The sequence below is a fragment of the Phyllostomus discolor genome, chromosome 2, assembly GCF_004126475.2.
Source record: "Phyllostomus discolor isolate MPI-MPIP mPhyDis1 chromosome 2, mPhyDis1.pri.v3, whole genome shotgun sequence".
NCBI lineage: Eukaryota > Metazoa > Chordata > Mammalia > Chiroptera > Phyllostomidae > Phyllostomus > Phyllostomus discolor.
Genome location: NC_040904.2, coordinates 130,725,131 through 130,797,219, shown reverse-complemented (window position 1 = coordinate 130,797,219; position 72,089 = coordinate 130,725,131). Strand labels below are relative to the sequence as shown.

General features: G+C 36.7%; 2 protein-coding genes across 3 annotated transcripts; both read right to left on the bottom strand.

The window, feature by feature from the left end:
- Positions 1-3,709: 3,709 nt before the first annotated feature.
- On the bottom strand, positions 3,710-5,526 carry CCER1 (coiled-coil glutamate rich protein 1). Its single transcript, XM_028531658.1, has one exon. The coding sequence runs from the start codon at positions 5,105-5,107 to the stop codon at positions 3,980-3,982; it is 1,128 nt and encodes a 375-aa protein (XP_028387459.1). The 5' UTR covers positions 5,108-5,526; the 3' UTR covers positions 3,710-3,979.
- A 15,048-nt stretch (positions 5,527-20,574) lies between these two features.
- Positions 20,575-61,267, bottom strand: EPYC (epiphycan). 2 transcript variants are annotated; one of them, XM_028532933.2, is made up of 7 exons: positions 61,193-61,267; positions 58,696-58,873; positions 38,779-38,947; positions 34,612-34,770; positions 33,357-33,559; positions 32,044-32,139; positions 20,575-21,097 (listed from the first exon to the last, which is right to left on the bottom strand). In XM_028532933.2, exons 2-7 carry the CDS (start codon positions 58,858-58,860, stop codon positions 20,927-20,929), a joined length of 963 nt encoding a protein of 320 aa, XP_028388734.1. In that variant the 5' UTR covers positions 58,861-58,873; positions 61,193-61,267; the 3' UTR covers positions 20,575-20,926. The 2 variants fall into 2 exon arrangements, with proteins under 2 accessions (XP_028388734.1, XP_035874478.1); XM_036018585.1 differs by lacking the exon at positions 61,193-61,267 and adding an exon at positions 60,537-60,561.
- Positions 61,268-72,089: the final 10,822 nt, after the last annotated feature.

The window sequence follows — 72,089 nt, the reverse complement described above, 5'->3', positions numbered from 1 at the left end:
GGTTATGGCCTGCAACCCAGGAATGTACCCTGGCTGGGAATCAAACCTGGGACACTTTGGTTCCCAGCCCGAGCTCAATCCACTGAGCTATGCCAGCCAGGGCTGTCAGTCCCTTCTTGCCTGCAGAGTTTCTCCAGAGACATCAGCTCACAGTCTTATGGGAATTCCTTTGCAGGTAACTCTCTTCTTTTCTCTTGCTGCTTTTAAGATTGTGGAGGCATAGGAAGATACGCTTCACCTCCTCGCACAACAGTAGGAAGGATAACAACAAATCTAAAAACAAAAAAACAGCTGGAACTGCCAGCCAGAACTGCCAATTCTTCTTAAATATTTGTTTATTTGGTCTTCATAATAGGCCTAAGAAGGAATTGGGGATGGTTGACAGCTACATTTGAGGAAACAGACATAAGCTGCCCACCCCAGGTTACTTAAGCAACAGTGACAACACACAGGTGCCCAAACTCTTCCTATTCCATTGGTTGACCTGAATAGGTGCAGAACAATATTAGTACTAAAACAGTTAAGATAAAGCCACATTCTGATTTTGCTTTAAATGCATACATAATCAAGGCCAAAGTGATTCAGAAGCATTAAGAGTAATTTTCAATTGTGATTGTATTAATTTGAACCTAATTGTAAACAACATAGCTACATACATCATTTTATTATGCTGCTGAAATTTAAGAAGCCATTTTATTATCCTACTCATTCCTTTGCCCCAGAACCCCTATGGGTGATATTTGTGCCATTTTCTTCTCAGATGTTATAGGTTTGGTGTAGCTAGCAGGACTGGTTACTTCACTTCTTATGTTTATTTTAATGAAACTAACTATGTAGGATTTACTGTCTTCATATGCATAAGCTATAAAATTGTATTCAGAATTGAGTTGATCTCTAAATGTCAAGTATTTTTACCATCCTTTGATGGCTAATATTTTTACAGAAAAAAAGTCTCTTTAACTTGCTGTGGAAACAAAGCAATAAAAATAAATCAAGAAATCTGCTGTCAGTCACTAGAAAAGGAAAACATCAGAACCTCTACATGTAAAAACACCTGAGAATAGACAGCAAAGATTCTTTAAGCCCAGGCCTCCTAAATAAGTTATGTTATTTTTCTGACAAATGACAAAGGAAACACCTCCATTCTTGAAAGAAATGGCTAAGTGACACCTCATTATCATTGTGTTAACAAATTTTAAATCACTTTAATAATGAGCTTATTTTAGACAATTTTTTCTTCAAATGTATACTTACCTCTAAAACTAATGACTGGGTATATTCTATGCTATATCAACATGACACTAGCATTGAAACTGATTGAATCATCAGGTTCTACTGAACAAGCTGTGCAGAGGTTCTCCATGGAAGTTTACAACTATACTAAGTGTGGAAGTTTCCAGTCACACTAAGCAACTATACTTAGGGCCCTTTCATTATGTGATCATGTGAGGGGGGTCTCTGAAAAGGGTAATAGGCATGCTGAGATGACCAAACTTCTTACCCACTGACATGATTTTATCAACCTTCAGGATTAGTTAAGGGACCATCACAGTACCTAGCTAATACGAAAAAAAAACAACAACAACAACAACAAAAAACCACACAAAAAACATGAGTTCAGGTAGAGAATCATTGATAGCAATTTTTTGTCCTTTAATTTTTGCTGGTGTCTATTCAGAAGATATAGATACCACAGAAATAAACAGATAATTTGGGTTTGCTTACCTCTCTCACTTCTCATTAGCCACTCCTCTGGTCCTCTGTCCTCAGTTTCTCAAAGGCACCAAGCTCCTCCTTGCTCTCGGGCCTTTAGAAGCACAGATCCCTCTGTCTGTAATAAACACCTAAATATCTCCAGCTTCACTTTTGGGTTCTCTTGTGACATATGACTTCAAAGTGATACATTTCCTTTACAATAGTTGCTCTGAGTAATTTTTCTAGCCACTTAATGTTTGTCTTTTGTACTAAACTGTAAGTAACATGAAAGTAAGGGTTTCACTCTTCACAGTGCTTAGTCCCTAGTAGTTCAGTAAATATTTCTGAGACAATGGTACATCAATTAGGGTGAACTCCTAAGTCATTGCTAATGTTTATAACCTTTACAACGAGTTGTGGATAATGCCTGTGCGTGCAGAAACAATACGTTGAATTTTTCAATGTAAAAGTAGAAACCTTTTTAGGAATAAATTGAGAATTGTCCAGATGTGCTTGTAAAGAAATTGAGTCCCAAATGAAAAGATTTCTTTAATAAGAACTTACTTAACAGTTGGTGATTATTTGTCATGAATGTTTTGGTACTATGCCTGGTAAAGATTTATTGACCAGAATCAGGATTGGCCAGGAGCAAAATTCTTGGTTTCCCTTTGCATACATACATTAAAGATGCATATATAGGTGACCATTTGTAAACTACTTTTGAACTCAGAAATTACATTTTGCAGGAAATTATTTCTTAGAATATAAATAAATGTGTGGTTATTCACTGCTATAGTTTGGAGTGTTTGATATCATTTAAAAATTCCTTAAAAATATTTGATAAGTTTTCCTTCTTCTGTTCACCCTTTTGGCTACAGAAGCATTGCTGAATAGATATCTGATATTTAAGTAATAAGAAATGAGGAGCAAAATAATTTAATACTTTAAAAAAAATATTTAACAGCTCATCACCCCAGAAGCTGCAATACACTGGTATATATTAGTAAAACATAACATCCATGTAAGATATCACCATACAGTCTTCACCAAATAAATCATAAATTATGATTCAAAGTATATTTGGAAGTTTGTCAAAAGATATAATTTTTGAATAACAGACTCAAATTCTTCATCTAGGGAGTCCATTTATTCTAGAAATATGCTATGGATGGAACTTTTTTAAGTTACGAGAATAAAGTGTTCAGGAAGACATATATTATTCCTAAAAATGTGTAAATAGAAGTGATTGTTTTGAATGATGTATTTTCATAAGTAATTGTTTAGACATTAAAAATCAGCTCATGCAGGCTTGCACTTACACATTTATTTTACTCTCCTTTATAAGGGAGAAAAACTGGGCAAGAAATTAATATTCCAACCTAAAAAGGGCAATCATTCACCTTGAAGAAACTATTTTTATGATTCCTGTGAACTTATGACAAGGAATATATCTAGGAAGATGGTTGCAAAATCTACACTATGCTCCATTGCTTGCAGTTACCTTGGATTTTAACTTGATGTGCAAGTTGACTTCTGACCATGGGGATTCCTCTCCATGCATGGTATAGATTGTTGAGGCCATGGCAGATAACCAGTTCCACAGAAGCAACTTCATGTTCTTCTGAGGAAGATCCATAGCACTGTGGAACAAGGACTATAAATGAGTGATGCCACCAAGACTGCAAATGGGGCTACCAAAACACACCCCTCAAAAATGAACTCTGAAGGTGGGAAATATACAAGAAAAAACTTAAATAGTTTTATTAAAATGATTTAGATTTTCATGTTAGAAGAACTGATGGATATTCAGTAGGCAGGACACGTTCTTCTTATGGATGTAACAGTCAAAAAAGCTATTGATGTCAAACTCATTAAGTAGATAATCATATAAATCATATAATTATATAAATTATTTGTTATAAAAATAGTTTTCAGCATTTCTAGAATTAAAAACAAAACTTGGATGTCTAGAGAGGAAAACACCAAAAGAAAACATTCAAACTGTAGTAATAAAATATTTGGCCTTTAATCGTTTTGAATTAAATTATGTTTGAAAGTTCTCCTTCTTCCACCCATAATTATACACAGACACGGCAATTTTTAAAATTTTTATCATGGCCAAAGAAGGGGTTTTCATGGATACTTTTATTAATGGAACTCACTTTTTAATAGGTTTTTAATAAGTTGCTAATCCATTTTAGCTTCAAATCAGTTCCATTCCATTTCTCAGATTCCTTTCTAACAGTTAGTATCCTGTAACATGAGGAGAGCTTCCTGTAGCCCTTTAGGAATTATCTGTTTCAGGCTTAAATACGAACAGTTTATAAAGTTCTTTCTCTTCCTCATCTCCCAGAAGGAATGATAACGGCATATCCAAAGTCAAATGATTCTCTTCTTCTCTGTGCTTATCCTCCTCCAACCCCTCCTCTATTTCCTCAGCTTCCTCCTCCTCCTCTTCCTCTTCCTTTTCTTCCTCCCCTTTATAGTCAGCCTCTTCTACCTCCTCTTCATCCTGGGTCTCTGCTTCTTCATCCTCCTCCTCACTCTCTTCCTCTTTCCCATCACACTCCTCCTCATCACACTCCTCCTCATCACACTCGTCATTTTTCTCCTCTTCTTCCACTAGCTGTGGGGCAGAAGACTGATTTACCTCCTCAGGGTCAGGAGTAAAGGCTAAAGGATTCTGCCCAAAGCCATACAAAGTGTCAGGCAGCTCCGTGTCTTCCTCACCACCACTGGGGGGCGCATCGTTTTCGCCCTCCTGGGCCTGCTGAGCTCTCAGTGCCTCCTGCTGGTGCTCCAGCTCCTCTTGCTGCCTCATGTCCTCGTAGATCTGGTTCATGATGAACTGGGTGGTGTTGCGGGGTGCCTGCAAGCCAGGCACCCGCATGTCAGGCACCTGCCACTCATACAGGTTGACAGGTCGCAGGACCTTGCTCTCATCCACGGATGGGCTCTTCTTGAAGGGGCGGCGAGGGTGATGGCGCAGGCCACCACCCCTGCGGCCCCACCGCTTCTTCTTGCCAGGTGGCCTCAACCAGCCCGGGTTCCAGGGCCCATGCCAGCAAGGGCAACAGCAAAGGCAAACTGGGTGCAGACCATACATACGGGTCACTTGCACTGGCCCTGGGGGCTTCTGGTATCCCATTGCAGGTGGGCACCAGGGCCCTCCCCAGCACCCCCAGTGAGAATACATGGCCCAATAAGGACTTTGGGGTGGTTGGAACCAGTGGCCCCAGTGGTGCTGCTGCTTCGGCTGTTTCCTCGGAGGCTCATTCTCGGCCTTGGGACCATAGCGGTGCCGCGGCTTGTAAATCGGAGGACCCTTGCGCCTTTGGTGGCAGGAAGACCCAGTGCGAAATGGAGCAGAGGATGCCCAGCCGCCACCCAAGTTACCGAGAGTTTGGGTCATGGTTCAGGAGGTTCAAGAAGTATAAATCGAAACGTCCTAAAAAAACTGTCTTCAAATCTGGCCAGATTCGACAGTCTGAAGGGCCTCGTCACCCTGTCTCTCTCCGCACAGCAGCACGTGCCTGCCGCTGAGATCCCGACTGACTTTCCTTTCCAGGGGGACCGCTCTTCTCAGCTCGCTAGCTCACTGGCTCATCTGTGGTGGTCTGTCCTTCGCACCCGGGGTTCTCACTCGGGTGGGTTGGGTGGGACTGGCGTTGGGTAAAGGTGGTGGGGAGGAAGTTACTGACAGCTGCTTCCAGGTACCACACACACCCAACTCAGCGAAGGCTGGGGCTGGGGAACAGGGAGGCAGGGGTTGTGTGTTTGTTACCTCGTTGCTCTCTCTCAGCCTAGGTGCTTCTCTGTCAGTGTACTGTGGGAACTGAGGTGGCGCGGGCAGCGACAGCCTTTAAATACCTGCGGGAGGCCCCGCGTGCGTACAGCGTCCTTGGTTGCCTCGGGCGACAGCCAATGGGCTTTGAGGCCGTTCTGGCTCCGCGAGGAGGCAGGGTTCTGACCGGAACGACGGGTGCTGGGTGACAGCTCGCAGGGGGCCTTGTGACGCAGTTTTGAGAGAGGCGAGTAGGGCAGTGACTAAGCCTGTGTTTCGCCATTCGGGAAAAGCTTGAGGCACTTTATTTGAACCCCTTGCACGACAGGCAGGTGTGGGGATACAAAAGATGGCCCTTTGGCAGCACGCGGGCTTGGGCGCTCCTGGGCGGGGAAGGGAGCTCAGAGAGCTGTGTACTGGTAAATGTACGTCCAATCCCTTCGGGGGCAGAGGGGATAAGCAGAAAGCTCTCTGGGTCAGAAAACTCGGCCCCACCACTTGCCTTACGGTCAGTGCCTGTCTTCTAACAACTGGGGGCCTCCGTTCATGGTGCATGAAACAAGACCGCAAACATTCACTGTGTTGCTTATTGAGCACTGTGGGCTCATAATCCTCATGCTTATCTTGTGAGGTATGCATTGTTACCATGTCTCACATATTTGGGAACTGAGCTTAATTTGCCCAAGGTCATGGGGCTACTGAACTTTAGGGCTAGTTTTAAGCCCAGACATGTTTGACCCCAGAGCCTAAGTTCTTCACATTTTTACACTATACTACACGCCCACCTTAAATAGGACTCTTGTGATGAACAAATGAAACCAGTATGAGAGAGCACTTTGCTAATGGTAATATAGCACACAGATGTCCACTGATACATCTCATGGGTTCTTGAAAATAAAGATATTCCAATATGTCTTTCCTTTTGTTCCATTATTGGTCAGCACACACACTGGGGGCCTTTAAGGTATTATGGTTAAGAATATGGGCTTTGGTTTAAGTAGACGTAAACCCATCCTGAATGATAGAATTTGTCAGAATCCATGTCATTATACCTTTATCCAAATCCAAAGAATGTACAACATCAAGTGAACCCCAGTGGAAACTATGGGCTTTGGGCGACACTAACGTGTCAGTGTGGGTCATTGATTTTCACAAATGTATCACCCTGATGAGGATGTGTATAATGGGAGAGGTATGCATGAGTAGGGGGCAGGGAGTATACAGGGCAGGGAGTATACAGGAAATCTCTCTGCCCTGTACTCAATTATAAACCTAAAAGTGCTCTTAAGAAATAGATAAATAAATAAGGACTGAGGCAGCCACTGGCCAGCAGTGACCACGAATGCTGAAGCTGCTCGTGGTATGAGAAAACATACACACGGACTAGTGAGTCCTGTGGAGGAATAGGAATGGCATGGCCACTCTCTCTAGTGGAGAGCGTGTTGAGTTGCCCCCTGAGTAGGCTTTTATTAAGAATACAGACACAGTTTGTGGATTATAGTCTTGCAGAGAAGATCAAATGAATAGGTAGCTTTCAAAGGGGCTGGCAGAACTCATGCTGGGATTCTGGGCTGATATTTTGGGGCTTTATCACTTAAAAAGACTACAGGACCTAAAAGGCTAGTTTCACCTGCTGGTGCCTTCATATTCTAATTCAAAAGCATCTTCAAGAAAGCAGGTCTCACAGGATCTTTCATATTCTATGTCCCATGTATGATCACCCCGGGGGTCCACCAACTCTGGTCTAGACTGCATTGCCCCTGTTATTTCCGCAGGCCTGAGTCGAGCAGAGGAGACAAAGGCAGCCAGGAGACTTAGATTTCTCACAGCCAAAACAAGGACTCAGGCTTTGACAAAGCCGAGGGAGCAGGGGTCGATGTTGATCACCCCTTCGTTTCCACAGCCTCCTGAGTCTCTTCCCTGAGGGCATTCCCATGTGATCGCATCTGGCTTAGGTTCATCCTTTTTTTAGAGAATTATTACCCGTCATTGACTGCCGATCATGCAATGGGAGCCAGCACAGAACAGGCAGCATTCATGCCAGGGAAATAAGTTTTGTCTCCTTAGTGTCTCCTGGTTTGGAGGTCTCTTACTCAGCCTCAGCCATGGGGGGTTACAGCTTCCTGAGACCAGGCAAGGTGGACCCCAACAAAGGACTATTAAAAAAATAGAAGTGCTTCCATTTCAACTCATCAAAAATTTCTGTCAGCTTCCAGGTCCTTACCCATGCTAGGAGTATAGTTATAGTTCCTACTTCATGGGGTTGTAGTAGGGATTAAATAAAATACTGCATTAAAGCACTTAATGCAGGTGCTCAGTAAGCACTCAGTAACTGTTAAATATCATCATTATCATATTTAAATACTTTAAGGACTTTTAAAGAAACTGATATAGTATATGTAAAGATAACTAACCCAGTGGGTGCGTTAAGTAAAAATAGGCATTTCACCTTTATGTCCTTTTCTTGTCCCACTTATTGGAAACATCAAACAAGTGATACCCAGGCTTGATCCTACAGAAAAGTTTCCCAGAGTATATCTCCCTTTAATGCTTTCATGAAGTAAGTGGAATTGTGCAAAACGGAACCTGCCACTGGGAACCTGAGTCTATACATGCCTCCATTAAATGACAAAGAAGCAAAATTTGGGGAATCTTTGAGGTTTGCAAAGGTCACTTCAGCATTCCTGGTTGAAAACTGAGAACAATATGGGGAGATACTGGGATCAGGACTCCAACTTTTGCCATGGGTCCTATAGATGCCACAGGCTTCATTCAATTTTATTTGCACCATGGTTTGCTGAAGACAAGCTTGTTTGACTCAAAGTGCAGAGCACTGACACTTTTGGCTTACAGTGTCTGTTTCTGGATGTAGTCTCCCCATGCTTTGCCTAACTCAAAATGGACTGGTGATATTCCAGATTTATTTTTCTAAGGACACATGTGGTATATAATATTGGGTTTTAATTGAGAGCTTTAGAAATTAACCGTGTTGCTCTAGTGGAATTCTGATCAGTTTCTTCTTTGTTTTAAAATAGATGAAAACCTGACAGATAATTGAGGACATAACATTTTTATCAGTTAATGTCAACTTTACACAAATAATACTGGCTTTATATACTTTTTTTCATGGTGATTATATAGTCTGTCCAGAAAGTATCTAGCCACATACTACAAAAAATAGAGACATTTATTGAAGAAGATATAAGAAACATTGTACATATGATAATGACATGTCAGTCCCCATCAGAGTAGGCACTTTGGGAACTCAACATGGTTCTCCCAATTGCCATCAGCTGCACCGTCGTATTTTCATGAATCTCATCGATGGTCTGAAATCTCTTCCCTTTCAAAGGTGATTTTAGTTTGGGGAAAAGCCAGAAGTCGCATGGTGCCAAATCAGGGCTGTAGCAGGGCTGAGTTACCTGAGTGATTTGATGCTTCTCAAAAAAAAACTCTGCATAAGATGTGATGCATGAGCAGGCATGTTGTCATAATGAAGCTGCCAATCACCAGCTGCCAATAGCTGTGGCCTCCTGAGTCATCCAAATAGTTTCCGCTGAGGAATATTCAAGCTTAATGCAAAATTTGGTAGATTCATTGCCCCACTCAGTCACTTTAAATGCAATGACACACAAAACACATGCTCACTCAATGGCATCTACTGCCCCCACGGACTAGTACAGTGAAGTTGCCATTGTTTACACATGCACATTCCAGCCCACTTTCGTTGGCCGCCAAGTTACACCAATGTGAGCAAAGTGTTCTGTTTTATTAACAATGGCTGGTGTTTTTCTGGAAAGACCTTGTATCTTTAATTTTCATTCTTCTATTAAAAAACATTAATGCACTTCCAGCCAAGATGGTGGCATATGTAGACATGGCTCACCTCTTTGTATAAGCATTTCAAAATTACAACTAAAATATAGAACAACCATCACTCAGGAATGTCAGAAATTGAGCTGAATGGAAGTCTGACAACTATGAAATCTAGTTGAGTGGAAGTCTGATAACTATACAACTAAAGAAACCACATCCATCGAGACTAGCAGGAGGGGCTCAGATGCTGAACAGGCTGGTCCCACACCCATGTGGATAAAAATTTCAGGATGGATAACTTAGGAGCAAGGAGTCCCAGACCCACACCCAGCCCCCTAGACCAGGATTCTAGTGCCAGGAAGACAAGTCCCTACAACTTCTGGTGGCAAACACCAATGGAGACTGAGTCAGTGGATGAAATTTCTGGAGCCCTAAGCAGTTCCTCTTTAAGAACCCACACATGGACTCACCTACTTAGACTCACTTCCTGTGAACTCCAGCACTGGGGTAGCAGCTTTAAAGGCACAAGTGCTACATAGGGAGAAACTGAAGTGTCTGGCATCAAGGCAAACAGAGGCCATTTCCTCTTTGTTAAACCCTCTCCACACAAAGCCAGTAAGCTGGTGCCATACCTGATAATCAGCCTAACACTATTTGACCCACCTTGGACATCCCCAGAGTCTCTGCCCTACCCAATTTACTGGGCCAATCCAAGCTGCTTTTCCATATGAATGGCTGGTCTTGGTTCCTAAATCCTATCAAAGAAGCAACAGCTGGCTTCTTTCAGCCCTAGCAGCAGCCAGATTAGATTCACAGTTTGGGTTCACCTGGAAATCTCCAAGTCAAGCATAAGTAGCAGCTATCTCAGATTGCTTTATAGCTCACATAGGGTGCCTCAGGAAAAACACAGGTGAGACTGACCTGGGAAACCCCAGGGTTAGCATACCCAGTGGACAGTTACAGACCATGTCTCAGCACCACCACCTTGCTCCTGCACAGCTGATCCTCCATGAAGGGTGGATGTCAGGGTTTGCAGCCAATCCTTGCAGCTGACTGGCCTGGATAAATCCCTCCCATTGATCTGCCAACAGCAACCAAGGTTCAAGTACAAGAGGAGGGTGTACTTAGCCCACAAATGGCACATCTTGTGTACATAGCTTGGGTGATAGGGTGGGCTGTGCCACTGGACCCTACAGAACACCTATTACGTTAGGCAACACTACCAACACACAGAATCAAAGCAGCTCTACCTAATACATAGAAACAAATACAGGGAGGCTGCCAAAATAAGGAGACAAAGAAACATGGTCCAAATGAAAGAACAGAATAAAAGTCCAGGAAAAGAGCTAAATGAGATGGAGATAAGCAATCTATCAGATGCAGAGTTCAAATGCAGAGGACCTCAGCAGCATAAAAAAGATCTAGTCAGAAACAAAGGATAAAGTAATTGAGATAAAGAACAATCTACAGGGAAACAACAGTAGAGTGGATGAACCCAAGAATCAGATCAAGGATTTGGAACATAAGGAAGCAAAAAGCAACCATGCAGAACAACAAGAAATGAAAATCCAAAAAAAGTAGGATAGTGTAAGCAGCCTCTGGTACAATTTTAAGAGGTCCAACATTCACCTCATAGGGGTGTCAGAAGAAGAGAAAGAGCAAGAAATTGAAAATCTATCTGAAAAAACAGTGAAGAAAACTTCCCTAATTTTTTGAAGAACATAGACATGCAAGTTTAAAGAAGCACAGAGTCCGAACTATGATGGATGCAAAGATGCCCATTCCAAGACACACCATTATTGAAAGGCCAAAGGTTAAAGAGATAGAGAGACTCTTAAAAGCAAGAAAAAAGAAGTTAGTTACTGGAAGGTTGACACATGGGAGTGGGGAGGGTGAGAATGGGTGAAGAGTTAAGAGGATTAAGAAGTACAAATAGGTAGTTACAGAATAGTCATTGGTGGTGTAAAGTACTGTATAGAAAATGGAGTAGTTAAAGAACTTACACACATGACTCGTGGACATGAACAATGGTGGTGGCATTGCCTGAGGGAGTAGGAGGTGCTGGGTGGAGGAGGGCAAAGGCCAAATATAATAGCATAGTCAATAAAATATAATTTAAAATATTAATGCAGTGTTATCTTTCCCTACTCTACCTCTTTGTAAGAGAAGGAGCAAATTATGATTTTTGACTTTTAGCTTTTGAACATATTGGCATTATAATGAAGATTGTTCATGTACTGGTTAATCCTCCAAAAAAATTAGCACCAGAACCTGTGAAACACAACCTTCAGAAATACAATTAAGGAATTTTAAAGATATTTTATTTGAAACATATTCTTTAAATACCGCAAGATAGGAAAAAAATGGTCTGATTCAACATCAAAATACAACACATTTATGTTTTTATATATTATATTAGTTTTCTATTATTTCATTTAAAAATGTCCACAATCCTAATTACTTAAAACAATATACATTAGTTATACCAGACTTTCCAAGTGTCATGGGTACAGGAAGAGCTTAGTTGTGTCCTTTGCTCAGGGTCTCACCAGCTGGGATCAAGTCACTTGGCAATTTGGGTTCTCCTCCTGAGGCTCAATTTGGGAGAATCTGCTTCCAGGGTTATTTATGGCAGAAGGTTGTGTATGGCAGAATTTGCTTCCTTGTGGCTGAATAACTGAGGGCCCTGCCTTTTAGCTGTCTATTGGCTGAAGGATATCTTCAGGTTAAGGCTAGGGAAGACATGTCCTAGGGAATAATAGCAGTTTCTAGAGGCTGCCCACAGATACTTGACAACAGCTTCCTCAATATGGCTGTTTACTCCATTAAAGGATCTCTCTAGAGCTTTCTAGCACAATAAATACAAACACATGCATGTTTATTATAGCCATAGGCTTGACACTGTGACATCCATCACCTTTGCCACATCCTATTGGTTAGAATCAGGCCCATGTCCTACCACCACTCAAAGAGAGAGCATTAAACAAAGAGATGGGCACCAAGAGGCTGGATACAATTGGGAGTCAACTTGGAGTCTGTTTGCCATAAATCAAGTAAATTTAGCAAAATATGTCCTTCATATTAACTAGTTACAACTTTATTTGGCAGACTTCAATGACATTGCTGCATTTGAAATTCTGCTAAGTGTCATATGATGACATGGTTTTGCTATGCTTTATGTTACACAGAGCATTAGGTTGTTAAGTTGAAAACACTCTGTAATCTTGGTGTTGGTTTTTGTGTATTTAAGTGACTTGAATAAATTCAAACACTTGATGGCAGTAGTAACTCATTCAAAATTCAGTCCTCAGGAGTCCCTATGGAAAACCAACTAAGATAGACACTGTGTTTTTATATTTTATTAATCATGCCATATTTAAACTGTTCTAGATTGCCAATATGAATTGTTATTTATTCCAGTTCAGTGGATTTGGGTATATTTATTAGATTTTAACATTTTTCAATCTTTCAATTGGCTTTTGGAAAGCAAATCTCAACTGATTAAATTTGTAAATAAAATGTTTCAGAGAGAATTTAGATATGCCTGATATAGTCAGAGAAATGAAGTACAACAAATAATTTTAGATTCATCTTTGTAAGCAATGCATCAGTATAGGATAATATATATTTTAGACACTCCTAAAGACTTACCTTTTTCCACCCTGAAGATATTCACCTATAGCAGCAATTTCCAACCTTTTTTCCAACCTTTTTCATCTCATGACACACAGAAATTAATTACTAAAATTCTACAGCACATCAAAAAGTATGTATTTTTTGCCAATCCATCAATCAACCCCCCCAAAAAAAAACACATAAGTATATTTTTGATTCACTGACAGCAGATGGCTATTGTTATGTTGGCTGTTGTCATTTTTTAATTGATAACATAAGGGAAAAGAAGTCAGCGCTCCTGACTAGTTAGTCAGGTATTGCATGCTTTAAAAATCTTGTAGCACACCAGTATGCTACTTGCCTGCACACTGGTTGCAAATCTCTGAGCTATAGTTATTGGAACCAAAAGTGTAGGCGCCATCTATTGGTCACAGAAGCTAAGCACAAGGTATTAACCTTTTCAGGCTTTTCAAAAGTGAGATAAAGAGATTTAAAATTATTCATTCTTTTCTCTTGATAATTTAGGAAGTTGTAGGGTTAGTTTCCAAATTAGTGAAGTGTGTTGTGCATCTGGAAGTATCACTGTGATTTTTCCTTTAATTTATAAATCCTCACATTATTTAAGCAAATTGTTAAAGTTAACTGTGTAATGAGATAACTACACAGCAATGTTTCCACAGATTTAAAAAGAAGGATGTGAATTTTATACTCATAATATAATTATATGTAGATATCATTCATTATTATTCTTTGAAAATATAACTAGTCCTATAAAACTCCAGATTTTCAGAGGATTAATAAAACATACTGTAGTCATGTCATCTGAAAAACATGTGTATTTAGTAATAATTATTTAGGAATTTTAACTTATAAATAGTTTTAAAGTACACTATATTATGGGGCAATAGAATGAAGTGTCCTCCCCCATGGAAAACATCCCACAATACTTAGAGAAAATAAATGTGTGTAGCAAATAGAGGAATAAAGTTGTTATTTAAGAAAAAAACTGCATTTAATGAGGGGTCTGTTTTACAATTACAGATTTCAATTAAGAACATGAGACACTTGAAATGGCCCTTTAAATAAGATACATTTAGAAGACAATCCATCACTTCTGGCCAAGATGAAGGTGTGAGTAGACACACCGTGCCTTCTTGCACAACCGAAAGAAGTTTGACAACAAATTTAAGAACAAAAACAACCCATAACTGACAGAAAATCGAACTGTATGGAAGTCCTACAACCATGGAGTTAAAGAAGAAATGTTCATCTAGACGGGTAGGAGGGGTAGAGATGAGCAGACGGACAGAGAGGACTTCCAGCAAGGTGGTGGTTGGTGGACCCTGTGAGGTGGCAGCTGGTGGAGCAGGTGGTTCCACATTTACGTTCAGATAAACTGGGAGGAACAACGGGGTAGTGAGATAGACTGCACAACCCAGAGTTTCAGTACCAGGAAATAATGCCTCAAACTTTTGATTCAAAACACCTGTGGGGGTTGAGGCAGCAGCAGGAGAAACTCCCAGCTTCACAGGAGAGTTCATTGGAGAGACTCACAGGGTCCTAGAAGTACACAAACCCACCCACCAGGAATCAGTGCCAGAAAGGCCCAATTTGCTTGTGGGAAGTGGGGGAAGAGATTGAAAACCAGCAGAGTGCAGAGCAAATGACGTTGTTCTCTCTCAGACCCCTCCCCAACATATAGCATCACAAGCAACCTATGCAGCAACAGGGGTTTCCCCACCCTGGTGAACACTTAAGGCTCCACCCCTTACTATGCAACAGGTATGCCAAGGCAAAAAAAAAAAAAATGACCCAAATGAAAGAACATCAAAGCTTCAGAAAAAATACAACTAAGCAATGAAGAGGTAGCCAGACTATCAGACGCACAGTTCAAAACACTGGCTATCGGGATACTCACAGAATTGGTTGAATATGGTTGCAAAAATTATGGTTGAAAAAATGAAGCCTATGAAAAGTGAAATAAAGGAAAATGTACAGGGAACCAACAGTGAAGGGAAGGAAACTAGGATTCAAATCAATGGCTTGAAGTAGAAGGAAGAAATAAACATTCAATCAAAACAGAATGAAGAGACAAGAATTCAGGAAAATGAGGAGAGGCTTAGGAACCTCCAGGACAACTTTAAGTGTTCCAACATCTGATTCATAGGTGTACCAAAAGGAGAAGAGGAGGAGCAAGAAATTGAAAACTTATTTGAGCAAATAATGGAGAACTTCCCCAATCTGGCAAAGGAAATAGACTTCCAGGAAGTCCGGGAAGCTCAGAGAGCCCCCAAGAGGTTGGAGCCAAGGAAACACACACCAAGGCACATCATAATTACATTACCCAAGGTTAAAGATAAGGAGAGAATCTTAAAAGCAGCAAGAGAACAGGAGACAGCGACCTGCAAAGGAGTTTCCATAAGACTGTCAGCTGGTTTCTCGAAAGAAACCTTATAGGCAAGAAGGGGCTGGAAAGAAGTATTCCAAGTCATGAAAGGCAAGGACTTACATCTGAGATTACTCTATCTAGCAAAGCTATCATTTAGTGTGGAAGGGCCGATAAAGTGCTTCCCAGATAAGGTCAAGTTAAAGGAGTTCAATAATCACCCAGCCCTTATTATATGAAATGTTAAAGGGACTTATCTAAGAAAAAGAAGATAAAAAATATGAACACTAAAATGATGACAAACTCACAGTTATTAACAACCACATGTAAAACAAAAACAAACTAAGCAAATGACTAGAACAGGGACAGAATCACGGAAAGGGAGATCACCTGGAGGGTTATCAGAGGAAGAATAGGAGCAGGGGAGAGAGGGAAAAGGTACAGAGAATAACTAGCATAAATGGTAGGAAGAAAACAGACAGGGGGAGGTTAAGAATAGTATAGGAAATGTAGAAGCCAAAGAACTTATATGTAGGACCCATGGACATGGACTAAGTTGGAGGAATGATGGCAAGGGGAACTATACAGGGTGGAGGAGAATAAAGGGGAGGAAAAAATGGGACAATTGTAATAGCATAATCAATAAAAATATATTTATATTTGAAAAACAGATAAGGTTCTTATGATGCGATGAGTGACCTCATAATAAAAATAGATTGTGTGTGCATGTGTGTGTACATGCTCACACATAAGTGTATGCTAAAGAAAGGCCACATGAAGACAATGAGAAGTCAGCATCTGCAAGCCAGGAAGAGAGCTCCCACCAGGAATCAAATCAGCTAAGACCTTGATCTTGAACTTCCCAGCCTTAGGAACTTCGAGAAATAAAATTCTATTGTTTATGCCACCAGTCTATAGTATTTTTTAATGGCAGCTTAAATCATATTATAAAATTGTAGTGGGGGGGCATGCAGGGAGTTGTAGCAAAAAAGATAAAATGATAAAAGTCCTGGGAGGATGCAAACATATAGGGCCAACTGACATCCTCACAGGCATTATGACTGCCTACTAACAAGGCTACTTTGCGGATATAATTCACCATAAACTCTAGAAAGACAAAGAGCTCACTGGCACCATGAAAATGTGGTGATAACAGTTTAGTATTCCTTCTAAATGTATCTGTTGTTCTTGTTTTTGTCTTTTTTAAATATATTTTATTGATTATGCTATTACAGTTGTCCCATTTCCTCCTCTTCATTCCCCTCTGCCCTACACACCCCCTCCCACCCACATTCCCCCACTTCAGTCCATGTCCATGGGTCCTACATATAAGTTCTTTGGCTTCTACATTTCCTATACTATTCTTAACCTCCCCCTGTCTGTTTTCTTCCTACCATTTATGCTAGTTATTCTCTGTACCTTTTCCCTCTCTCCCCTGCTCCTATTCTTCCTCTGATAACCCTCCAGGTGATCTCCCTTTCCGTGATTCTGTCCCTGTTCTAGTCATTTGCTTAGTTTGTTTTTGTTTTACATGTGGTTGTTAATAACTGTGAGTTTGTCATCATTTTAGTGTTCATATTTTTTATCTTCTTTTTCTTAGATAAGTCCCTTTAACATTTCATATAATAAGGGCTGGGTGATTATTGAACTCCTTTAACTTGACCTTATCTGGGAAGCACTTTATCGGCCCTTCCACACTAAATGATAGCTTTGCTAGATAGAGTAATCTCAGATGTAAGTCCTTGCCTTTCATGACTTGGAATACTTCTTTCCAGCCCCTTCTTGCCTATAAGGTTTCTTTCGAGAAACCAGCTGACAGTCTTATGGAAACTCCTTTGCAGGTCGCTGTCTCCTGTTCTCTTGCTGCTTTTAAGATTCTCTCCTTATCTTTAACCTTGGGTAATGTAATTATGATGTGCCTTGGTGTGTGTTTCCTTGGCTCCAACCTCTTGGGGGCTCTCTGAGCTTCCCGGACTTCCTGGAAGTCTATTTCCTTTGCCAGATTGGGGAAGTTCTCCATTATTTGCTCAAATAAGTTTTCAATTTCTTGCTCCTCCTCTTCTCCTTTTGGTACACCTATGAATCAGATGTTGGAACACTTAAAGTTGTCCTGGAGGTTCCTAAGCCTCTCCTCATTTTCCTGAATTCTTGTCTCTTCATTCTGTTTTGATTGAATGTTTATTTCTTCCTTCTACTTCAAGCCATTGATTTGAGTCCTAGTTTCCTTCCCTTCACTGTTGGTTCCCTGTACATTTTCCTTTATTTCACTTTTCATAGGCTTCATTTTTTCAACCATAATTTTTGCAACCATATTCAACCAATTCTGTGAGTATCCCGATAGCCAGTGTTTTGAACTGTGCGTCTGATAGTCTGGCTACCTCTTCATTGCTTAGTTGTATTTTTTCTGAAGCTTTGATGTTCTTTCATTTGGGTCATTTTTTTTTTTTTTTTTTTGCCTTGGCATACCTGTTGCATAGTAAGGGGTAGAGCCTTAAGTGTTCACCAGGGCAAGGCAACCAACATTGCTATGTTGTGCTTCTGTATTTTAGGGATGCCTCCGAGAGGTAACCATGCCACTTGCTCAGCTCAGTCAACTTTCAATGACTTCCTCCACTACCTATAAGCAAATTGGGTCCTTGTGATGCTGATTCCTGGTGGGTGGGTTTGTGGACATTCTAGGACCCTGTGGGTCTCTCCAACAAACTCTCATGTGAGGCTGGGAGTTTCTCTTGCTGCCTTAACCCCCATAGGTTTTTCTAGTCTGAGGCTTTGAGGCTTTATTTCCCTGTGCTGGAGCCCTGGGTTTTGCAGTCTGTCTTACTCCCCAGTTCTTACTCCCAGTTTATCTGCACACAAATGTTGGACTACCTGGTTTGCCAGCTGCCGCTTCACCTGCCCTGGTCCTCCAGCCACTGCCTTGTCACAGGACCTCTCCACCCTGTCTGCCAGGAACGGAAAGGTAAAAAATGATAAAGTGGATCAAATATATGGTGATGAAAGGGAATTTAACTTTGGCTGGTAAACACATTGCAATATACAGTTGATAAATTATAGATTGATTGTAAACTTGAAACCTATATAATATTATTAACCAATGCTGCCCCAGTACATTTAATTACATTAAAGAATTTTCAGGTGCAAGTAAAGCCCCAAATTGGTTGACCTTAAAATATGGAGACTATCCATATTTAAGGGTACATTTTTTAAGTATCCATAATTGGGTACTTTAGTAGCAGGGATTTTTCTCTGGATAGTAGCTGAAGAGGAAATCAATGAGATTAGAAGCACAAGTAGGACTGAACATGCCATTGCTGCCTATGAAGATGGAAAGGGCCATCTGATGAATGTGGGCCTCCTCTAGAAGACAAGAGGGGCCCTTAGTGTTATAACCACCAGAAACTGGGGGCCTCATTCCTACAACCATAAATAATGAAGTCTACCAACAAACTGAATGAGCTAGTGGAGGTGGATTATTTTCCTTGTGTTCTGTGAAGAGCCCAGACAACAGTTTGATTTCAGTCATGTGAAATCCTAGGCAAAACACCCTGTTGAGACATGAAGGTTTTCTGACCTACACACACTGCAAGATAGTAAATGGGTGTTGTTTAAACTGCTATTTTGTGGGCATTTTTTTTAGGCAGCCAGAGAAAACTAACATAAAAACACAATGTTAGAATTAAATTCTACTTTTAGTCAATTCACAATAATGTAGTTATGAGGTAGTACACCTAAATAGTTAGAACAAAAGCTCTTTCAGTCAATTTCTAAATATTACCAGACTGGACAGCTTAATGTCTTCATGGTTATTCTAAATTTTTAAACTTTTGTGGTATACAAATTATAATTAAATATGTGATTCATTTTTCTCCATAGGTCTCAAGCAAATTAACATGTCCTTTTTGTTATTCAATAATATTGATGTTCATACTTTTAAATTGAAGCAAGGAAATACCTATGCAGCTAAAGTAGAGACACATTAGAACAAATCTCTTTGTTACACTACAGAACTTCTAGATTTTGTTATATTGTCTACAGATAATGCTGTATGATGAATAATATGAAGCAATGAAAAAAATTAGGTAGTTTCAGTGCAGAAATGTATTTGCATAAAGGAAATAGTTGAAAATAAAAATATTGTGCATGTTATGTATTAGAGATGTATTGCCAATTAATTGTCTCACTTTTTACTTTATTAATTCAGAAATAGATTATGCAATGATAAAGATGTTTTTTATTAAACCATCTTAGGGAGGTTGTAGAGAACCACTTTCCCACAGTGTTGGTGAAAATGTAAGTAGGTATAACATCTTTAAGGACAATTTAGTAACATGTATTAAAATTTAAAACAACATATTCTTTGATCCAGAATTCCACTTCTATGAATTTACTCATAGATGCATTATTACATATGCACAAAGATATTTATATTTACACAAGGAAGTTCTTTGCAATTTTAGTGTAAATACTAAAAAATGAAATGTATGTACACGTAACAGGCTGATATGTGATTTTCAGAACCAGTAGAACTGTATGTGTTGATAAGGAGAAAAACCTCTAAGAAATATTTTTAAGTGAAACAAGAATGGTTCAGAATAGCAATTATCTTTCACACTTAAAAATCCATGTTTCTTAGGATAGATGTATTCATAGTGGTGATATGTATACACATGTAGTACATACATATGTATATTTGTATAAAAAGATGTAAATTATTTATGTAAAAGATTTTGTTGCTCATAGAAAACTTCATAAAGATTTGCAGGAAACAATTGACTAGTTATTTCTAGGAAGTGAACTTGTGGTTTGCATCTGGGAAGAAAATCACCTTTCATTGTATATTCTTTGTTTTCTTTCAGTTTTTAATCATATGCCTGCATTCTGATCATACATTTCAGAAAAATCAGTTTTCCCTAGAAGGCATTCTTAACATCTCCCTTAGTATGGTTATTATATCATCATCTGTATTTTCCATTTTTATATTTCATTTTTTTTTCAGAGGCACAGACATACACCAAGTAACTAGTCAGTTTAGCAAAGGTCTAAAATGAGTTGACAGGTCTGTAAGATGATAAAATATTGTTATTTAAAAATGGAAGCTCCATGTATTATTCTTATGATAACTTGAATGTTATAATTATAATGAATATTTTCACACATGACCATTATAATTTTTAAAATATTTTTATTATTTTCTTCATTTTCTTTAATGAATTTGGAAATAGAAACATACTTTAATGAAAAAAAAGAAAATAGAAAAGTTTAATTGAAAACATCTAAATCTTGGCAATAAACCTAAAGTGTTCATCTTTAATTTTTATTTTTATATATGCTTAATTTGAAATTACAGAGGATATTAATCCCTAAATCTTGCAAATTACATGTGATTTATAGGAATATCTATGAAACACTTTCTGTCACTTGTTTTTGCACTTTCTGTACATCTTTTGGATTATTCCTGACTCGTGGTGTTTTCTGAGATTACTTAACTGCCATTATATCTTAAAACTTACAGTTGTATTTTATGTAATGATATAAGTGTGAAGGTATTATCATGCTGAGTTTTGTTTGTGAAGAGAGCAGTAAGAACTCTTTTGTTATAGCTGTCATCATAATGATGATCACTGTCTGTTTCAGACAAGACTCCCAATAGGCAAACGAGGTAGGCACATATATGCTTGTGGAGTTTTGCTGAGATTGATAGGGTTTCCATCCAGTCGGATATCTTCTAGTGCTTTGCGAATATAAGTCAAATTTTTAACATTGCAGAAGGTATCTTCATGCATCTCTAGAATGTTGTTATTCTACAAAAGATGAAAGTAAGTTATAAAACAAGTCATAACATATGCTTACTACTGATTAATAGTGCATTTGCTTCACCCCATTTTTATTTTGGGTCACTTTCCTCATCAAAAAACACACATTATGTGATTATTATACATCAAGCACTTTTTAGGCATTGGGGATAGGTCAATTAATAAAATAGATATGTGCTTGCCCTTATAGAGCTTATACTTCAGTAATGGGAATATAAAATAAGGAAGTGAACAGACACATTTACAGAAAAAAAATGTTATTTCCAAACGGATTAGAATGATGAAGAAAGGATGGTGACTGTGGAAAGTTATCTTAAGGGACAGCAGTGGAGCTCAGAAGGAATAACAGAAGGCATGGGCATTGAAAGCACCAGGCCAGGCAGCAAGAACACCAAGTTCAAATTCTGAATAGTTAGTATAAGATGGTCTAGAATGAGAAATACTTGATATGGCTGAGGTGAAGTTTGGTGGAGAGTAAGCAAATATCAAGAACATAGTAGGCCCAGAACTAGATTGTTTAAAAATAGCATTATTGAATATATTTCACAGACCATAAAATTTACAGATTTTAAGTGTGCAGTCTAGTGGTTTTCAATATATTTACAGACTTGTACAATAAGCATCTCCAAACTTTAATTTCAGAACATTTTAAACATCCAATTAAGAAACCTCATAGCTATTAGCAATCACTTCCTCTTTCCATTACCTGTAGCTCTGCTAAATTCTAAATAAAATCATGTATCACCTTTTGTGACTGGTTTCTTTCACTATGAATTGTATTTTTAAGGTTCATACACGTTGTAGCATGAATCAGTACTTTTTTAATTGTTCAGTGATTTTATCTTGTATGGATATACTATCACTGTTTATCTATTCATCAGTTAATGGGAATTTGGACTGTTGTCACTTTTTGACTCTCCTAAATAATGCTTCAGTAAATATTTGTATACAAATTTGGTGTGGACATATGGTTTCACTTTTCTTTTTTTTTATGTGATTACTTTCTTTTTTAAAAATTTACTTATTTATTTTTAGAGAGAGGAGAAGGAAAAGAGAGAGAGAGAAACATCAGTGCATGGTTGCCTCTCACGTGCCCCACACTGGGGACCTGGACCACAACCCAGGCATGTGCCCTGACTGGGAATTGAACCAGCACTTTTGATTCATAGGCCCACACTCAATCCACTGAGCTACACCAGCCAGGGCTTTGGTCTCACTTTTCTTGACTATATACCTAGGAGTTGAATTGCTGGGTTATATGTTACAGTAAGTCTATTTTAACATTCTGAGGAACTGTTAAACTCTTTTCCAAAGTAGCTGCACCATTTCACACTTCTACCAACAATGTATGAGAGTTCCAATTTTCTCTGCATCCTAAGCAGCACTTGTGATTGTCTCTTTATTTTAGACAACCAAGTGGATGTGATGTGGTATCCAATTGTGGTTTAATTCATTCTCCATGTACAAGGTTGGCAAAAGATGACAGTTGTGAACACAGAAACAGAGTTAATTCTTTCACTATTATTTCTTAATTGTTGTATTATTTATTTGTATTACAACTATAAACCTACTTTTGCTCACCCCTGTGTAGAAATACAATTAATATTTTATACCAATTTTGTGACCTGCCACATTTATTAGTTCAAGTAGTTTAGTGGGTTATTCATGACTTTCTCTATAAATTATCTGTATTGATAGATCAATTTGGTATTTTCATATTAATATAGTCTTTCAACTCATGAATATGGAAATATCTTTTCTTTATTTATATATTTTTTCTCCAGCCATGCTGAGGTATATACTGACAAATAAAATACATATTTAAGGCGTGCAGCATAATGTTTTATACATGTATATATTGTGAAATAACTACCACAATCAAGATAATTCACATTTCTATCAGCTCACATAATTACTTTTCATGTGGGTATGTGGTGAGAACACAAGATCTCTAAACAAATTTCAAGTATATAAGCAGTAATATTAACTATAGTCACTATGCTGTACATATCCAGAAATTATTCTCCTGAATAACTAATTTTATACCTTTGTCAACATCTCACCATATCTCTCACCCTCTAGTCCCTAGTAGCCGCCCATCTACTCTCAGCTTCTATGAGTGTGACTTCTTTAGATTTCACATATGAGATCATAAAAATATATATGTCTTCAGTGTCTGGCTGATTTCACTCAGCATAATGTTCTCTAAGTTCACCCACATCATTGCCAAAGGCAGGATTTCCTTATTTTTAAGGCTTTTTAAATTATATTTGTATTGTATTACATTGTATACACATACCACTGTTTATTCATTCATCTATTGGCAGACACTTAAGCTATTTCTCTCTTGGCTACTGCGAACAGTGCCACTGCAAACATGGGAGTACAGGTGCCTCTTCAAGAAACTGCCTTCATTTTCTTTAGATATGTAGAATTGTTGGATCATATGAGAGCTCTGTTTTTGATTTTTTGAAGAATCTTTATGCTGTCTTCATAATAACTACATCACTTTATATCGCTACCAACAGTGTACAAGGGTTCCCTTTTCTCCACATCCTCACCAGCACTTACCTTTTTGGTCTTTTTTATGTTAGCCATTCTAAAAAGTGTGAGGTGATACATCCTGAGGTTTGGGTTTGCACTTCCCTGATGACTACTAGGGTGGAGCTCCTTTACATGTGCCTGTTGGCTATTTGTGCATCTTCTGTAGAGAAACGTCTATTCAGGCCCTTGCAAACATTTTAATTGGGTTATTTGTTTTTTTTCCTATTGATTATTTGACTTCTGGGTATATTTTAGATATTAACCAATTATTAAATGAATAGTTTCCAAATATTACTGTAAGTTGTTTCTTTTTAATTTAATTTCTTAATTTCATTTTCAGATTGTTCACATCTAGTGCATATATATACAATTAATATTTGTATATTAAGTTTGTAACTTGTTGCATTGCTAAGGTCATTTATGAGATTTCCTCTTTGACTTATTGCTTGAGAAAAATGTTGTTTAATATTAATATACTTGTGAATTTCCCAAGTTTTCTTTGTTGTTGACCTATATTCTCATTTCATTTTCATCAGAAAAATAATTTGTATAATTTTAATTATTTTCAATTTTCTGAGGCCGGTTTTGTTGCTTTGTATATGGTCTATACTAGGAGATATGGCCTATCCTTGTACACCTGAGAAAAAGTCATATATTTCCATTGTTGGGTGGACTGTTTCACAGATGACTGTTAGATTTAGTTAGTTAATAGTTTTATTCAAGTTTTTTTTTTCCTAGTTGATCTTATGGATAGTTGCTCTATCCATTAAAAAAGTGGAGTATTGGAGTATCCAACTATTATTGTTAAACTTCCTATTTCTCCCTTTAATTCTGACCATTTATTCTTCACACATTTTGAGACTCTGTTGTTAGGTGCATATATATTTATAAGCATTATATCTTCCTGATGGATTGGCTCCCTCTTTTTTGTTTTTTGAAGGTTTTTATTTATTTATTTATTTATTTATTTTTTAAATTTTATTTTAATCATTGTTCAAATATAGTTTTCTCCTTTTTACTCCCAGTCCAGCCCCCGCACCCCTCCCCACTTCCCTCCCATTACTACCCTCCCCCTAGTTTTTGACCATGTGTCCTTTAAGTTTGTTCCCGTGAACCCTTCCCAGTGTCCCCTGAAATTCCCTCAACTCTTCCCTGTGGTCACTGTCAGCCTGTCCTCTATTTCAGTGTCTTTGGTTATATTTTGCTTGCTTCTTTGTTTTGTTGTTTAGGTTCCTGTTAAAGGTGAGATCACATGGTATTTGTCTTTCACTGCTTGGCTTGTTTCTGGATTGGCTCTCTTATCATCACAAAATATCCGTTAGGCATAATGCAGATTTAGTACCTATGTACTATGCTGTTCTTCTGATAGATAATAGATGCATGTTGTTTCTAATAACTGTGCCTCACATTTAAGGACTTATCATGTTGCAGTAACTGTACAATCCACTTTATAAACAAAAACTGAGATGCAAGGGGGTTTAAATATTTGTGCAATTATTAAATCGTGTTGGAAGTAGAATTTTAGCCAAGGGAATCTGCTTTTTCCAGAGCTATCTTGTTTTTCTTTTTAATTACTTATTTTAGTTTTAGACAGAGAGGAAGGCAGGGAGAAACAGAGGGAAAGAAAGATCATGTGCGCTTGCCTCTTGTGCACCCCCTACTGGGGACTTGGCCCACAATCTAGGCATGTGCCCAACTGGGAATTGAACAGGCTAGCTACCCTGTGGTTCGCAGGCCAGTGCTCAGTTCACTGAGTCACACCAGCCAGGGCCCACAGCTATCATTCTTGATTAGTATGCTATATATTGGCAAACATTTTTCAAATGAACCAAATTAAGATTTTTATATGAGCATTAAAACTAAATATAAATTGAAGACAATGTAAATGAGAAATAGCTTTATGCTAGATATTGAGGTGGTTGTGAAGAAGTATTTTAAATGGTGCACTTAATACCTAAGTAAAGCTTAAAATAAGAAAGATAAAGCTAACTACTTTTTAATTTTTTTTTTATTTTCCAATCACAGTTGGCATATAATATTATAGTAGTTTCAGGTGTATAACCTAGTGATTAGATATTTATATAACTTATGAAATGATCACCCCAATAAATCTGACACCCATCTGACACCATACATATTTATTATTATACTACTGACCACATGCCCTGTGCTATATTTTATAACCTCATTATTATTCTAGAATTACCAATTTGTACTTTTAATCTCTTCACTTTTTTTTGGCTATCCCCCATCCCTCTCCCATCTGGAAAAAATCAAAATGTTTCTGCATCTATGAACCTGTTTCTGTTTGGCTTATTAATTTATGTTGTTTTGTAGATTCCACATGTAAGTGAATATGGCATTTGTCTTTCTCTGCCCAACTTATTTCACTCAACACAATACCCTCTAGTTCCATCCATGTTGTTGCAAATGACAAGATTTCTTACATTTTAATAATTGAGTCATATTTTGCTCTATATACACACCACTTCTTTATCCATTTATCTATTGATGTACTTAGATTGCTTCCATATCTTGGGTATTGTAAATAATGCTGTGATGAACATATAGATGCATATGTCTTTTTGATTTAGTGTTTGGATTTCTTCAGCTAAATACCCAGGGGTAGAGCCACTGGGTCCTTCTTTGTCTTTTGTTATAGCCTTTGTTTAAAGTCTATTTTGTCTGATATAAGTATTGCTACCCCAGATTTTGTTGTTTCCATTTTCATGAAACGTTTTTTTTTCCATCCCTATACTTTCCATTGGTGTGTCTTTTGATCTGAAGTAGTCTCTTGTATACAGTATATTTAAGAGTTTTGTTTTGTTACCCATTCGGCCTCCCTATTTATTTTTTATTATTGACACTATTACCGATGTCCCCCATTTCCCCTCCACTTTGCCCCCTCCATCCAGCCCCTACTTCCCCTCCTTCCCCAGCCTTCACCACATTGTTGTCTGTGTCCATGGGCTATGTATGTATGTTCTATGGCTAATCTTTTCTAGTCACCTCCACCTGCATCCCCTCTGAGATCTGTCAGTCTGTTCCATGTATCCAGGCCTCTGGTCCTATTTTGTTCAACAGATTATTGTGTTCATTAGATCCCACATATAAATGAGATCATATGGTATTTGTCATCCTTTGACTGGCTTATTCTGCTTAACATAATCTCCAGACTCATCCATGCTGTTGCAAAGGGTAAGAGTAATTCTCTTTTATAACCATATAGTATTCCACTGTGTAAATGTACCTTATCTATTTTTATATACTCATCTATCAATAAGCACTTGAGCTATTTCCTGATCTTGGTTATTATAAATAATGCTGCTATGAAAATAGAGGTGTGTATCATATATTCAGACAATAAGACACACCTAGGTTTTAGAGGAGAAAAATAGGGAAAAAATTTTGAAGCAAAAAATGTAGTAAAATATTTAATAACATAAGTAACATAATATTTCACCAATGTAAATGTAAACAAAACTCAACAGCAGTATTAACAACCATTAGTCCTCCCAAATTTAGGGAGTGGGGTGGGAAATGTGTCTTATAGTCCAAAAAATATGGTATACTCTTTCTGATGAGTGTTTCAGGATTCTTAATATATGTTCCCAGAAGTAGTATTATGGGTCAAAAAGCAGTTTTACTTTTTTTTTTGAGAAAACTCCATCCTGTTTCCCACAGTGGCTGCACCAGTCTGCATTCCCACCAGCAGTGCACAAACATTCATTTTCTCCACATCCTTACCAGCACTTATTTGTTGATTTATTGATGATAGCCATTCTGGCAGGTGTGAGGTGGTATGTCATTGTGGTTTTAATTTTCATTTCTCTGATGATTAGTGATGCTGAATAATTTTGTATATGTCTGTTGTCCATTTGTATGTCCTCTTTGGAGAAATGTCTTTTCAGGTCCTTTGCCCATTTTTAAAAATTGGATTATTTGTCTTTCAGGTGCTAAGTTGTGTAAGTTTTTTATATACTTTGGAAATCAACCCTTATCAGATATATCATTGGTGAATATGTTCTCCCATAGATTGGGTTCTCTTTGCATTTTGTTGTTAGTTTCTTTTGCTGGGTGAGGGCATCTGACTGTGACATCTGTCACCTCATCAATTGTCAGGGTTGATTCAGTTGCTCTGGCTGGCTAGGCAGGTGTCCCTTTTCTCCATCACTGACCCATGTGCATCCCTCCTGAAGCTGCATGCTTTGTCAAAGAAGATGACCTTCCCAGCTAGAGGAGAGGACCACTCTTTAGTCAAGTGTATACGAGTAGCTATACCCTCCTGCTCGAACCTCTAAATAAGCTCTCCCTATGTCTTTTGATTGGAGCATTTAATCCACTTGCATTTAAAGTAATTATTGACAAATAAGTATTTATTGCCATTTTATTATTCATTTTATTTTTTTTTCTTTTTATCCTTCTTATTAAAGAAGATCCTTAAACATTTCTTGTAATACTAGTTTGGTGGCGATGAACTCCTCTAGTTTTGTTGTTGTTGTTGTTGTTGTTGTTGTTTGTTTGTTTTTTCTTGTCTGGGAAGGTCTTTATCTGTCCTTCAATTCTGAATGATATCTTTGCTGAGTAGCATAACCTTGTCTGTACGTCCCTGCTTTATATCACTTTGAATATTTTGTACCAATCCCTTGTGGCCTGCAAAGTTTCTATTGAGAAATCAGCTTATGGTTTTATGGAGCCCCCTTTTAGGTAACTGACTGCTTTTCTTCTGCTGCCTTTAAAATTCTCTCTTTGTCTTTAATCTTTAGTAAATGTTTCTTGGTGTGGGCCCCTTTGGGTTTATTTTGTTTTGGAGTTTCTGTCTGGGCTGGTATGTCTGTTTCCTCTTCCAGGAAAGTTCAAGTTTTCTGTTATTATTTCTTTAAATAGGTTTTCAATTCCCTGCTCTCTCTCTTCTCCTCCCAGCAACACTATGATGCAAATGTTGGTATGCTTCTGTTGTTACACAGTCCCCTTAAGCTATACTCATTTTTCTTAATTCTTTTTCTTTTTTGTTGTTATGATTGGGTGTTTTCTGATACCTTATCTTCCAAATCACTGACTTCATCCTCTCTGTGGTCTAATCTACTGTTGATTCCTTCTAATGTATTCTTCATTTCAGTTATTGTAATCTTCATTTCTGACTGGTCCTTTTTTATGGCTTCTATTTCCATTCTTATGTTTCCTATCTCGTTATTAAAGACATTTCTCACTGAGATCATTAATCATCCTTATAACCAGTGTTTTGAAATCTGCATCTGGTAGATTGCTTGTGTCCAGTTTGTTTAGTTCTTTTTCTGGAGTTGTTCTGATTTTTCATTTAGAACATGTTTCTTTGTCTTCTCATTTTGGCTGCCTCTCTGTGTTTATTTCTATGTATTAGGTACAGCTGCTATGCTTCCTGGTCTTACTAGAATGGCCTTATGTAGTAGGTGTTCTGTAGGGTTCAGTGGCACAGTATGCCTGGTCACCCAATTTGGAAGCTCCAGCTGTGCCCCCCATGGGAACTGTGTGCACCCTCCTTTTGTAGGTGAGCCTTGATTGCTGTTGGCAGGTCAATAGGAGGAATTACCCCCTGGTCAATTGGCAGCAAGGATTGGCTGAGACCACAGTGAAGGATTTGCTATACAAGGGACAAACCTATAGGGCACAACACACTCAGGAGGACTCTGGTGTCCACTGAGTCCACCCCTTAGGTATGTTGTTGTGGAGGTAGTTGGGTGGTGCTTCAGCATGGTCTGAAGATGTCCACCAAGTGTGCTGGCTCTAGGGCCTCCTGTGGATCGAGGTCAGCTGCCTCCTGCTCCCTGCCTGGAGCCATCCACCATGAGCTACAAAACAATCTGCAGATGGCTGTTATTTGTGCTTCACTTAGTGGTGTCCAGGAGAGGCCAAGCTGTGAATCAAGTTTGGCTGCTGCTAGTGGCAGGCCTGGGGCCACTGGGCAAGAAGTATAGGTCATGCTGAGGCCAGATACTGCTTGCTTGGAAGACTTCAGGAAAATCCATAGCATGAGCCAAGACAGACTATTTTTGTATGGAAAAGCCACTGGAATCAGCTTGAGGGTCTGTAAGTAAGGAGGAGTAAGATCTTGAAGAGTAAACAATGTGGGGCAAACAGTGTTAGCCAGGTCTGATGGAGACTCAGATTGATGTTCACCTGCTGGCTCTGTACGGGAAGGACTTAGCAAAGGAACAGTGGCCTCTGCCTGCACTTCTGTCTGGAAGAAACCTGCCCCTCTAGTCCTCACCCTGATGCCAGACTATTCAGTTCCTCCCTGTATGTCCCTGACACCTTTTGAGCTGGAACCCCAGTGCTGGAACTCAAAGTGAGTGAGCTGGTCAGTGAACAAGTCCATGTGCAGGTCCTTTAAGAGGAACACCTGGTACTCCAGAGCCCTCTGTCTCATTTATCCACAACCCTGTTTAGTTTTCACAGCTAGAAGTTCTTTGAAGTTCTCAGGGCTGGGATCCCTTGCTCCTCAGAGGGGTGACCTCCACAGCTGAACTATCCCTCCTTATTTTTAACAACCACGTGTGGGTGTGGGACTAGCTGGTTTTGCATCTCTGCCCGTCCTGCGAGTTTTGATGTGGGTTCTTCCTTTATAGGACTTAGTTGTATCCTTAGTTACAGGACTTCTGTTCAGGTAGATTTCATGCTATTCTGAATGACAGTTATTCTGTAGTTTAGCTATAATTTTGATGTGGTTGTGGGAAGATGCAAGTACTGCATTTACCTACTCTGTCATTTTTATTGAAAGCCCAAAAGGCAATTACTTTTAAAGAAATCTCATATTGTACATACAAGTACATCATGTTTAACTATAATATCAGAGGCCTGGTTACTTTATAGAGTCAGTATCATCACAGACAACAGTAAAAAAATAATTCACAATTAGAACATTATAGTATTTCTTTGAGGATATCCTTGAAAGTTCTCCTTCTGGTCATACACAAGGCAAGAAATCCTCATATGTTGAAAATCACTCTCAGAAAAGAGATGACAAGAGAGAGCCATCCAAAAATAGGATGTGGACTAGAAAGTAAGGAAGGGAGTAAACACTGCCAGAAAAACTCTCAAAAGAGTCAGGTATCCAAGCCTTAGAGACAGATATAGATGAAAGGATGGAAAGTATATGTTAATAGAATAAAAAAATACACAGAGGTAAATATTTATAGAATCCACACAGAAAAAAGATAGAAATCAGAGACCTGCTCTCACTTAGCAAAATCACATTGCCAAAGGATTGTAATTTTGCATCATATTATTCCTTTGAGCACACAATGGATGTATTACCTACAGATTCTGTAAAGCAGATGAGATTATTACAGAAAGTTGATTACAGCTGAAGATGAAAAGCTATATCCAAAATAAGAATAACGTACCTTTTTGTTTTTAACAAACATTGTGTTTAAAATGTTTGTTTTAATTAAGCATATTTTAGCATATTTAAATGAAATATATTTAGAAATGTTAGATCATAACATTTTTGGAAAAGTGTTTTCACTCATTAAAGATAAAATTTAGCTTAATGGGATTTAAAATAAAGTAAACCTTCAAATATGTCAGTTTAGGAAAAACTGCATTTTTGTAATCCAGAAAAATGAAAGTCTGTCATTGCTGAGCAGACAGAATGCCCTAGGATTGAATTCAATTCAACATATAAAACCTAAAGATAAAATCAAAAGGCTAAAACTGACATTTGTTTACTTAAATGCTAGAAATTGTTAGATTTTTTCCCTTTTTCTCTTCCATTTCTAATCCTTACACACTTTTTCAGCAGCTAAAACTTCCAATTTTTTTTCAAAAGATTTGTGTGCCAAAAAATGTATTGTGATTTGGCAAATAGTAAAAATAAAAATTAAGGCTATTAGAAACAGGGTCATGAACTTACAAATACCTCGTTGTCAGATTGAGAGAATGACTGAGAGAAAGGAGAAAAAAAGAAATATTGTCATAGTGTGTCAATGTGACTTTAAAAAGAGCTTCATGGAAGACAAATACCATATGATCTCACCTTTAACAGGAACCTAAACAACAAAACAAACAAACAAGCAAAATATAACCAAAGACACTGAAATAGAGGACAGGCTGACAGTGGCCAGAGGGGAGAGGAGAGGGAATTTCAGGGGAGAATGGGAAGGGCTTACAGGAACAAATATAAAGGACACATGGACAAAATCTGGGGGGCAGGGCATGGAAATGGGAGGGAGGTGGGGACACATGGGTGGGTGGGCTGGGATGGGAGTAAAGGACAGAAAACTGTACATGAACAACAATTAAAATAAAATTTAAATAAATAAATAAATAAGAGCTTCGTGGTTCTCAATTTTCTCCTGTTTGCCTTTGTTTTCCATGGAGCTGTTGGGCATACTTTGCTGGTAGAAGCTTACCTGGAGATGAAGGGCCCGTAGGTTTTCTGGGAGTGGCAGAGGGATGTGGTCCAAGTTGTTATCAGTGAGGTAAAGATGATGGAGATCATACATATCCTGGAAATATTCCAAATGTGGGCACTTAATATGAATGAGTGATGCCATAGTTGTATTTTTTATTCCCTGTCCATGCAATTATTTGTAAAATACCACATGCCTATTCAGGTCTCATTTGGTAAAGCTGAAGCAGATTAGTTTTCTAAGTTACTAGACAATTCAAATGAATTTTGGAAGAATTCAGGACAAGCGGCTATCTCTTGATTAACATGAAACATATTTCTCAATCTCTAGGAAGAAACTTGCTTTGTCTACTTTAACCGTCTCAGTTTACATAAGCCACTGGCTTCTCATTCTCTGTCCTGCAGAAGAATTTTGAGGATTTGGGAGAGGCATAGTAAGAATTAATTTCATGTTATAATGATGGAGGAAGGAGAATTTCTGCCCAGAAAAAGTTTAGACAATAAGAGATTCATTCTAGCCAAATACCAGAGGACAAATTGTAATTGACCACCACCCATGCCAACAAAAGAGTAGAAAGACTGGACTTCTGCTGTTGCCAGGTTCTGATGAGGTACCCTGATCTTCTTGTCCAAGAGCGAGTGTCACAAGGTGGCCAGTAGAGAGACAGGACTTTCACCACTGCCCATTGCTAGTGGGTCCACACAACAACATCTGGCCACCAAAGAAGTAATGTGACATCCCTTCAAAGAGTATTTTTAATTTATTTGTTCAATGTATATTTAGAAGATTGACTTGACTGAAGTAAAAAATGAGTAAGAAAGCCAGTTGATTACTGTTCTCAGATTCTACACTGTTATCCCAAGCAAGTCACTCTAGCTCTGAGCTTGCTTCCTTCACCTAAAAAGCCAAATTCATAAGATGAACTGAATCTGTCGTTCTTACAAAGTAATTTAGAAGTCTTTTATCCCCAAGGCACCAAGCACACCCTGTAAAAGTAGTTATCCTTTTAACCACATTAAGTGCTCTCCTTGAGTGGAGTTTTTGGTAAATCCAAACTACCTGCCAAACACCATTTCCAGATAGACACCCACTTCTTATTCCATTTCTGCTTTTTGTTCTTGGTGCTTGGCCAGCCTCAAAATGCACCAGAGCACAGGATTTCCTGACAGCATGATAAATAGTGTTGTAAAGTTTACTTTAGAAGTTAAAAATCTCATCAAAGTGAATTCCTTTGTAGAAATAAAAACAGCTAGTCATTGACTGCAAATGGAATGGGAAGATGAAAGTCTTTTATATCCAAACCTAAAACTCACTTTAAATGCTTCTTGCTTTATTCCTTTCCTTCCAAGTCTGTTGTTGCTAACATCAATGAATGTCAAAGTGGTTGGCAGCTCTGGGAGTTGCCTTATTTTGTTGTCACGCAGGACAAGCTCTTGGAGTTGAGGCAGCTTTCTGAATGCATCTTCATCAATCTCAGATATTAAATTTGATGTCAGGTCAATCCTCCTTAACTCATCTAGAAGAAAAAAATGAAGTAGTGAAATATTCTTGAAATGTTTTATTCACATAAAAATATGAATATAAACTTCCTACATGCAAGCAAACATGAACATGAATTTAATTAGGAATGGACAGTTAATTATTTCTAACTACTTTAGAAAATTTTAATTGTTCCTTCTAAATACTATTCATATTTATGTACCTATAAAGAAGTATAACTTTAACAAAGAAACTGACACATTATATTTAAAGTGACTAATTTTTTCACTACATTCTAAATAAACTTTATCTGGATTTAACTATTTAAAACTTTTTCCTCAGTGATGACAGACTGTTGTATTTTCTAGTGGTCAAAGATACATTGGTATTAAAATACAAAGTCATTAAAAAGAAATTTTTAGTAATTAAAACATTTTATGAAGACCAGTACAAGAATTCTTCTCTGTTGACAACAATTATAACATCAGAATTTAGGCTTGCATTCTTCAATCATAAAGTAATTGTGTGTGTGTGTGTGTTTAAAGATTTTATTTACTTTTAGACAGAGGGGAAGAGGAGGAGAAAGAGGGAGAGAACTATCAATGTGTGGTTGCACTTACATGCCCCCTATTGGGGACCTGACCCACAAGGCAAGTCATGTGCCCTGACTGAAAATTGAACTCTCAACCCTTTGATTCCCAGGCCAGCACTCAATCCACTGAGCCACACCAGCCTGAGCAAGTAATTGTGTTTCAATGGGAGTTTCTTCAAACAAAAAATCTTAGTAAACACATGACCATGTCATTTTACTCTTAATGTGATAACATGATAATAAATTCTAAACTATAAAATACAGTTATTTGTTATTTTTATTCAGTTGAAAAGTTTATTTGAAAATATCTACAACTACATAGTTTCATGATGACCTTTAATTATTCATAATTTTTCTTATGATTAAAACAAAAAAATTGATTTATGAGCCATATTTTATGTTCAGCTATCACTTTCAGTACCAACATTTTATAGTACAAAAAATTTAGGGACGGACGCCTGTAAAGAAGAGAAGAACATTAGTGCTGTCACTCATACTTAGGCTTGCAAAATCATTTCTGTTGATCTTTTTAATTCTGTTAAAGCGGGAATAGAAGTAAGCAGTGTTCTTGGGTAGTGGAGGAATAGCATCAAGTTCATGGTCATCACAGTAAACAGTGGTGCTTATACAAGTACAAAGAAGGCAGGTTGGAAAATCTGAAAAATAGAGACACATAATTATAATTAAGTAACAAAAGTAATTTCCAACAATGCGATTAGCAATATTTGTTAAACAAGAGTAGAGTCTCATACAGGCAATCCTGGTATATTTCATATTTTCTTACATAGTTTTCTATAAATGGAATACCAGTCAAATATACCAATTAAAGCTCACCCAATAATTAGTATTGTATTAGTATTAGTATTTTTTGTAATGTTTTAAAATTTTATTTTAAATTACTGAATGGATACTGCACAGTTGTTGCTTTCATGCTTAGAAATTTCTATCTTCAAATGTGATCATTAATACTGTTTTTTTAAAATTATAGCTTCACCTATAATGTTTTTATTAGCTCTCTGATTCCATATTTAAATACCCCACTGAAACAAAATCTGCTTCAAGAAAAAGACAGGGTAATAATCACTAATAACAATTCACTCAGTATGTATATGTTTTACTCCTTTCTGTGTAAATGGCACTATGCTAGCTGGTGAAATAGTGGTGAGCACAAAGAGATAGAGTTCTATTTTATGACCTGCTAGGTAAGATGAATGTTAATCACATAAATAAATGAAATGATGACTATGCTAAATATAATGAAATATCATCTGAGTATAACAGAAAATTTTGATCCAGTTTGAGAGTCACAGTCCTTTGAGGAGATGAACGCTGAATTGAAGAGAAGGAGTTGACTGCACTGGTGAGGGAGGCATATGCAGGCGGAGGAATCAGTGCATGCCCAGTTCCTTCACTTGGCAGTGACTAACAGACAGTCCATGTCACCACAGGGCAGAGAGCATTGGAATGTGTAGGAGGTAACATGCGTATAGAGGTGTTGTTCCTTATCCTACGTAGGGGCAGGGGTATTATGTTATCAGATTCAAAAGTTGGATATCACTCGCCTGAAGGTGTGGTGGAAGTCTAGGGGAGGACCCGCGGGCAGAGTGGAGACGACTTGTCGTCTAGGTAAAAGACAACGGTTGCTAGAGAATCATGATAGAAAAGGCAACAGATCCAAAAGATATCTGTTAGGCTGCATTATATCTCGGCATATTCATCTATTTTTCTCCATCGATCATACACACATATACACCTACCCCTCCTTCACTCCAGGTTTAATGGTCTTGTAGAGGACAGTGGCTTCTAAGGGATACAGAGAAGCAATGACCAGAAGGAAAGGAGGGAAGGAGGATAGAGCAATACTAGGCATGCCAAGTGGAGAAAGAGTATGAAAAAAAAAAATAGAAAACAATCAAGGCTGCTGAGCTGTTAGGTAAATTAAGGACTTAACAACGTTTCTTGGGTTATTGTGGTGATTACAGGAGATTTCAGTAAAAGCTATAGAATAATGAGGCTGTAAGCCAGGTTACAGTCAATGCAGGAGAAAGTTGGAGGTGAGGAAATAGCGACAGCAAATATAGATGAAGTTATTGAGATATTTTACTGTAAAAAAAGTAAGTAAGAGAGATGGTGGTAACTGTAAAAAGATTATTTGTGTTGCATGTATAATGAGGGATATTGACTAAAGTAGGAGGTTTTCAAGAATCCAAAGTATAAAAAAAATCCTGAGAGGGAAGTAGGAAGTGAAGTTCAAAGCCCTTCGGAAAGGACGTGCATCCCACATGTGGGAGTCCCTCCATTGCAGCAGGAAGTGAGATGTAGTTGTAGGTAAATTACATGCCTGCAAACAGTAAGACCAAAGAGCTGCAGACTGGGAGATGGCATTTTCTTTGGGCAATAGGAGGATTAGCTTCCTGAAGAGCTTGAGGAGTAAAGGGGAAAGGAGAGGAAGTGTTGTGAGAGGCGAGATAAATGGAGAAACAAATAAGTCATCGGAATTATAAAAGAAGAAAGCATCGGAGGATCTCCCTCGGGATTGCCAGTGATCAGTTCATTCCTGCTTAGTGAAAACTTTCCTGGTTTTAGCACCAAAAGTCCCCTATCCTGGAAACCCTCACTCACAGGCAAATAGGGACTCGTTGTTGCCTTAATTCAAATATCAAGAACTAGTAATGCAACTAAAATAAAACATATAATTAATCATGCTCTATAGTTCTAGTACAAATATACTCCCACTCAGCCTTTTTTGAATTTTTATTCAAGCAATGCAAAGTTCCTCATATTCTTCATATCCTTGAAAATATCAGCAGAGGTTAAAGAAAAACACCCTGGCTGTTTAGTCTCAGCACAGTCAATAGGATGAAGAAAATTGTACCAAAAGTTATGTCGCTATCTCAACTCTTGACTTGTCTCCATCTGGCTGCTTCTGAGTCTGGATTTCCCAAAAAACAAATTTCTAGGGAGCACTGGGCTGCAGAAGAGTGAGGACAACACACACTCAAAGATCTTACATATTGTATCGGTGCCATACTCAGCAGTGAGCTGTCATTTTCATTTTGGGAAATCTCCATAATTTTCAACTTGTAAACATTTTAAGACCTTTCTGCATTTTATGTGTGTGAGTGACTTTAGTGGTGTTATCAATGTTTTGTAAATATTTGCTGTGTTTTTTCTTTTTAGCTTAATTCTAACAATTTTGTACTTTAATAAAAGATTCTCAACATTGCAACTGCCCCCACAAAAAACTAGTAATGTACTTACTAAGGTCTTATTGCTATCATTAAATAGGAAAATCATTTACTATAACAACTTCAGGAATAAAAACAATTTTAGAAATAAAAAATTTTAAAGGGAACTGTAAAATAATTAATAGTTACTGACTTCTCCAATCATTATAAATTAACATTTGCCATTTATCATATTTTGAAGGTCTTTTATTCTACATTTTTATGGTTATGCTAATTCAACAATAATTTCTTAGTGCAATTATATATATTCACCCCAGTTATAATTTAATTATGGTCTTTCTACTCATAACTCAAGACTACTTTATATGGCTTCAGAATATTATTTTTAGAAATTTGTATTAATAGTTTAAATATATTTTGATTTTTAATGTAATAAATGATTCCAAACTATTTAACTTTGATGAATTTATAAGGTTGTGATTTAATTCTAATATTAGAATTTCTGGTGATGCTTTATCTCTGGAACTTAAAATGGAATTAAAATTTAACTTTATTACTCACATTCAGATTATTTTAATTACAACATTTTTTGAAAAGTCATAGAGAGAGCATTTTGGTATGAGTCTACTTGAATAACCCTAAGAATGACACTGGTAAATTCTAACAAGAAATATAGACAAATTACAAAATCACATTTAATCCCAGAACTGCTTCTCATTGATGAAAATTCTCTGGTTTGGATCACCTTTGGTCATACAAGATGGAATTCAGTGAGAGGGACTGCTTGCCTTTCTTTCCTTCTCTCTGCTTCTCCCTTGGACTGAGTGAGAAGAAGCCTGCTTTCCAACAAAACAGGCTGCATTCAAGAATCAGGTCAGTCTCACTTCAAGGCCAGCGTGTGAAACTAAAGGCGAAGTGATCTCTGTCAGGTCCCTACCCTTTTAGAGCTACTACCTCAGTAGTAATGAAAAGATTAATGCTAACACCTTCATAGGGGATTTGTGATACTCACATGAGATAAGGTATAGTGCTGAGCATTATGCCCCACAGATACTATGTGCTCAATCAATGTAAAATATTATGACTCTTGCTGCCATCATTATCATTCATCATCAATAACATTATTGCCTTGAACTGCTGTTGCCTGATCTCTCAGAAGTAGATTCTGACCTTGCTAATAGTATACTTTTTGTAGAAATGCATTCCATCAGCCACATAGGTTTCAAATAATGATGTCAGACAAATACTGTCATTCTAAATCTTTGGTTATTTGAGAATTTACATCATGCCCAAGCTGAATTGTTATAAAACTACTTTATATTTGAATGCAAAATAGAAGTGTATCTCTTGCTTCAAACTTAGTCTATTGCAAAACTTTCTCTTTGGGTCATGTGAGATCCTTGTGGACTTGGAGTTTGGCAGTCTTGAGGGTTGACCAGGTGGACTTAATTACAATTCAGCATTGATGGACCTGACCTTCACTAGTTTGTGGACCCAGAACCCTGGGGAATTCAGGCTCCTGTGGGGAAGAGCCATCAATCAGCCTGGGGGTGGACTCCTCTGCCTCCTCTTCAACCTCCTCTGGCTGTGGGGGTGGGGTGAGGAGCTCTCTGTTCCCTGAAGGCATCATTGTTGCTATTTCAATCTGAAAAAGAAAAAAAAAAGCAGATTTTGATCAGGCAACCTCAATCACCCTCTCGGCAGTGGAATGAATTTCAAATGTATCCATCTTTGCCACAAGAAGGCACTCATGTTCTGGCTAGCCTGCCTGCCTGGGAGAACCCAAGTAGTTCTTTAGTGCTATTGTTATTTCTAATCAGTTTGATTCTCAGATCTTATTAATACTTTCTAATGCCTTTTTTGTGGAGGAGGGCGTTCTTTACCTTTAAATATTTTTATATGTTTTTTCATTCCATAATTAAAAGTTATTTATAGTTTCTAAATACATGGCATTGCAAAAATGCATAATTGTGAAAGATTCAAATTAATGTGAAGTGCACAGTCCCCTTCACCCTGCTGCCCTAATTCTACTCGCCTCCAAGACAATAACCAGTAAAAAATTGCCATGTATATTTTAGTCCTTTTAATCCTTGGTCCCCTGGATTCAAATATTCTGTTCCCTTATAACAATTTATACTTCCTCTAATTGTATTTTACTGAAAAGTGTACTTTCTACTAAAATGCAACACATGCAGACATGAAAACTATGATTTGATGATGATATGCCAATTCTCATACATTTTCAATATCAAGTATTACCAACAATATTTGGAAATGTTAAAATTGACCTTTTTGAGAGTTTTGACAATGGGAGGCATTTTAAAATTTTTTAAATACTCAAATAGTTTTTCATGGATTGTATTTTTTAATTGTTGACATTATTACAGATGTCCCCAAGTCCTCTCCCTTTGTGCCCCTCTACCCAGCCCTTGCCCCACACCCCTAGGCTTTTGTTCTGTGCCCATGGGCTATGCTTATGCATATAGGCACACATGTTCTTTGGCTAATCTTTTCTATACCCCCGGCCCCCTCCTCTCTGACATCTATCAGTCTGTTCCATGTATCCATGCCTCTGGTCTTATTTTGTTTGTCAATTTACTTTGCTCATTAGATTTCACTTATAAGTGAGATCATATGGTATTTGTCTTTCTCTAACTGGCTTAGTTCACTTAGCATAATATTCTCCAGGTCCATCCATGCTGTCACTAAACACAAGATTTCCTTCTTTTTTATAGCTGTATAGTATTCCATTGTATAACTGTACCACAGCTTTTTTATCCTCTCACCTACTGATGGGTACTTTGGCTGTTTCCAGATCTTAATTCAACACCAGGAAGACAAACAATCCAATTCAAAACACTGGTAAAGGACTCAATAGACACTTTCCCAGAGACAACATATGAATGACAATAGAAATAAGAAAAATGTTTGACGTCATTAATTATCTGAGAGATGCAAATTAAACTACAATGAGCTATCACCTCACACCTGCCAGGATGGCTACAATCAATAAATAAATCAACAAACAACAAGTGCTGGCAAGGATGTGGAGAAAAGGGAACCCTGGTGTGCTCTTTGTGGGAATGCAGACTAGTGTAGCCACTGTGGAAAAGAATATAGAGTTTCCTCGATAAATTAAAAATGGAAGTTCCATTTGACCCAGTGATCCCACTTTTGGGAATATGTTCTAAGAATCCTGAAACACCCATCAAAAAGAATATATGCACCCTTATGTTCATACCACTGTCATTTATAATAGTCTGAGATTGTGTTTTAGGTTACACTTGCTTTTCTCTTTTCACATGGATATGTTAAGCAATAAATTATTGCCTTTAAGACCACTGTTTGCATTCAGAAAAACCCCTTACTCAACTCCCTCCCACTGCCTCAACATTTATTCCTCTCTCTGTGACCTTGGACAAAAAATCTGTTCAAGATGATTGCTTGGCAATAGGCCAGACTCACCCATTAGGGCCTTGTTTCCTCAGGGCATCCCCAGAAATCCTAGATTTTCCCTTTACCTGATAGCTATGGCCAGTTAATCCTTTGTACCCTTCTTTATTTGTTTTCATTAAACAAACAAAAATAAAAAAATAAAAACAAAAAACACTAATTACTTTCTAACTTATTTAATGTCAAAATGATATGCAATCTATTATTTTCATGTATAAAGTACATGGATAATTAGGACCGATATATGGATGTTTTACCTAAATTTGTACATAACAATAACATTTTAAAGATACATTTATTTAATGCCATCTTTGATAAATTTGAATACATTGCATCACGAATGAAAACAATCCTTTAAAAACCCCCTAAACTTTCTTTTGTCAGTGCACATTTCTGTGTCCCTCTCTGTGCTTCTGCAGTCTCTTCCTCTCAGCCCCTCCTGCACTGTAGTATAGCACTTCCACCACTTTTCTGCCTCTCCAAGCCTAGTAGACAGGATACTCTCAGTTATGTCATATGTCTTTATATGCAAATTCTATAGCATAATATATAATCAACAAGTACTTATTGAATATGGTACAAAAAATATGCTTGTCCAAAATATATCTAATGCACAGGTGTATGCTTAAATTTTAGAGACTTTGCTGAAGAATCAATGAATGTGTTAATGCTTACTTTAACACATTTAATGCATTAAAGCAAACCAAAAGCAAATCCTACTCTGTTTGGTGCATTGGGAAGCCATACATGGAGATATCATGGCCATAAATCTCCACTTCAGAAGACTGGGCACACTTCCTTAAACAGACATACGGGCTCCATCTGCAGGGTCAGAACAAGGCAACTTCAGAAGGAATGGATTTTTAGAAAGACCAAAAGGAGGCTCTGGGAAGAGCGGAAATTGAGACAGATGTTTCATGGAATGGAGGCAGCCTAAAGGGAGAAACACATTCCAGACACGTTGCCTTGAATCTTTGGCTTTATAGGAAAAATGTTTGCACATATTTTTTACACATAATTGTTTTTCCACTGATCTGATGTGAAGCTGTAAGATCTCACTTGCCATTCACTTGCCATATAAAGAGGCAAAACAGCTTTTGTGTTTATCAGACACTGTTTGTTCATGCTTACTTGCTGTTAAAATGGGAATGTTGAACAACTTTTAAGACCAAGGAAAAGGAATGCCTTTTGGTTTAGCAGAGTAGTACAACTCTAACCTCGAAGTACTATGCCTGGGGAGATTTTGCATTGCAGACACATTTATTGTCACTACTGAATAGAAGTGATTTAGGTTTCTGTCTTTTTTTCCTCTCTTACCAATGTTCATAACATGATATGGAGATGGGAGGAAATGCATGCAAAGAAGTGAGGCCAGGGAAACATGCCTTCCTGGGTCTCCATGTGTCAGACTTTTACATGTATGCTACAGAAACTTAAACTTAGGAATAAACATAAATAGCCAGAAAACATCCCTACTTCTACTTCTCAAGCTGTAATCAGTAACACTCAAATGCAAATACATAATTGAGCCTCTGATATAAATATCCATTTTTTCTTAGTTTATCTCCACTTTTTTTATACCTCCTGTTTTACTCTGACCTACTTCTTACTGAATTGACTTTTTAATTTGTTCAGACCAAATTAATGAATAGAAGGGTGAACTAGGTAAATGTTGTTTTAAGAGGCCAAAATTTGTGATTATTTTTTAAGCAACAAGATAACTGATACAGATTTTTATGTTATATATGTGAATATTTGATTAATATGTACATCCCTATGAATGTAGATATACATCTTATAGTTGCTTCTTTTTCATCATTATATTCCCAACTTCTACACAGGTATGTCTAGCAATTAGTAGGCTGATAAGTATTGTTGAATCAGTACATGTAAACAAAGATAATTTTTGATACTCTAAGGGTTGATTTGGAAGGCAGCTGTGCTAACCACTATACCACTAACACTGTGGTGACTTTGAGGGTTGCTTTGAATACTAGGGTAATAAAGTATTTTACCATAAGTGCATGAGAGAGCAGGTGTGAAAAGAGATTAGTTATGGCTCAGACATATTCATGTGCGCCAGTGGATCTTCATCATAGGTGCAAACATGCTGTGAAGGGAAACTAAAGGAGGTGTTTTTTGACATCTTTAGATGAAACTGGTTTTGAGTCTACTATTGATCCAAGGATATTGGTTAGGTATGGTCTGTATTTTAGGGAGAGGTGGAATTATATGCCTAGAGTCAGAGCCACTCCATTGCACGACCCTGAGATGTATTATTCATTTGGCATTCTCTGTGAATGGTGTTCCCTGGATTTATAGAATGGAATGATCCTGCTGAGTGCATGTAAACTCTTAAGAGATCAACTAATGCTGACACCAAGGTTTCCCTTAGCTTTCTTCCTGTCCTCTTTGCCTCAGCTACAATTCCTACAACTTGACTTAACACATCAATTTAGGCAGAGATGGGAAATTTTGATTACTTCTTTCTTTGCTTGTATGTACAATTTGGGAATAAAGACAATCCAGTAAATCCCTAAGGAAAAAGAAAGTGAAAGCATACATACACAAACATTGTAGCTGACTTATTGATATTCATTGAAAAATAAAGATATAATTATTTTACTAGAATAAGAAAAAATGCAGATTTTAGCAAATAAAACAAGGTCAAGGACAGAATCACAGGAAGGTTCTTCCCCAAAGAAATCAAATTTAGGTTGTTCTCATAATGCAAAACTGACTTTAAAAATGCACAGTGAGAAGAGACCATTTTTCCCAAGCCCTTGGGCTCAGCTTGTCTCCTGACTCTCAGTGATGCCAGTGCAGCTAAATGAAGAAAAAGCAAACTGAAGAAGATGGCAACCTATGAAAATTCAGTTTGGGGAAAGCGTGTGTTTTTGTGGCTAATGTTGTTTGTTGGGGAGAACTATTACATTTGTTGAACACAAATAATACAACCACTAAAGAGATCATCTCTGAGGTAGAGAAAAGAGATCTTCCTTGATCTCATCATGAGTTAGCTGAACATAATTGTTATGGATTGAATATTCACTATATAAGAGAAACTGCTATGCTTTTTCCATTAATTCTAATGTCACTCTCAGAACAATTATGTAGAGGTGCAATAATTGTGTATGTTTGGCAGGTATGTAAGTGGAAGATGAGAGGTAGAAGAACTAAGTAAATTGCCTGAGGTCACACAGCTTCTAAGTAGTTAAGACAATTTGAAGTCAATCAGTCTTGCCACAGGACTGCTTCACTTCCTTAACTTTGATTCTGTACTAAGCCAAATAAAATTCTTCTGAATAATCTAGCTTTTTAGGCACCTTCATTTTGAGAAAGAGGACTTCTAGATAGGAAAAGTGAGTGTTATCATTACTGGGAAATTACTATTCTCATTATACACTCATAAATGGGCTTTTTTGTTTATATTTTAAGCCTCATGTGATTTTTGATAGGGATCATTCATCAGCCTCTAGTCTGATCTGGTCATAATTGATTATGTATGAACTTGAAGACTGAACTTGAAGGCTGAAGACCATATCAAGGACATGTAGCCCTGTGGGAGCACTTGACAGTAATCTATCTTCCCCTGAAGGTGACAAGTATGAAAATATCATGTAATATTAATGTAGATGGGCTGTAAATTTTAAGCAGCATTTATTATAATTTTCTCTCACTTTTATGAGAAATAAGTACTATGTCAGAATAAAACTTTAGCCTAGTTAAACATGATGGCTGAGACAAGTCCATATATTCATCAAACTGTTTCATGCATTTCCTGGATATTCAGCTAAAATGTATTTTCCATTTTCTTTGAATCTAGATTGGGTCATGTGGCTAGTTCTGGCCAATGGAAAGGGAAAAGAATTAACGTGCCGCATATGGTCCCAATCAGTAAAAAGCAATTGCACTTTCTACATGTTCTATTCTTTCCCTCAACCTGTCAAAGAAGATGCCACTATAAACTCGACTTCCTAAAGTAAAAATGGTGAACTCCTAGCATAAAAGACATGTGAATCCTTGAATAACTACTTGGAGGATAGTCAACCTGCTGCCCTGCACCAGACAGTCTTGTCAGCCAGATATAAACTTCTCCTGTGCTCAGCCATTGGGATTTTGGTGTTGTTGGTTATAGTCGCTAATGTAATTTGACCTAATATAAACCTTTTCAATGTTTGTGTTCTTTTCCATTTTCTAATTATAGGGAGGGGACAATGTTTAACATTTGATGGGTTAATTTACCTTGTACATGTCATTAACTTTAAGAAAAAATAAATGTACATTTTTTGTCTTCCCTATTATGATTTCTCTTTTACAAATAATTGTTTTTTGATCTTGGTTCCTTGGTTTAGTACTTCCTGAAATATTATACTACTAAATTTGAGGAAATTCACTGTATTTGGACTTCTTAATTTTTAAAATCTCAGTATTTAATTAACTTGATTAAATAAAAATGAATGAATTTATATAATTAATAAATGTCTTCAGGTCAAATTCCAAAATTAGTGGTTTTTTGTTTAAATCAAAATTATATAAAGTAACAGCATTTGATATTAACTGGCTAGAATATTGCATAAGTATTTATGAAAAGGTATACATGTTTTTTTAGTTTTTTAAGATATATATTCTGATAATTTTAAATGGTAATGCTTCTTTGTATTTAATGTAATGTTTAAGGGAAAAATTCAATGGAAAAGTAATGAGCTGATGAAAGCTTTAATTTAATCCTACTCTCTAGTCTGTTTCTTCTGCAACCTCAGCACCTTTTTGCTGTCATTCACATGTTTCTTTTCTTTGCTGTTGTTGTTGCCAGAAAATGATAACATTCTATTTTTAACCATCAGAAAGATTTATCCATTTGTTCATGGCTCCTATCAGCATCCCCTTAGGCTCCAGAAACATGATAGGTTTCTAATATCTAGTTCTCACAAATGTATCATCCAGTCCTAATTGAATGTTCCCAAATAATATTGGTAGGAAACTTTGGAAAAAACTTCAGCAACATTATCTAACAGCTAAGCCAGTTCATGTTCCCTTTACCTTTACTGGCCTTGTCCCCCAAGTAATGCTGCCAGAAGGACAATTTAGTGTAGGCTGAAATCAGTAATCTCCTGAGACTGGAATAGGGGAGGGAGTCAATCACAGTAATTGAAATAAAGCAGTTGGACTGAGAAACAAGAAACTTGAACTTTCCAAGCTCTAGCTTTTTATTTTATGATGGAGTAATTTAGTATACTTTTTTTTTAAGTTTTAATCTTTTCTATCCTGACATAAAGCCTTTATTGAGGCACAAATTATAATAAACCACGCCCTTTAATATGTAGAACTTCTCTGCATTAAACTGCCATTCACTGAGGATGATGATGTATATATTATCTTAGGGTATTCTGAATAAAAAAGTGTGCATTTATAGAGGATGTCCCAGGGAGGACCAGCTTATAGCCAATTGTTTTTAAAAGAGCTAATTATTACACTAACATTTTTTTCTACTGCTCAGAATCAGTGATAAAGCCTGGCAAAATGTTACAAATTTAAAAGCCTAACTTTATCTCTTAGAGGTGGAATTACTGTAAACAAATTCAAAAGAAGGTACTCAACCAGAATGCTACCCTGAGCCCTCTTCCTGCCACTGAGACATTGTCTGCAGTTGCAGCACTCTCACTGGGGACCCTAATTATAACCCAAAGAGTGTTGATGACCCTTGAACCCAAGCAAAGGACTCCAGGTAAGTCAGTTAGCTGTATAATAGCACAAGGTAAAGGAGGGGCTAATTTTTAAAGGTCAAAATCTTTAAATTTGTTTCCATCATTTGTTTTGAATCGTTAGCATGAAAGAAATCACCCTGCAAATAGGAGAAGGCTGCTGAATAGTAGTTGATTGTCTATGATCTTCCTTTTTTTCTCTCAACACCAAAACATACTGATCCCCTTAAATTTCCATTCTATATATATTGTAGAGTCCATACAGTTATAGTAGAGAATTTTTTTCTTAAATATCCTGGATTTTATTTCATCTTTCATATTTATGTCTTTAATCAGAGTTTTGATAACTCTAAAGAGAATATACTTATAAAAGTATTTGATCCAGCTGCAATATCTTTTAGATATATTTTCTTTGTTCTCCTCATATGTATTACATGTAAGTAATTATGTTTGCTTACATACCATTTACGTCTTTAAAGACCACATTGAATATGAGCAGAGAGATTGGTGTAACATCATTGCGATTGCCCTTTAGGGCCCCACCATCTGCATCTTATATTATACAATCTGATGGGTGACAACATTACTAAGCAAAAATCCTTGAATGATTTCAATGCCTGTGTGTGTAGACCTTAACAAACATAGCATAAACCTCACTATTCCTAGCAAACTCTAGGCAGGTTTACTGTAAATTGCCTCAAGAATGTTAGAATAAGAAATCTGGAGAATGAAGAAAGATCCAGTGAAAATTAGGCATATTACTGGAGGGCTAGGCAGGACAGCAACAGGCCAAATCCAATCCTGGGTTGGAAATTAGTGTGACAGATTATCCAAGTCAGTTATATGAAAATTTCTAAAATCTTGAACAATGTTATTTTGGAAAATTTGTAATTTGCTGATTTATTTTTATCTGTCTCTATGGATGATGCCACAAGACAAAATATAGAGGACTGTGTTAGAGAGATAGTCTGGGCCAGAAAGAAAAGAGAAGGCATTCATTCAGCACAGAGTTCTAGAGAAGTAAAGGGACCAAAGGGAAAAGCACATCAAACTGGTTAAACAAAAATAGTAAATGACTCACACTGAAAGAACAGCTAAGAGAAGTCAAACACTAAATCTGCATCCCTGTCCCCCCAGAGATTTTGATTTCAATAGTCGGTGTGGCCCAGGCATTAGGATTTTAAAAACTCTATAAGTGATTCAAATATATGGTCAAGGTTGATTGAGAACCAACACACTAGAGGGAAAACTTATTCGGCAGACTAGGATGTTGGAGACAGAAATGCCAATTAAGTCCTGGAACTCTGAAAGGTTAAGTCTTGGCAGGAATATGGTAGAAGGATCATTTGTCATTAGGCTCCCGAGGGCCACAGGCTTCAGAAACATCAACAGCAGTGTCAGTTCAGGAATCTGCTGAGGTTGATTCTTCAGTTGAAAAAACAAAACAAAACAGAACAAAAAACATGGAGAAAAGGGGGAACTCCCTGGGAGGTGAATTTTGTAAATTCCATAGCAGAAAGCAGGGGTAGAAGCCAGTGGGGCACACAGCTTCTAGGCTGGAGAACCCTCCACCCTGGGTGAAAATTCTTGCTCCTAAGAGAGTCTGTCACCTGACACACACAAACTAAATGCACCATTAGGTGCCAGAAACCCAGGGTTGCAGAAAAATGGAATTTAAAGGTATTGGGTATGCAGAAAAAAAAAAAGACAGAAAGAATCTTCAAATAGACCTGGTGTCTGAGCCTGCCACCATAGCATGTTTAAAAACTATGCAAGAAAACAGGAATATCCCAAAAGCTGCCCTAAGATAAAGGCCACATGGTGTCTTAATCCAGTGTTGCTCGTATCCTCAGTGCATCACTGTGAACTAGAGGGTATCATACATCCCCGATTGCTGGGCCCTTATCTAGAGTTTCTGATTCATTAGGTCTGGAGTGGGGTCTGAGAATTTGCATTTTCCTGACAAATTCTGAGGTGATGCAGATGCTGGCAGCTCAGGACCATATTTGGAGAAGAATTCCTCTAATGATGGTAAAGCAGAGCCATCATTTAACTCCTGGTGGGAAATTCCTCCAAATTGTGTTTCAGCTCAAAGATCGCAGACTAAAAACAATGAACATAAGCTGACCAACATCTGGATGAAACTATACCAAGATTCCTTCCATCTTCTGACTTCTCATTTACCACCAAGTCTCTTCTTGGGTCTCTGGCAGCACTCGGTACTGGTTTTGGGACTATACTTTTACCTAGAATAACTACTTTAGGGACTCAGAATTAACTTGTTCTTTAAATTTGATGGGGGTTAGGGTCAATGTTGTGATGATAATATGTGTGCAATTAATGCTTCATTTTCTTTAAATATCAAGGTCACAGGAGACTTGGAAATGAGGTAATAACAATTTATGTGCCTCTGACGGGAGTACATCTGTATCTGGAAAAGTCCACTCAGGCTGCAGTTATTGAAAGAATCCAGCTTGAACCAGGCACTAAGAATCCTTCTAGGTGAGACAAAGCAAAGGAAATGGGGAGGGGTGTTTTGGACCGCATATTCTTTGGGCTTTTAAATCACAAGGTGAGCAATCCTGAATTTTTACTGCAATCTCTTTAGATTTAAACAAGTTTAGATTTTAACTTGCAAAAAGTGTTTATCTGTAGTCTTCTATTTTTCCTTAAAAACTTCATGGAAGTAAGGGAGGTGCATATAAATGTGTCATCCTTGTATTTCTAGAATTGTATTATTGAAGTATAGTTACTTAGCATTTAATTTTTATCAGAGAATGTCTCATAAGCTCTGTCATTAGATAATGTGGTTTAATGTAATTTCAGTTAGCACATGGAGCTGAGAGTGAAATGTCAATCTCAGGTAGAGAGAGGCCTTTGAGACACATTCACTGATGCTGTCAGATCCATTTCAGAGCCTCCCAGGGTCAAATCTACAGATTGCCAGAGGATATCGCAGAGTAGCGGTTGGCATGGGGGTGGGTCTCAGCAAGGTGCGAGCATAACTGTCCAATAAACAGGCTGATTTTCTCTCTTGAAGGTGAGAGCTATACTGAACGTAATGGTTAAGCCTAATGGCCTGAGAAACCACGCTCCTGGAGGGTGGGTTCATCCTCTGTTGGCTCCTTTACTTACCTTTGCTGGGGAGCAAGAATGACTAGGGTGATTGGTATGTGGAAGAAGAAACTAGGCCTGGGTGGTTCATCTTTCCTTTGGGGGGAATTGTCTGCCTTTTGAGGGCACACATTCTCTTTTGCCCCTCCATACATGCACTGAGATTTGCTAACTCAAGCCCTGTTTTGAGGCCTGTGGTTGATCGACCTTGGGTATTTGGATGCCCTAGTCTATTTTGGGGGTTTTGTATTAGCAAGGTCATTATTGCTTCACACCTAAGTCATACATTTTGATCTATATTTTCTCAGTAATAAGGAGGGTATTTTGAACTCATTTGTCTGAGTTCCATTTCTATCTCTCAAATGACTCTGAAGTTATGTAGCATATAGGAGAAGCATGTGTTGGGTCCCTTAAAACCTAGCATGTTGCCTAGAAAACCTTTAATATTATTTATGTATGTGTGTATCATAATACAAAGTAGGTGCACTTTCATATATGTACCTGACTCTTGGTTTCATATTATGTTCCCAATTCTTATTTCTATCTTGCTTCACTTTCTTAATTTATATTTTCACAGCATAATGTAGCATAACAAATAATAAATAATACAAGGTGTAATATGGAGAATATAAAACAATGGACTCTATATCACATATTTTATACAGTGAGATATTATTGTAAATTGATATTTTATCTCTATATATTTATATTTATTTTATATATTTATATGTCTATTTTTGTACACAGTGTAGCACTTATTCATATGTAAGGAGCTTTAAGGCTCATGTAAGGAGCCTTAAATATTGTTCAGAAAAGGTGGTGGATAAACATAAGTTAAATAATTTATATCTCAGATTTGCTATCAGGACTGTGACTGATGGCAGATTTGGGGACATAATTTCTTGGCATATGTATGTATGTATGTATTTTGGGACATAGAAACCTTATGTCCCACTAGATAACTACAGATCTTGTTTATATTTATTTTGTTTTAACTTCCTCCATTGCATTGAAATAGTGTGTCTATAAGATGACTAAACTGGGCACTACTGACGAACAAGGAGGGACTTGATCTAATTCACCAGCCCCTGTTCCTGGCTCTCAGCAAAAGATTAGTAAGTACGTCTAGAGTGAACCCATGCCCAACTGAGCCAGCCTTCACTACAGCTCAAACCCCATCCCTTCCTCAAAGACTTCCTGGTCACCAGTGGATACACTTCCATGGCTATTGACTGAATAAGTGATTTGATAGTAAAGATAACATTTATTAAACATTTGCTATGTGCCAGGCTATAAGTTGAACAGTTAACAAGTTTCTTATTTAATTTTCACTAGGTATCTTGTAAGTAGGAAGCTGAAGTTCAGAGGGATTTTGCTACTGTCCAAGGCCACAGTTTCTATGAGGGACTTAGGACTCATACAAAGGGAGTCTGACTCCAAAGCCCATTTCACTCAACAGTGTGAAAAACCACCTTCCACGTACAGAATGGCTGCGCACATGGGCAACACTCAAAGCCGGTGGTTTCTTTCACCATCTTCACAGTGTATGTGTTAAAGTTTCAGGTGCACAGGCCAAGCCAGACTGGGAAGAAACTGTTCTTGCCTATTTATTTACTTAGTTTAGGAACCCCCCTGTGCCAGTAAATTCCTAATCAGCAAGTGCAGTCCTTCAGCAGACAATATTTAAATTATAAATCTGTCTCTCTTTTTTTAAAGTATTGGAAATGCAGAATGTTTTTTACTCTGAATGATCACTATACCATAGAGTAAGTTTTTTGTTCAACAAAACAGAATTTTAAACTCATCCTTCTCCCAAATTGTCCCACTAGTCAATAATCTTGAAGCTATTCTGTGTTGTTACCATTATGTCAATGATTGGTTCCCAAACATATTATAAGTCTTTGAGCTGGGGTTACTAAAAAATGTCCTTATGGGTTCACACACTGGCATGTAAATATGTTAAGCCCAATGGAATTCTGTTTTAAACCTAAGTCTAGTGCTCAAGTTGATTTAAGTGATCATATTAATTATCCAAAAAATGTGCACATGAACACTGGCAATGAAAGCTGTATCTCATTTTCTATTTTATCTTGAAAATGGATGAGGACGAAATGTGTTTGGCAAAGATTGTTCAATCCCCACATTTCTGACAAAGCAGCTTTCAGTTCAGAGGGATCGCCTTACCTCCCTCTCCCTTAAATACTTTGACAGCTAAGAGAGTTGCTTAGATATTATGTTCATTGTAATCACTTGAAAATTCTTGTTTTTTCTGATTCTTAATAATCAAATTACTTAATTTCAAAGAAAAGAAACCTTAATATTGGACACAGAAAACAAAAATTAAAGATTAAAGAGAAGAAGAAGGAAAATAATGGAGGCTTTCAGTGCCAAAATCTCTCTGGTTTGGCATTAACAGAATCTGGTTTAAATTTTACTCTGAAACTTAGTAGCTGAATAACCTTGGGCAAAATTCTGATCCTCAGTTTCTCATAGAATAGTAAGAGTAATAATGATGATCATGTCTTATTTTAAGGGATAGTTAAGAGAATTAACTTAGGTTTGTGGTCTCATAAATAATTATAATACAAATACAAACACAAAAGTCACTGGCAAATACTATCAGAATTCTTTTATTTTTTCCTGCTGATCTTACAAAATTGTATAGTTTTGGTCCTTCATTTCTTTTAAGGTTTTCAAATAGCTTAAACTAAGAATCTAATGGTTCACCGCTGACTTTAAGCATATGGAAAGTCAATCAGACAGCCATACTGAAAGCTCGCCAGCACCATTCTTCCCTCCTGCCCTCCACAGCATCTTCAGTGAAGACAAATGAAGACAAACACTGCTTTTTCCCCACTATACCCTGAAAATAATATCTAATACAGGTTGACTGAAACTTTAACAAGTAATTTGAACAAGTTACTTCCTCTAATTTGAGATGTTTTGTATGCAAACCGTATGTTTAAACCTTTGAAATATATTGTATAAATTGTCCAAAGTGAAGCATCATTCTAAGTATAAAAAGAAAAAATAAATAGTAGAATAGTACTAATTTGGCCTTTTTTTTTTCAGAAAATACATGCATAATGTTTTAAACAAGCCATCCAATAGCATTAAAAGTTCTATACCAATTTATTATATTTAGATAACCTAATTTTAATATCTTTCTTTTATATCATCATCTAAACTAGATATTAACTACTATAAGTCATCCAAAACTAGTTGGATTCTACTTAAGAAATTTCAGATGTTACAGGGCATCAACACATATCACAAAATAATTTTGCTCGGCACCGTGTCATCCTGATGACAAGAGAAAGGAAACCATTGCTCAATGGTTAATTGACACAGCTGCCATCACTGAGTTCTCTCCTATTTCTACAACTCCACTAAATTTAATTTTAATTAATTTGATGAAGCCTGTAGCTTCTTCTCCTATTAGTGCTGTTTTTAAAGCTGAATTTATTTATCTCAATGGAAGTTTTCTTTATAAGGATGGTTTTAATCAATCCATCTATTAGTTCTCCCTATGAAAGAAAAAATGGCCTTAATTTTAAAATCAATAGTGAGTTATAGAAAAGAAAGCAAACTTCATTCAAGAAATTTCCTATTAGTCAATTATTACTAATGCTTTTTATTAGCTGTGTTTATTTATGAATGCATACCCTATCTCATTCCATACCTACTTCAAACATTTATCTGAGGAGATGAAGGTCACAGGAGAAGAAAGTTGAGGGAAGTAACATGAAAAGGGAGGAATGAGGTGAAAATTAAGCTCCAGGGTTCTGAGCAAAATGACAACCACACTGAGTTACCAGATATAGAACACAAAAAATAAAAAGAAAAATCCCTTAAAAGTTGTAGCCTACTGTGACACTGAGGGCTGAGAGAAAACCGTCTTCCACATCCTCATGAAGGGCATTGTGTACTGTCATTGAAAATGCCCTCCTCACCCCCCTACAGCAAACACAGTCAAATATGCTTTATGTACTCTGTAGCATAACATTCCTGATGTTTCTCGAAGATTCAAAGACATTGCATGTGCAATTAAGGAAAAGTAATTAGATAAGACTAAAGTGATATAGCAGGTCAGCAGAAGTCTAATTGTCTTAATGGAGTCAAGGACATTTTACCAGGGAATAGAAGTTTAATTCCTTCAGCAGAGTCATTGAGAACTTTTCTGAGTAAAGAAATTATTAATGGGCAGGGATAATGTTTTTCTCAAGCAACCAATGAGAAGTGAGCAATCAATAACCACCAAACTGTACCATGAAAATGGAAGCACCAAATACCTACCTTGGTCAAAAACACAATCTATAAGCCACTCAAAGAACATTAAATTTTAAGCTGTGTAGTTTTCTGATGAACTCTTTAAGGATAATAGCAAAATGTTCCTCTGGATCCTTCCTCAGCAACCAGGTATGTGATATACACAGGATGGGGCAAAATTTGGTTTCCAGGGGTGAGTATTGAAAATAATATAATAATTAATAAATAATAATACAAGAATAAACTGTGTCTCATGTACTCACAACCATAAGCCTACTTTCACCTCACCTTTTATATATGCTATTATATATGTAAGTATAATAAAATAATGTATATTTATGCTATTGCCTATAACTTAGATATATGTTGGAGAATGCCTATTTACAATTATTCTTTGAAGTAATGAATATTAAGTTATCCTTTTTTATGGTAATTAGATAACAGTCAGTTGTCTATAAAGGTTACTTCTATCTTACATTATTTACCTATAAAAGAATGGTTTTCTTTCTCTTTTAGGAGTGCTGGAGTTAAAACCAGTACCAAGTCAAAAGGACAGTTTGGAAATGGTAGAAAATGGAGGGAAGTAATAAAATAGTTTACTAACCTGCTGAAGTTTATTTCCTGATATGAGAAGATAACATCAGAATGATTATATACCTGTGCAATCTTAATCAAGTTACTAACCTGCTCTTTGTCTCAATATCTTCATCTATTCATTGGGAATAATGACAGCACTTCATAGCTTTGTTGCGAGAAATACAGGAGATAATACACGCAAAATGCCTAGAGCAGCCTCTGGCACATAACAAGTGCTCAATCAGGGTTAACTGTTATTCATCAGGAAGCAAAAAATCTATATTGAGTCTTATGGCTTATAATCACATCCTATTCATACCATTAAAGTAAAATAAAAGCTCAGTAAAAATTGCAACATTTTTATGTCACAAGAACAAAGGTACCCATTGGGTAGTATAAAGCATTATGATAGAATTGCTGGGCCTCAAATCTGTTCCTGACATAGAACCCAGCAGGTCCTGGGTATTCTAGGTTATCAGCAATCACATGTCATCAGTCTGGAATACTATTATTGCACACGATTTTCAAAAAAAGAAATGTTTTCATGACCCTTTTCCAACCACTGAAGAGGTAATAAAGTATACCACCACTAGTGAAAATCAGTAAAGCTCTATGGAGATTCTAAACCCGAGGTTCAAGGGATGGTTTAGCTCATTGACCAGATAAACCACTGGACTCACAAATGCAAGCCTTACAGCAGTAAATTCAAGTTTGGTTTTCAGAAAAAAAATGTTTATTTATTACATATTTAATTAGTTTTCTGTTGCTACATAATAAATTCCATAAACTGGGCAACTTAAAACTACGCTCATTTTTTAACTCACAGTTTCTGTGGGTCAGAAACCCAGTGCTGGCCTTACTGGGCTCTCTTTTCAAGGTCTCACAAGGTCAAAATTAAGGTGGTGGCTGGGTCTGTAACTTCATGTGGAGCTTGGGGTTTCTTGTATCTGTAGGCCTGAGGTCCTTTAAGCTTGCTAGCTATCAGCTTCCATCAACATCTGGAGACTTCTGCATTCCTTGCTATGTGGGTGCATCTATATTCACAGCCAGCAATAGTTTCCCTTGAACTGAATTTCTCTCATGCTTCGAATTTTGTCCTTAACTTTAAGACATTGATTTAAAGGACTCATGAATGTAGGCCAGGCTGACCAAGATAATTTCCTAAATTATACAGCAGAACCTAATTGCAAGAGTAATAGCTAAATAAATTCATGATGTCAAGAATTACAGAGGGCAAGGCTACACCAGGGAATGGGCCACTTAGGGGACATCTTAGAATTCTGCCTATCATATAAGTCAAAAGCCTTAATGGTTAACAATTCAAAGCCTAGACCAAAAGGTCTATTTTATTGGCCCAAGATGTCAAGTGTTAGAATGCATCAGAAAGAAACCGGCATTTGAAAGCATTGTTTGGTTATCTCATACATTTACAATTTTAGAATATAAATTGTCTTTTCTATAGGCAGAACCATAGTCTTGGCATTGAGGACAAAAAATGAAGAATCGGATCCCACCATTTTCCATGTGCTTTATTTACCATCAATTTTTTCATCAACTGTATCCAATATGGGTGTATTACCAATGTTCATTCAAAAAGTGTCACATAGGATCAAGAACTTGTGGAACAACTGCCCTTAATTTTATAGGTTAGATAAATAATATTACCATGAGTAACCAGAATATGAACTTCCAAGACTGCATTCAAGAAATTAGTGTCATGAGTAACTATATTATAAAATCCATTTACATGGCTGGGTCTATTGGCTTTATTTCTTATCTTCCCATGAGGAATTTTATATATATAAATTATAATTATATATATAAATTATATGTGTATTTATATATACAGATATATATCAGTTCTTTATCTGTAAAGCAATTTCTATTGATAATTTATAAATATCTAAGCTAAAGTTCTTTGGAATTTTGTTCCTCATGTCATCTTATTTATCATATTGTTTTTAGAATTTTTTTATAGGTGATGGCTGAATGGGTTGATTGATTTCTGCTATTGGACAAACCTTGTATTTTTAAAAATTATATATAGTTTATGTCTTCAAATGTGTTATGTTATCATAGCCATATATATATATGTATATCCATATATCATCTATGAATTGGTTTTCTTTTATTAATATCTTAAATTCGTGTGGCATTTTTTCTTTTTTTATTATTTATTTCTATTACCATTTAGCCCCCTTTTTTTCTATTACCTCTTATCCCCCTCCCTCCCTGCAATCACCACACTGTTGTCCATTTCTATGAGTCTTTTTTCCTTTTTGCTCAATCTCTCCACCCCTACCCTTCCCACCTTAGCTGTCATCCACCTATGAGTCTGTCTCTATTTTGCTTGTTAGTTCAATTTGTTCATTAGATTCCACATATTTTATAATGTGACTTTACCACAAAAAATTTTAAATCAGGGATGATTATATATTTCATCAACCACAAGGACAATCAGTGGCTCTCTGGAGCCCTCAGTTGTTAGAATTCTGAGTTGAGTTAGGCCCGTGTGAAAATCAGGGATGTTTGCATGGCGAAAGGGCTGGTGTATGTAAGGGTATGATGCCACATATTTGGCATCTTGAAGGAAGGTTGTTACTACAGAATAAAAGAACCCTGAGGAAAGGTTGTATACTAAATCACCATTATATAGATATATTTATTAGCTTAAATTTTTTGTGACAGGAAGAGTTTCAAAATCTCTTAAGAGTGTCTAGGGTGTCCTGAACAGCAAAAGGCATCCTGATGCAAGGAATGGCTTTAAAGGAGTCTGCAGATAAAGCTCACTGACATCACAATTCTGCCTAAGGCAACCTTGGTTTCAAGCAGTATTTCTTCTATTGTACATTTGGTCTTCTGAAGGGAATGTACAGCCCTTGAATCCACTCTCCAGCCCAACTCAAAGTAGAAGATTCACCTATGGTACTCACCAAACCTCTTTGGTCTTAAATAGTTTTGGGATAAGTGATAGATAAGTTTACATTAAAATATTTAATTTGCTAGATAGTTACAGATATGTATTGATTTTTAAATAAATTTATGAAAGATGGAAAAAAGGAGCAGAGTAGGTAAGTTAAGCCTAAAAAGTTTTCTTCTTCTACTCTATATTAATGCATTAAGTTAAAGATATAAAGATCATAGTCAGCAAGATTAGTTATTGACTATAAATTCTCAACAGAAATTTTCTTAACATAACAAAGTCATACAGGGAAGTGAATCAAAGAGTAAATATTAATAAAGCCTTAGAAAATAGAGTCATATCCAATATGCAGAAGAAAAGTGATCTACTGTCAAACCTAAAACTTTACTGAAAAGTGGGACAGAGACAGAGAGGGTGTGAGTGGTACAAGAAAATGAAGACAAATGAGATAGGGAAGAAAAATAGGGTAAGGAGAGAAAACTTGTGAAAACCATTGTATTGTGAAATTCTGATTCTTATATTCCACAAGTCAAAAAAAGCAATAAGCATGTCTATTTATATCTTAATAATGGTATATCTAAGTTATATACAGTTTAAATATATACTTTTGTCTGAATGTTTCATTTTCCTAGTTATCAAAAGCAGTTATTCTAAGAAGACTTACACTTGAACCACTGCACAAAATATGTTATGATCCTGTAAAGATGATGCAATTTCCCTTTTATTATCCTTAATTAGTTTTTGTCAATGTTGTACATTAATTATACTCTAGCATTTCAAGGTCTGTTTGTTTTCTGATTCAGAAAAATTAAGCTGTATTCTTTAGTTATGTAAAAAGCCTAGCATTTAATTAGGACCTGTCTGGTCAGATTTATCAGCTGTGGGCTGGAACCTTGCCAACGCCTGTGTCACTGTGGAGACAGAAGCAGTCCTTTAGGAGGGCACATTTGCTCCTGGAGTGTGGTCATGGCCCAAACCACTGTTTTTTCCCCTAAATTCTTTTTATTTCCTAACTTATTATAACCTCACAATTTTTTCCTTTACCACAAGCTTCCCAAAGTTCTTTATCATTGCATATATATTATTTTTACTTTTCCTTCCTGGCTACCGCTTTTTTCTCTAACTTGATAAAAACACTTTTTTTCTCCCAATTTTATGAGAAGATATAAAGGAAACAGAGCAAGCTTCAAGAAAGCACGAGAGTGTTTCAATGTTCATCTCCAACAGATTGAATGTTCTGGAGAAAAAGTTCATATGAAATTGTTAAGACAGAATATCTCAATTTATAAATAAATAAAAATAGTTTGAAGAGACAGTCCCCAATAATTCCTCATACAATACTTTTAAAAGTACCTCAGCTTGACCAATAGGTATGTTTTCATAGTTGTATAGATTATCCAGGTCTTCCAAGGTGGCATCATAAGATTCTGAGTCATAGCTGATGGTCTCTAAAGTTGGAGCAGGCACAGCAGCATCGAAGATGACAAGTCCCAGAACAAGTCTTGCTAGTGCTTTCATTTTGCAAACTCTCCTAGTCATAAAATATTAAAATGCATAAATATTTAATTGATGATAACTTATAAATAGTTGACACTGAACAGGAATGATAGATAAATCAATGTTAACGCTGATGAACGCTAGCTGGTAGTTTTTTACATCAATAATTTATAAACATAATACAAGAAGTTATGTAGCTTCTGGTGACTATTGATATCAGATGTTCAAATTAATGCACAAACCTATCCATGTTTTCATAGTAGATATGGTAATTACAGTGAAGTTGATTTTACTTTATAGAGAAACATGGGGAAAATGGGATGCAGAAAGATTGTGATATACTTATTCACAAAAGCTTCTACATTGCTAGATACTAAGATTGTTTCATCAGCTCTGGAATGTAGGGATGATGATGATGATGGGGATGATTATGGGGATGATGGGGATGATGACCACTGTGACTGTCACACTGTTTTACTGCTGAGAAAACCAAGACAGAGTTGCTCATACACAAGGACTCATAACCGTTTCTTGTACACTTAAGCCTAGGGTCTTTACAGACAAAATAACAAAGACTTTTTTATTTTTATTTCTCTGTTGCCTCTAGGTATTGTTAAAATATAGATCATTTAGTTTGTACATGCATTAGCATTTCATGCATTATTTTTCAAAACTTGTTCTAAACTAAATGGAGAAAACAGAAAGTTATTTGTCTTCAGTCCTCAGTGTTGTATTTCAATTCTTAATAGCTATTTAAGTTGTAAACTCAGAATCAATAGAATACATGTGTGACAGGCATTATTTGGCAAGAGCCTTTAGAGGAAGGTTTGTACACATACAGTACTGAAGAAATCTTTGATTTTGTAATACTTTAATAAGCACAATCTTTATTTTCCATGATAACCATGCATTTTGGGATTTAATTAAGGTCTTATCATTTTAATTATTGTAGTTCTATATGCACTCCTTTGAATACATTTTAATTTCTAATAAAAAACTCTCATGTTTAATTTCAAAGATTTAAGTTAGGCCTATCAGAAATGTTACCCAGTGATTATTTATTGAGGAAGCAAATTATTTGTAAACTTTTTAAATCAAAGATGTCTAATTATAAAGGTTTTGCATTTTGGATACACTTCTTGGGCTTAGTTTAAAAAGAGTACCTATGGTGTGCATGCTTTTGCACACATATAAAAGAGAACTCATGGTAAACATTGCTTATAAACTTGAATGCACTGGCAGACAAGCTGACCTTCAGTTACTTGAAAGGAAGTCTTTATGAAGCAGGTTTAGGCAGAAGGATATGAAATTCCTCTGAGAATAAGAAGCAGTACAAGGGGCTCCTTTTTATCCCTTTCTATGCTTTCTTCAGATAAATTTGTTATTCACACTGGATAAACTAAGCCTCTGTTTTACTTGCCTTTGAAGAGATCTGTGCAGGATTGCAGATTTGGAATTGTTTAATGCAATTACTAACAACGTCTTACTTAATAACATAGTGTGATTTGCAAATCTTCCAGAAGCCATTCTCCCACTTTCAAGTGGGAAGCATTTAAAGTAGCCACTCCTAACCTAAATAAATATATATTTTTCTTGTATATTTCTAGTAACTTGCATTGTTCAAAAAATGCACTTGCTGGTTCTTTTTCTGTTTGTACTCCATATTTGATTATAAATGTCTACATATCAGGGTTTACCTGCATTTGGCATATCCCCTGAAGCTGCCAGCAGTAATGCAGTTTATGTGAATCTTAGAAATATGAAGAACATATATCATGTTTAGTTAAAATACTATGTTCCTTCTCCTGAGTAATTTTATTAGTATTTAAAGTAATATCATTGTTGAAATTTTGGAATTGTTGTTCACTTGACTCCATTTCATGATATCTTGAAAATACATACTTATATAAAACTTCAAAATATATAGCTCAAAAAGACATTCTAAATGCATAATTCTAGTACTCTCAGTATATTTTTCAAATGCCTGAAATCTCATTTTCTTCTTTTGCATAATATTTTAGTCAATAATAGTCAATAGTGCCTGTCTGTACTTGCAAAGAATGTGGCCTGTCAGGGCACTTCATTTAAGAAATGTTTTGGAAACTATTATAATTTTACTGGCACCTGTCATGATTATTAAGATTAACTATTTTGTTGTATGTTATTAATTCCTAAGATAATTTAGAATTTTGAATTTTCCAAGAATAACATAAATGTAACATAGTAAAACTAAGCCAAAGCCTTTGAATCAAAGTTCACCATGAGATATTAAAGCAAGCTGAATTATTTTTAAAGGTTGTCATAATAGAAAAAAGGTCTCTAACCCAAGAAGAAAGCAAGTGTAAAAACTTACCTTTGGCTCCGACTTGCTGAAATGGCACAGAGTGACTGAGGACACAGAGCCAGTGGGGTTTGCCCCTGACCAATGGCTGTGAGCTCTGGTCGTGGGGGGTGGAATGTGTAACACTCAATTTTCTGTTTGGAAAAGCTAACCTTGAGAAATGTTTCTCAGCCTTTAAAAACCTCAAACTACTTTATAGTCACATTGTGTAGTAGAATCCAAATTGCATTATCTATAAAGCTCTTGAAATTATGTTAAAGGAGTTAAAATTGTCAATGTGTCACCTTAAAACTTTTAAATGAAAAAGTTGGTTTTAACGTATCTCATCTATAATAAATTCACCTATTAATAAGTTAAAATGTATGCAGTGATACTATACATGGATATTTCATAAGTATTCTAATAAGAAATACTTTTCCTAAATTTTGCATGTTTTAAGTTGCTTTCTTCACTTAATGTTAACTGAAATTCAGATAATGTTGCAAAGCCTTCCCTGTTTAATGTTGGGTAAGTAGGAAAATATATATATAATTATTTTTATTGCTTTGGACCTTTTGAGAGCAATGAAACAATGAGCTTTTTGCATTAATATTTTCCAAAAAATTATGTCCAGAAATAAATACAATTTGAATGTTTTTTGGGGAAAATGTCTCCATTTCCTCCCTTTAATCTATCAGAGCCAAAGTAATCAAATTACATTAAAAAAACTTTCTTTTATAAAATGAGGTTTATTTTAGATTCTTGGAACATGACATTTGTGAAACAGTTTTATTACAGGTATGAAGATAAAATATATTTGGATTAAATTTCTATTCTTCGCTTCCATTCACACTGCAAACGTCCCAGAGAAGCCCGAAACTTGGGTTTTCTATTCCAGCATGCGGCGCATAAACCTAGGTGTCTGTGCATCAGGTATCCCTTCTGTGACTTCCAGAAGTGAATACTGTATTAAATTTTGAAAGCGGGTTTGGTCCTGGGCAAACTAATCAAGTGAAAACTCTCACTCTCCTTTCTGCTTCCCACTCATCTTTTCTTTCTGAAAGCTCCTTTGCCCTTCTGTTCAGGGCACTCTCAGTCCTTATTCCCATCATCCATACCTGCTTCCAAATGATTTGTTCTCAGTGTGCATTATTTTCTCGGGACCAATTTTATCTGTAACAGTAACTGTGATGCTAGGTACAGAACAAAGTCTACCAAGACTTCTCAAATAGGAGGGAAGCTGTCTTGGGGACTTCTTCCTGGCATCTCACCACGTCATACAGGGGCTCTGCTTTCAGAAACACTTCTGAAAAGGGGCATGTATCTGAGTTCCTTTGCTGGCTCTGTTTAGCAGCAATGTCCCCTACTATGTGTTAGATGATTTTATAATTGTTAGTTCTCAACACATTTTCAATCAGAGTGATTAATCACTATTCACAAATGGGTAAACTGACACTCATGTAAAATTATCCAGTGTCACACATGACACAAAGAGAAAACCAAATCAGGTCAAGTTTCAAGATGTTACTGAGCCCATCTAAGGGCTACTAGTGAAGGTAAAAAGGCAGCACTACCTGTCAGTTTCTTAGATACTAAAGCTGTTTACCTGTTACTAGGTTTTAGACTCTATCAGATGCGTTAGCATAAAAATAGATGAATAGAATATCCATGAAAACAACTGGTATCTCTTCTGCTTCCTGCATTATTTAATCAGTACTCTGCACATCATCAGAGAGGTGGATCTACCTAGTGCCTTGCTTTCTGGAGGGTTCTGGCTGAACCTATAAGATCTGTATCCAGAAATAACATTTTCACCCTCTGGCTGAACCTGTAAGATTGTATTTCCAGAAATAACATTCTCACACTCTCTTTTGAACTATGGGTGTTTAAATAATGTTTTTCAGAGGCTTTAGGTCACTCTCTATTAATGCAGTTGTTTCGTGACAGCTTAATAACTGAATTATTTACCTTATTATAGATTGAGAGCATAAATGATTATCCCTAAGTTTTCTTCCAAATAAGTAAGCCTTTCCTATTTCTTTATAACAATGGACAAAATTTAAAAATCATTTCTCTTGATCTTATTTGGACCCTCTCCAATATTTCAAAATCTATTTTGATATGTGGGAGCTCAAATTTGTAACAACCTCAAGAGGACCTAATCTCTGTTGAATAGTAAGGAAGGATTAGTTACCAGTTCCAGCCTTTCTTATCCCTGGTAAATATCTTCTAGTTTCATGATAATTTTCTTAATGGTGAACTTGGTTATTGGACACCCTCGAGGGATCAGTTATTAAGACTAGTTGCATTATTTAGTAAATGAGGCTTTGTGGCTTTATCCCTTTAAGCCCCCAGACATTTTAAAAATCATTTTGGCTACCACTCTTTACAAAATTAACTAAATACCATCTGCTTGCCCAAACAAAATTAATATTAAACAAAAATAGTCTTATCTTAATGATTGCTTTCTGTAGCAGTGGTGAGCAAAGAGGAGACGCCACTGCCACCTGAACTTCGTCCCAGCCCCAACAGGCCACGTCTCTAAGAGCTACGGGGAGAAATAAAACTGTTGCCTGAGATGATTAGTGAGCTGCCTGTGAAGAATTCCCATGCTGCCTCAGGGACCTACTCATCAGAAGTCCAAAACTCAGGTCTTCCAGCATCACCATAAACCCATACATACTGTATGGTCCACAACCCCTAATCTTATTCACCCTCTTCCTCCAGAATCTTTTAAGTCTGCTCTGTCATTTGTTCTTAAATTTCTTTTGGAAAAATTGCCTTTCTTTCCTTTACTTTATAAGGATCTGGCTGTCTCCTGACGAAGGTTTTCTACTGCAGTCTGTTAATGTAGTAGCTGTTCTTTCTTCTTCCCTCACGCAACTCAAAGATGGAGGGATTTTTCTTGCTCTACATTTTCTCTTCCAAATTATTTCTTCTATCTATTCTTTCAAAAACTTCATCCATCCTGAAACTCATCATATTTGATTTAATTATCTACAACTGTTTCTGTCTCATCAACAGCCTGGCTCTGTCATTGGAGACTTTTATGCCTGGCCATCTCATGCCCTCTGCTCATAGTCGGTCACCATTTCTGATGGTGCCAGTCTCCGAGCACATGGCCCATTTCTCATGGTGACCTGGCAGTTGCCCTGTTTTTTATGTAAAGTTACCACCTTCCAACCCACCCAGTGTTATTATCATACCCATTAGTTTGTCATCACCAGATACGACAACCTACAAGTGGGTTATTGGTATCATTTTTTTTTTAATTTCATGAGAACTTCATTTTATAGACTCCATCACATTTTCACTATTCTTTAAATATCCTGTCTTCAAACCTCTCCTTAACTTTGGGTTTTATAGATCTTTACCATATTACTTCCTTTCAAGCACTTTCTGCTCTGTATTTCCTTTCATCGTACCTGGAAAACACCCCAACTTTCGTTGAACTCAATTTCTAACACTCTCTTCTCCCACATCTGAGCAGCCTGTATGTTACTAATGAAATCATATGCAATGATGACAGGTATCACTTTAAATTCAACCCCACCCAGCAGATCTACTACATTTCTTGGGTCAATTCTCTTCCCAGTGCGCTAAGATGACTATAACCTTTCCTCTGTTTTCAAACGTATATTCTTTTTCTCCCCACTGAAAGTGATCAGAGTGATGGTAGAAGTCATCAGAAAAATATTCAATTAACTTTCCACTATCAAATCCACCTGCACTTGTATGTGTCTTCTTTGTTTGCCCCTCTATGGCCATGCAAGAAATTTAAAGTCCCTAAATGATGTCTAGGATCGTACTCCCTCTTCTCTTCTCAAAGTCTATGGTGCTTTACCTCTCAGCATCTCTCAGGTCATCAATTCTATGTATAGACACAAGTGCACTGGAAAAAGGTCACACAGGTTTTCTCTATAGTGTAAGTGAGTTGAATGACAGTCAATAAAAATGATAGTTTCATAGCATCTTTGAGAGCACAAAAATGTGTTTGAAGATTTGGTCCATCTTACAAATCCTCCAATTTTGCCTTCTGATATTGTTTCATTTTTAAAAACAATAGTCTGTGAACTCCACATTTTCATCCTCTTACTACCTCATTTCTATATCTGCCTTTTCAGAAACATATTAAACAAATGGTATGCCTTGGCTGTTTCCTTTTGACCTGTTTCCATCTGTTCCTTATTTCACTGAAGTTTGAGCTACGTATGGGTAGTTTTCTCACTTTGTCTTAATTGTTGTCCTAGCAGCCTATCTTGGATTCAGTGTGATCTTTCTCTTACTTCATTGGCTATAAATTTTCTTAATGTTTTTGTCAATCTCTTCTCCTGATACCCAGCCTCTAAATTTTGGAGTGCCTTAGGTTTTAGTCTAATTTTTAATTTTTCCCTGTTTATCCTTTTTGCTTTGATAATCTCATCTCTTTCAATGCAAAAATTACAATAAAGTTAAGAATAATTTTAATAATAACTAGCAATTTGAATGCTCACTATGTGTCTGGCATTGTTTATTATCCATACTCTCGGGAGAGGAAACGAATGTCCAGGGAGGTTAAGTGACTTCAGCTAGTAAGAGGCATAGCCAAAATCAAAACTGAAGCCATCTGGTAGCAGAGCCCAAGTTCTCAACCACAACACCAAACCACCACCTTGTATATATGTTCCAACTTTATCTCTCCAGCTCTGTATACTCTGAGCTGCTGATTTTTATATGCAGTTAACTACTTAGAACTTGGCATCTTCACTTGGACGTGTAAATGGGATAATCACAATATGCCTGAAATAATGGCCTTTGACCCAACCCTATAGTTTGGTCTTCCATTGTTTGCATTTTATTAAGTGGTATCATTTCTCTAGTTGGCTCTAGCCCAAAACCTTAAAATTATTGAAAAATTTTTCCATTTCCCTAATGCTTTTCCTCCATCCCATCTATCAAAAGAAGTTAGCTCTCCTTGAACTTTATTTTATTCCACCATTCTCCCTCACTTGAACTACTAAAAATAGCATATCACAGGGTCTCCTAGCTCTTTCATGCCTCTTTTATTCACTCTCCAAACACCAGAAGTCATTTAAAATGTTTATACTAAAACTGCGCATTTTTTTCATTGAAAACACCCAGTAATTTTATATCTGTCTTTGAACAAAATTAAAACTTCTAAACCACGTCCCAGCAAGCTGCCTATCAGCCAGATCATGCCTACTTCTTCAATCCTGGATCAAGGCCGTCTCCCTCAGTTACTGTGCTACAGTCATGTACCTGACCTTTCTGGTTTTGAATCACACCAAGTCATTGGTTTTTCAAAGCATTGCCCTTAATATTGTTGCCCCCTTGTTTTGGAATGGCTGGCTCACTTTTTAAACTGTTCAAATTTCTGAGTCAATATCACCTCAAAGCAGTTTTCCCTACTCTCTTCCTACCAGATTAGACTTTCTTCCTTCCTTATTACACTCCAATACCTCACCACATTTGTTTTTTCATAGAACTTGCCATAATCTGTGGTTACATTTTTCTTCTTGTATATGTCTCTTCTTGGTGAATGTAAACTGTGTGATGCATAAACATTACTGGCCATATTCACAGTTGCATTCTCAGCATCTAAAAGAGTCCTCGGGCCCTGGCCAGGTGACTCAGTTGGTGAAAGCATCATCTTGTGCACCAAAAGACTGCAGGTTCAGTTCCTGGTCGGGGCACATACCTAGGTTGTGTGTTCAATCTATAGTCAGGGTGTGTCCAGGAGGAGACCCGTCAATGTTTTTCTCTCACATCTGTGTCTCTGTCTTGCTCTCTCCCTTCCTCCCTCTCTAAAATCAGTAATAATATCTTTGGGTGAAAATTTAAAAAAATAATGAAATAAAATAGTCCTTGGCCCACAATTTGTGCATTTTTTTCCATAAATGAATCAGTTAATGATTTATAATATGAGTCCAATGGACAGCAATTCAAAGTTGTAAGCACTTAATAAATTATGATTTGTTTGGGCTATTCTAAGATACATAGGATTACTTATACTTGTAAATAGCTGGTTCTTGGTTAACCTGCTAAATTAATTCTTTTTTCATTTATTTTTTCTGTCCTAGCTACTGTTAATCTGTCCAGTGACACTTTTCCAGCCATTGCCCATGGGCCTCCCATTGCAAAGTTTTACATTTATTTGTTCCTGAGGCTTTCTTGTGTCACGTACAGAGATGGATACAGACTTTGATGAGAAGTCACCATTTGTGACTTCTTCCAGATGGATTTGTGACTTCTTCCAAATATCAAACTGACTTAGAAAAAGGGGAATTAATTGGCCCAGGTAACCAAAAGTACCCATTTCTCTCTTTCCAGAGAACTTCCTTTGTGGTATTGCCATGCTCAACAGGCCTCCACAAAGAGGAGTGGCTGCAGTTGTTCCATATCTAATACATGGTCACTTTAAAATCTAGAGGGTAATTCTTCCTTACAGAAACCCAAGGAAATAGTCCCCTTTATGTCATTAATTCTGATTAAAACACATGTTCCTCACTCAAAGAAGGAAATGGAGTTGGGAGAATTTAGTGTCTATTTGGCTGAATCTTCACCTCTTTCAGATGAGGAGGCTCAAATCCTACTTCTTTAATTATTCTTTTCCTTACCACTACATCTAAAAACAGACTGACTTCTTCATAGTAGATGTGGCTATAAGACATTGTTGTATAAAACTTTAGTCTACTTATTTCTTTTACCAGAATGTTATCTCCATGAAAATATGGTTTGGCTGTTTAGTTCATTGATGCATCTTTAGTTCTTAGCACATAGTAAGCATGTAATAAAACTTTGTTGAGTAAATTAATAGACACATAGTAAGCATTGGATAAATCTATTGAATAAATTAATAGACTGACTTAGACCTTAGGCCAAATGCCCACAATGGACTGAAAAGTAGTGGAGAGCGGTTCCCAGAAAGACTAGTGAAGGAATAAAGAGTGATCATGAGCAGCAAAAGTCCTTGACTTTAGTTCATGGACTTTCTAAAAACTATTTTGGCTAAGCTGAAGGTTCTTTTATCAAGTTTCAGATTCTTAGCTATCTTCCAAATAAATCAAATATAAGCCATCAACAAATAATTGATAAACAACAGGTCATGGTACAATCATTAAATTTCTCCTTTAAGTATAGCTTATTGGTACACTTTGTTTTCCACACCATTTTCACATTACCCATAATTAAGCAATAATAATTAAAATAATAATTATAGACACATTAATGCTTATATTATCATTGTAATTTGTACTCCAAAGTAATTGTTACTTTTTACATGACCTTTTTTATGTTGCATTTTTAAAATTCTTACCAGAGGACATACTTATGGATTTCAGAGAGAAAGAGAGAAAGGGAGAAAGGGAAAGAGAGAGAGAAGCATTGATATGGGAGTGAAACATGGATGGGTTGTCTCCCGTATGTGATCAAATTGGGGCTTGAACCCACAACCTATGTATGTGCCCTGACCAAAGATCAAACCCATAACCTTTTGCTGTATATGATGATGCTCCAACCAACTAAACAACCTGGCCAGGGCTTATGTTGTGCTTTTTATTTTTTTAATTTATTTTTTATTAATTTATTTTTATTTTTTGTCCTTATTTAAGGACATGTTACTAACTTTAGAGACAGGGGAAGGGAGGTAGAGAGAAAGAGAGAGAAACATCAATGCAAGAGAGAAACATCAATTGATTGCCTCTCATAAGTTCCCTGACCAGGGACAGAATCTACAATCTAGGTATGTGCCTCAGCAGGGAATCCACCCTGTGACCTTACGATTTACAGGATGATGCTTCAATGAACTGAGACACATCAGCCAGTCCATGTTGCATTTTTGAAAAAAGCTTAATATATTGGTAGAAATTATACTTGTTTACCTTTGTAAATATTCGGACTACAATTGTTTTGAGGAAAAGGAAAAATAATTACCCAAATGCTCACCACCCAAAATGTTCCTGCATGTCTATGTAAAAAAGGGATGATATAGATACATGTAAATAATATTTAAAAATATGATAACATGATATATTTTATTTATAATATTTAACTCTAGTTATATTTAATATGAGAAAAATGTATTGAACTTCGTGTGAAGGAATTAACGAAAGTCATATTTCCTCACAAAAAATATTAGTTCAAAATTAACCAATGAAAGATTAATAATTGTGAAAGACATTGAATCAAATCAATTTAAAACATTTCAAGTTTATCTGTCCTTCTTTACATTTGCATTTCTCTGTACTTTTTAATCTTGTTATCTTTTTACTTTGTAGAGATCAACAGTTTTTCATTTTATCTGAATGTATAGTTTGTTTACTTTAATAAAATATGTAAGGGGTTTTAATGTCCCCTGCAGTTTAATTTACATATAATCACACATTTAATCTTCACAACAACCTTATGAAGCAGTTACTATTGGGTTGGCCAAAAAGTCTGTATGATTTTTTCCATATAATAAAACAGATTTTTCATTTTCACCAATAACTATTGATTTGTATATTTTGAGTATGTTGGCTATCTTCCACCTCTTATAATGTTGATTGCTCTCAATTCAATATCTCCACTTGATCACTATCAACTTCAACTGGTCTACCCAACTGTGGAGCATCCTCCAGCAAGGAATCTCCAGCACAAAACTTCACAAACCACTTTTGTCACGTTCAATCAGTCACAGCACCTTCTTCATACACTGCACAAATCTTATTTTTGTTTTGCATTTCAATTGTAGTTTTTATCTTTCTTGAAAAAATAAAGTATAATATGCTGAAAATGTGGCACTTTTTCTTCCATCTTCAATATTAAAATGGTTACATGAAAATTCACCAATTTTGATATTTTTTTGTGCACACTGATATGACAGCTGTCACCGTACAATCTAACAAAAATGTTTCTAAAGAAGATAAAGACAACTAAGTGCTAGTAGAGTCATTTTATGGAAAAAATTTTTTGGCAAACCCAGTGTTATTAATTTTACCAAGATTATACACCTACAAAGTGTTAGAATGAAATTATAGCATAAGGGTTTGGATTCACACCATTCTCTTTGTCCCATTACATAATTATGTTGTTACTGATGTTTGACTTTAGATATGTACACAGTGGTATTTAATACTAATGATCCATTCTTTTTCAACATCTGCCTTATTTTTTTGGATGTACAATTTTGATACAACTCTCTTTTTTGTGTATTCTCATTGCTAAATCTCCCCACCCCACGAAATCACATATGTGTTATATCCCTGAGTCTTTGCACAATTGAAAACATATGTGAACTTTTTACTCTAAGGACAAATAGTTTCACAGGATATTCTTGGGTCACATTTTCTTAGAACATTGAGACACTGATTTATTTTTTTTCTTGCTCTGAAGGTTATAGTGAAAAGTCTGAAGCTACCTTGATTATTTTCCACAACTTAGGTCACCTGCTTTTCCTCTCTAGAGGCTTATAAGATGTTTTCTAGACCTTGAAAAATTGGTAGCATCACCAAATGATGACTCGGCCTTTATGGGTCTACAGCAATCTTTCCTGGAGAGGAAGGTGCATTTTCACTTGCAGGTTAATTGCTATTCTTAATTTCAGTGCAACTCTTTTGTAGTTAGTTTTATTATTTTCTCAATCCTGACTGTTCTGTTTTTAACAAAAGTTTTGAAATATGTCCAAAGGCAAATTAACAAAAGTCTGCTGTCCATGGGAAGCTAGTGTATAAGAAAGAGCCTTATCTGACTGAAAAGAAGGGCAATCAGACAATTCCAGCCCCCCCTAGCCTTTCTGTCTCACAAAAGGAAGATTTAAGAAAGGGAGGGGAGAGGCTAAGAAATGCTTTTGAAGATCACATCCCACAAACTTCAGTCTACTAAAAATCTAAGATTTAACCACAAGAGTGTAGAACGCTTGCCCTCTCCAGCACCTTAACACCAAAGCAAAGGACTTCAATATAAAAACAGCAGGTTATGACTGACAGAGCTTCAAGGCACAGACTCTACTTAAGAAGGAGTTCTTAGGGAAACCCAAAGACAACATGAAGTAAACGTCCCAACAAGAAAACTAGAGAAAACTAAAACTTCTGGCACCTACAGCTCTGGTACATATTAAACCCTCCCTACTCCTAGGAAGCTTAACATAAAACCTCACACTAAAAGAACTAATTATTTTAGTGTCTATTTCCAACTGCATTGTGCCCAGATTTCAATTAAAAATTAGAAAGTGTGCTAAAAGTCAATAAAAACACAGTCTGAAAAGACAAAACAAGCATCAGAGCATGACTCAGATATGATACATTTTGGAATTATAAAGATGTTTAAAAATCATGATTAAAGCCCTGGCTGGCATAGCTCGGTGGATTGAGCATGGGCTGTGAACCAAAGTGTCGCAGGTTCAATTCCCAGACAGGGTACATGCCAGGGTTGCAGGCCATAACCCCCAGCAACGGCACATTGAAGTTTCTCTCTCTCTCTCTTTCTCCCTCCCTTCCCTCTCTAAAAAAAAAATAAATAAAATCTTTTAAAAAATCATGATTAATATATCAAGGATGCTAATGAACAAATTAGACAACTTGCAAGAAGAGATAGGCAATGTAGGCAGAGATATAGAAAGAATCAAAATAATACAGAAATCAAAGACACTGTAATAGATGTGAAGGGTACTTTTGATGGGCTCATCAGTAGACTGGACATAGCCAAGACGAGTGTCAGTGAGCCTAATGACATGTAACTTCCATAAGTGAAATGTGGAGTAAAAAAAAAGTTTAAAGAAAGAATATTTAAGAATTGTGAGATAAGTACAAAAGGTGCATTGTATGTGTAATGGAAACACTAGAAAGAGAAGAAAGACAGAAAGGAAGAGAAGAAATGTTTGAAGCAATAACAGAATTTTCCAAAATCACTGATGGACAGCAAATTACACATCCAGGAAAATTAGAGAACACCA

Bases quoted from the DNA above. Each gene is read 5' to 3' on its own strand.
- CCER1 (XM_028531658.1), bottom strand. From the start codon at position 5,107: ATGACCCAAACTCTCGGTAACTTGGGTGGCGGCTGGGCATCCTCTGCT.
- EPYC (XM_028532933.2), bottom strand. From the start codon at position 58,860: ATGAAAGCACTAGCAAGACTTGTTCTGGGACTTGTCATCTTCGATGCT. The intron at 33,560-34,611 runs GTATGAGTGACA...TTTTTCTTCTAG, and splicing joins AAATGATTTTGCAAGCCTAA to ATGAGTTAAGGAGGATTGAC. The intron at 21,098-32,043 runs GTAAGCTTCTAC...CATCTTTTGTAG, and splicing joins TACGGGCCCTTCATCTCCAG to AATAACAACATTCTAGAGAT.